Below are 72089 nucleotides of genomic sequence, written 5' to 3'. Positions count from 1 at the left end.
TGCTTTATACTGTCCAGGATTTGCGTCATCCTTTTATTCCATGTCCCTTCGTACAGCTTTCTTGGATACTCTTAAGCCCCGTACACAAGATCGGATTTTCCGACAACAAAACCGTGGATTTTTTTCCGAAACATGTTGGCTCCAACTTGTTTTGCATACACACGGTCACACAAATGTTGGCCCAAAATTCCAAACGTGAGAACGGGGTGATGTACAAGATGTACGATGAGACAAGAAAAAGGAAGTTCCATAGCCAGTGCGGCTCCTTCTGCTTGATTCCGAGCATGCGTGAACTTTTGTGCGACGGACTTGTGTACACACGATCGGAAAGTTTTGTTGGCAGATAATTTGAGAACCTGCTCTCAAACATTTGTGGGCGGAAATTCCAACAGCAAATGTTTGATGGAGCATACACACGGTCGGACTTTCCGACAACAAGCTCACTTCCAACGTTTGTTGTCGGAAAATCCGATCGTGTGTACGTAGCATTACGATTTTGTGTTGTTGCCAGCCCTGCCATTACTACTCTTTTGCATCGGAGCTCCCCGACACGCGGGGGCCCCCTGGTGCTTTGGCACCTTGGGGCACCTCCTCTGGGCTCAGTTCTATATCTGCGCTATGGAACGGCGGTTCATGCTGGTCTGCGCATGCGCGGCTCTGTCTTTTCCATTCTGACTCGGACGTACCGCCAACCTTGCGTGTCAACAGCTTCGCGACATCTGACGTCATCGAGCCATGTACGAGGTGACGCCGGACGCCACTTGTGCCGGGGGATAGACAAATTCCCACACATGCTTGTGACACAGCTGATCAGAGAGGCTCATCAATTTCAGGAGACTGTCCGTTTGTGGGTGCAGTCCTTTTAACTCCTGTTAATTTCCTCTGCAAAATGGTCAGACCTCAAAACCATATTCTGTTAGTGTCTCAAATTAACATACATGTGTTTTTTGCTTTCCTTGCTCTTTTCCAAGTTCTGTTTTGTTGACCAATAAAATTTGTAGCAAATTTTTATGTGCTTTGTTGATAATTTGTTTTGCAGATGCATGTTTCAGTCCAAGTAATGTATTTTACATTCTCCCCCAAACAATTTTCATGCAACATATATCCCAGCTGCTGCTTAACTAGGCTGACTGGCATGGCAAAACAAAAAGTGTGATTTGTCTAAAAACTACTTTCCTGGTGTCTTCATGGTAGCATATGCATGGATTGTGCATATGCTGCCATGGATAGGCACCAGGAAAGGAAACTTACAGAGAGGTAAGTATTCAATTTTTCATTTTAGCACAGTGGTTCTCGGCCTCAGTCCTCAAGTACCCCCGACAGGACATGTTTGGGGAATTTATCTTAGCTAAGTAGCTGTCCAAAATGCCAAGCCATTGACTGTGATTGAAAGCACCTGTGCAAGATGACGGTAGACCTGCAAACATGGCCTGTTGGGGGTACTTTAGGACAGGGTTGAGAACCACTGATTTAGAGCACTGAGCTAAAATCTAGCTCAAGACAATCCTATTCTAATTATGGGTATTTGAGGGAAACCAAGTGAGTGTTAGAACCCCTGCTTGTCTTTTTTATGTTGGGCTTTGTGTCCCTTTTCTGAAAATTGTCTTCACTTCCTGTCACATAGCCAACAGGAAGTGAGGGTAAAACCCTACCAATGTCTTTCCTTGGGGACACACAGGTTCAATCTAACTTTTGTCCCCATTAGGTAAATTGCACTCTAGCGATTTGTTGTGAACACCCCAAATTATTAAGTATTTTGCGGTTTATTAAAGGCAAATCCACTCTGCAATACAATTGTACTCGCTGGAAATCTGAGGGGAAGCACTGGTGATTTTATCATCCAATCTTGTAGAAGCAAAGATGCTGTTTTTTTTTCGTTTTCTTGCATTTCCCCCTCGGATCTCCAGCAACTGCACTTGTAGTGCAAAGTGGATTTGCCTTTAGTAAATAAACCCCAAAGTCCAAGATGCCTAATAATTTGGGGTGTACACAGCAAAATGCTAAAGTGCAAATTACCTAATGGAGAAACTATTTAGATTGACCTATGTGTCCCCAAGGAAAGACATTGGTAGGGTTTTACCCTTACTTCCTGTTTTGCTATGTGACAGGAAGTGAATAAATTTAAAGGAGAAACTGGCAAAATTTGTGAGGTGTCTTCACTCTATCAGGGGTGCAGACATCCCCAAAAAATGACAAGACTTCAAATCCCTCTGCACTCTATCCCCAAGCAAAAATAAGAAAGGATTTCATTTAGTTTAACTTTGCAAAGTTACATTCCTAAGTTCAACTGTGATGCATGTCAATGGCCCATTTAGACCTTGTTTAATAGAAAACACCTGTTGTCTTTCACTATAAACATTTGTTAGTCCAGTCCTGTAACTCTGCATCTGCTTTACTATTAATTTCCATAAAAATTGGGTTCCTGCAGCTAGATGTGCCAAATGCATCTAGATGAGCGACCGCTGTGTATGTGAGATGTGCAACTGCTGTGTGCGCGGAGGTATGTACCCGTGGCGCATATCTGGTTCCCAGAAGTGGTGGCCAGCACACAGGAAGGACATCACGCCCCCTCCAGGAAGTTGCTTGTATTGCTGCTAATTTCTTCCCACCACCATGCCCCGCTCACTGTTCTCTGAGGAAGAGATGATCCTGATTTGCAAATTAAGATAATTTTTTATTTATTTTTACATGGGGTGGTGTTTGTGTGGGTCATGTGTGTATGTCTAAATGATTTGGCCTCAAAACACACACCTACTTCCTGTGTACAGATTTACTTCCGGGCCAATGTATTTTGTTTCCTGCTTCAGTGCGTGTGTGTGTATATCTATCTATCTATCTATCTATCTATCTATCTATCTATCTATCTATCTATCTATCTATATATATATATATATATATATATAGATAGATAGATAGATAGATAGATAGATAGATAGATAGATAGATAGATAGATATATCTATAGATGTAGGTTCTTGTGTCCACCAGCGGGGAGAAGGTGGGTAGATGCCACACTCCCAATTCTGAAGGCATAATAATGGTCTAGCACAGGGTCTTCAAACTACGGCCCTCCAGTTGTTCAGGAACTACAATTCCCATCATGCCTAGTCATGTCTGTGAATGTCAGAGTTTTACAATGCCTCATGGGATGTGTAGTTCCGCAACAGCTGGAGAGCCATAGTTTGAAGATTCCTTATCACTCTAGCATGTCTTGAAAAAAGGTGGTTTCTCAAAAAAAGAAAAAAAAAAGGTGGTTTCTCATGTGCCTTATATAATGCCCAAGAAATATCGTTTAGAAAATACAAGTGGGTCATGGCACATCTACACTCCAAATTTGGCACTTAAGACGGTCATGCACTATGCAATCTGATTGGCCAATCTCTGTACAACTCGATAATTAAGCAAAAAAGGTAATAGGAAGACGCACTTAAACAATTAATTCAAATTATAGGAAATTAAACAGGCTCTTGCACTACATCAAATTTATTTAAGATCTAACTGATTGCAGTGTATGGTCACCTTTAAAGATCAAGATCTGAAAATATTAATTTATTGGGTTTAGAAACACTTCTCTGTTCTTTGTAATGTATCCAGTACCCACAATAGCGAGCCCTTTGCTATAAGAGCACTGATGCGCAATTGCTCCCGAGCCCTGCTCTATGCATCCATAAGACACATAGAGCTGTGACTCAGCCCTGCACTCCCCGCTCTCTCCTCTTTGGCTCACTGGCTGTGATTGACAGAAGTGTGAGCCAATGGCTCCCGCTGCTGTGTCTCAGCCAATAAGGAGGGGGGGACCCGAGACAGCCGAGGATCCTGTGCACATTGCTGGATCAAGAGAGGGCTCAGGTAAGTATTAGGGGAGCTGTACGGGATGCAGCACACAGAAGGTTTTTCTTACCTTCATGCATTCTTGCATAAAGGTAAAATCCCCTCAGCCTTTACAGCCACTTTAAAATGTGGTTAAACCCATGAAATATTAAAGCTGAACTCCAGGAAAACTCCCTTGCAGTTGGGCTGCATCTGCTGGCAGCTATTTCCAGTACAGTCCCAATGCATTGACAAGGCAAAATGCCCTGTTTTTCTGGTGTGCACTGAGAAGAACTATTTTAAGTATAGTCTTTTTTTTTCTTTTTTTAGTGCAGCATGTTGCAACAAGAACCACTGTATCACAATTCCGCTGTGGTGAACTGGACTGCATTGAAAGTATCACTTGTAACATAAAGTTGTATAAAAAAGAAAAAAGTCAGGGCATTGGCACTGTGTTTCCAGTGAACAGTACACCAGTGCCTGTGCATTCAGTGCATCTTGCTGGTATGAATAAACTGCAAATACTACAGTATGCATGACCACTTGTGTGCGCCATGAGACCCAATGCCGATCCTAGCATATCATGCTGTTTACTTTGTTTTTCCCCCACAACTTTATTAAAAAGTCAAAGTGACATTTTGATATAGTTCTTTTCGCCACAGCACTATTACACTGAAAAAAGTACTGCATGCATTATATTTCTTCAGTGCACACCACAGCAATGCTGTGATGTGAACTGACTCCATTTTGCCTTGTCTATGTGTTGGGGCTGCAGTAGAAATAGCCCCAACGCATCTGGTGTGAACAAGACCTAATACTACTTTAACCACTTCAATACCGGGCACTTTCACCCCCCTTTCTGCCCAGGACAATTTCCAGCTTTCAGCGCTGTCACACTTTGAATGACAATTGCGCGGTCATGCAACACTGTACCCAAACTAAATTTGATATAAATTTATCATTTTCTTCCCACAAATAGAGCTTTCTGGTGGTATTTGATCACCTCTGTGGTTTTTATTTTTTGCTAAACAAACTAAAAAAGACCAACATTTTTGAAAAAAAAAGATTTTTTTTTAGTTTCTTTCATAACATTTTGTTTTCCCCTTCACTGACGGGCACTGATGAGGCGGCACTGATGAGTTGGCACTGATAAAGTGGCACTGATGAGGAGGCAATGATATGTAGAATTGATGGGCACTGATAGGTGGCACTGATATGAAGCACTGATGGGCACTGATAGATGGCACTGATGGGCACTGATGGGCACTGACGGGCGGCACTGACAGGCGGCTGTGATGGGCACTGACAGGTGGCACTGATTGGCACTGATAGGCGGTACTGATTGGCACTGACAGGTGGCACTGATGAGCAGCACCGATGATTAGGTACTGAGAAGTACTTGCAGGTGTTACTGCTGGGCAGTGATTGGCACTGTGGTGAGCAGTGATTGGCACTGTGGTGGGCACTGGCACACTTTATTGTTGTGGCACTTCTGGGCACTGATTGGCAGGTGATTGTTACATTTGAGGGGTCTGTTCTGTTAATCAATGTGCTGATTATCAGCACAGACCCCCCCTCTGACAGGGAGAGCCGCCGATCGGCTCTCCCTGTCAGCACGAACCGAGGAATGCCATTTACCGGCACTTCCTGGTTCACACGATGATCAGCTGTGATTGGTCACAGATGATCACGTGGTAAGGAGCTTCTGACAGAGGCTTCTTATCATGATCGGAGATGCGGGGTGTCAGACTGACACGCCGCACTCGCGATCGCCGCGATGTGTGCCCCTGCTGGACGTCATATGACGCTCAGTCAGGATAACAGAACCACTTCCCAGCCGTCAATCTGCTATAGGCTGGGCAGGAAGTGGTTAAAGGAGAAGTACAGCCAAAGCTCGTTTTGGCTGTATTTCTCCTGTAAATCACAGGAGTGTAGATTGTTCTGCACTCCTGTGATCCATTTTTAGCAGACAGTGGGCTGAAGCCGGCTGTCGGCTGATGTCAGACTTGTTCAGGCTGGGGCAAGATCGTGACATTATGGTCAGGATCCGCCCACATGCCTGGACCTGCACCTGGCTTAGCCCCTCAACAAGCCACTGAGAGCCTGAACTGGTCTCTCCCACCCCTTCCCAGCCAAACATACCAGTAAGCTCAGGGGGGCAAAGCAGAGAGCCGGTGACTGACAGTCAATAGCTCTCTGCTCAGGGAGCACTGAGAACTGAGTGATCGACGGTGTTTGATTGGTATGATTTTTTTTAAAATGTGAAAAATTACCCCTGCAGCAATCCATTTCCTTAGGCGTATATGAATTAATTTTCCTAAAATTGTAAGCAATTTGTATGTGCAGCATTGTGTTTAGTAAAGCATTAATACACTACAGAGGTTTTATTGCTTCCTTGGATTTACCGCAAAGACGCAAAGCAAAGCGCCCACTAGTGATTCTGTTGGTGACAACAAACTTATCCACTTATCTTTTTCTTTGGTGTCAGTGCCATATCTGCAGGATGTTTCTCCTCTGTTGCTACCTTGGTAACAATTGGGCTTCTGCCAGCAAGGGAGAGACTTGCTTTAAAGGAGAAGTACAGCTAAAGCTTGTTTGGCTGTACTTCTCCTGTGGATCACAGGAGTGCAGTTCGTTTTGCACTTCTGTGACCTGTTTTCAGCAGAGAGCAGGCTGAAGCCCACTCTCTGCTGACGTCACAGAGTTGGTCCAGGCTCCGAGCCATCACAACCATGGAGTCGGGATCCACCAGATCCCTGGAATGACACCCGGCTCAGCCTCTCAGGGAGCCGCTGAGAGGCTGAGCCGGATGCTCCTGCCCCCCACCGCTCAGCACTCCAGTGAACGAGGAGGGGGCAGAGCAGAGAGCTGTGACTGACAATCACCAGCTTTCTGCTCAAGGAGATGTGAGGACCAAGCAATTGGTGGTGTTTGATCGCTCGGTTCTGTGTAGAGGTGACGGGGGACAGATGCAGCATCAGATCGATGCTGTATCCACCGAGGTAAGTATGAAAAAAAAACATATTTCTCTTTTAAGTAAACTGGCTGCACCTTTGAGATTATTCAGCTTGTGACACCTAATTGGCAAAAGCACCAATTTGACATGGACCCCAGTGATTGCAAGATCTGAATGTAAAGTGTGCTGTAAAATATGTGTTCGAACCTGACAAAATCTGTATTCTGGTAGATGTGTAGGAGACACGCAGGACTTGCAAAGTACATAAGATCATCACACTCCCACGTAGATCTCATAGACACATCAGATGTAAGGTTCCCAGAGCTGGCTGCAAAGTAAATTGACTATTCAGCTGTATGATGGTATTGTTCTTTTTTAAAATTGCCTAGTAGTCTTCTCACAGTCACTTTAGGAGATTTCACTTGGTGATTATATATATATATATTACAGTAAAGCAGAATGTCAGGTATTCTTAACTTGCTTCAGCTTTCAGAACCTTGGGGCTTCTAGGGAATCAGCTGCATTAATGTATACAACCATGGCATCATTTATATGCAGAGCCATGGCCGTGTCACATGAACATGCCTTTTTATCTCTTCAAACAATCTCAAAGTGCAACTGTAAACTGGGAAATATTCTTGCAAAGATAACCTTTTCTTTTCATAAATTAATAGATCACAATCTGCTTTTTACAAGCTTATAAAACAAAAGCCTTTTAAAACAATTTTTTCATGGAGCATGTTTAATCAAAGGAAAGCATCTCATTAATTGTAAAAAGCAATTCATTGAAACAAATACTAATTGACCTAAAAATCTGTTAAACAGGTGAAAAAAAGGAAAACAAAAAGGTACACCTAAAACAGAAAGCTACCTGCCAACATACATTTAGGAAGGCTGCAACGATTAAAAGATGCAGAATAGATCAAATAATTTTCAACACACTAAAAACCATAACCAGAATGCATACTGAGCAATTAAAATCAAATGCAATAAAAAGTATCAAAAATGCCATTGAAACATGTTTTGTTGAAGTCCTGACTTTCCCTTTTCTCATGAAAAATAGTTCTAATAAAAAAGATAACTAAAGGACCCTCGCTCTATTTGTGGAAGCAGTGGTTCCACTGCAGAGATCCAATACCTCCTTCTGAGTCAGACCTATAGCTTTGTAATCATTAGGGAATCTGGGGTTTGCTAATTAGAGAGCTCTAGCTTTGACTCAGCAGGATGCCTGTCGGACCTCCACAAAGACCACTGCTTTCACACTGAGAGCAAGGGTCCTTCTCTGCAGCATGTTAGCAGGGGCCAGGCTTTTCTTAGGTTGTAGCTGCTTTCTAAGGAAAGCAAACTGTAATGCCCCGTACACACAATCGGATTTTCCGACAACAAATGTTGGATGTGAGCTTGTTGTCGGAAAGTCCGACTGTGTGTATGCTCCATCGAAAATTTGCTGTTGGAATTTCCAACCACAAATGTTTGAGAGCAGGTTCTCAAATTATCCGCCAACAAAACTTTCCGATCGTGTGCACACAAGTCCGTCGCACAAAAGTTCACGCATGCTCGGAATCAAGCAGAAGGAGCCGCACTGGCTATTGAACTTTGTTTTTCTCGTCTTGTCGTATGTCTTGTACGTCACCGCGTTCTCACGTTTGGAATTTTGGGCCAACATTTGTACGTGTATGAACGTGTATTGAACGTGTGTATGCAAGACAAGTTTGAGCCAACATCCTTCGTAAAAAAATCCACGGTTTTGTTGTCGGAAAATCCGATCGTGTGTACGGGGCATAAGACTTTGAACACCTTTTTTTAAAAAGCGGAACTTCACCCAAAAAGAGAAGTTCCGCTTGTTTGCACCCCCCCCCCCCCTCCACTGCCACATTCCTCACTTTTTGGGGGGGAGCAGGTACCTGGTTTTGACAGGTACCCGCCTCTACTTCCGGGTCAGATATTGGCAGCAATCTATGAGGATGTTCGGCCCCTCCTCCTTCTTCCCGGCAGCTTTATGGGACACACACAGGTCCCAGAAGACTGCAAGATTCTTCACAAAGTGCGGCACGGCTCACGCATGTGCAGTAGGAAATCTGCTGTTAAGCTGGAAGGCTTCACTGCTGGTTTCGCTTACCTAAGATGCCGGTGCCTGCACCTGAAGCTGAATGAAGTATCAGCTCGGGTGCAGACAATGCTGGATCCTTGGACAGGTAAGTGTCCTTATATTAGAGGAGCTGCTGACTTTTATTTATTTGGAATGCATTTATCCGATTTAAACTGGGCTTTAAAAACAAGCAACTTTACCTTTTACTCCAATTATAATGTGCATTGTGAGACTATTTTATGATCCTGGCACACACCCTAGCCCAGGATGTCCAAAGTCTGTCCCGCGGGCCAATTGTGGCCCGCATTCCAGTTTAATGCGCCCCCCCCCCCGTAATTTGGATATATATATATATATATATATATATATATATATATTTTGTGGCCCTCAGGGCCACAAAAGATATATACCATATTTATCGCTGCTGCCTCAGAGGGAACAGGGAGGGGGCACGGTGAGTGCCATCAGATTACATACAGGAGAATCTCCTGTTTACTCGTCGGTGTCTGTAATAGGAAGTCCCGTCTCCTGGGCTGCCATTGGACAACTGTTCTGTCTATCATAGGAGGCAGGACTTTGTATTAAAGAGGCCACAGAGTAAACAGGAGATTCTCCTGTATGTAATCTGTCAATGCTCATCCTGCCCCCCCCCCTCCCGAGGCTGCAGATGGGCATCGATCAGGCTGCACTGATGGCGATGGTAAGGCTGCATTCATGGCACATGTGAGGCTGCATTCATGGCACATGTGAGGCTGCATTCAGAGGCTGCATTCATGGCAATGGTGAGGCTGCCGATGGGCACTGATTAGGCTGCATTAATGGGCAATGACCCTTATTTTGCTTCACAGTTCTTTCTTTAAAATTTAAGTTTTTTCCTGAAACTTCCCTCTTAAAGTGAAGGTGCATGTTATACGCCGATAAATATGGTATATCCAAATAACACGCCCGAGCTCATCCTTAGTCCTGAGTAGCGCTCTGGGATTCGTAGGGGGCCACAAAAGAGATATATATATATATATATATATATATATATATATATATATATATATATATATATATATCAAAATAACATGCCCAAGCTCATCTCTTCACCACACACAGCCACAAAGGCAAGAGAATTCTTGTTGGGCAGTGTATTAGTCCTCGGACGAACACACTTAGAACAAATTTTAATGGTTCAAAGAATGTCAGGCAAAATGGTCGACCCTCACGCATGTTCACTTCATCAAATCTGGCACTCTTTGAAAAAAGTTTGGACACCCCTGCTCTAGACCAATCATTTCAGATAATCTGTATTTTACCTACTGATTGCTATTGATATCTAAGGCCTAATGTACACGGGACGCTGAGGCAACCTCTTCTGAACAATTTTTTTGACAGCTTGAAACCGGCGTTTAAAAATGCCCATTTAGTCGCATTTGCATGCCGCGTTTAGCGGCATTTTACCGCAATTGCGTGCGAAGACCAGGTCATCTCTATGACCGTCGGAGACCCGGGCGCGATGTTATGACGTCACACCCGGGATCCCGGAAATAAACGAAGCTGCGATCGCGGCTGTCAACATGAATTTTTTTTTCCGATCTCATGCTTTCCAGCCTAGAGGAGAAATGTGGGGTCTTATTGACCCCACATCTCTCCATAAAGAGGACCTGTCACATAGATTCCTATTACAAGGGATGTTTACATTCCTTGTAATAGGAATAAAAATAATAGAATAAAAAAAAAAATGTTAAAAAAGTGTAAAAATAAAAAAAATTAAGTAAAAAAAAAAATAATAATAAAAAAAAATTTAAAACGCCCCTGTCCCCGGTAGCTCGCGCTCAGAAGAGAACGCACAAGTAAGTCCCACCCACATATGTAAACGCTGCTCAAACCACACATGTGAGGTATCGCCGCATGCGTTAGGGCGTGTGCACCAATTCTAGCACTAGACAACCTCTGTAACTCTAAACTGGTAACATGTAAAAAATTTTAAAGCGTCGTCTATGGAGATTTTTAAGTAATGAAGTTTGGCGCCATTGCATGATTGTGTGCAATTTTAAAGCGTGACATGTTAGGTATCTATTTACTCGGCATAACATCCTCTTTCACATTATATAAAAAAATTGGGCTAACTTTACTGTTTTGTTATTTTTTAATTCATGAAACCGTTTTTTCCTAAAAAAAAAAAAGGCGTTTGAAAAATTATTGCGCAAATACCGTGTGAGATAAAAAGTTGCAATGACCGCCATTTTATTCCCTAGGGTGTCTGCTAAAAAAACATATATAATGTTTGGGGGTTCTGAGTAGTTTTCTAGCAAAAAAATGATGATTTTTACATGTAGGAGAGAAGTGCCAGAATAGGCCCGGTATTGAAGTGGTTAAAAAAAAATACTAACTTTTTTTTTCAAACGCTTCTAGACGCAAACGCGGCTAAACGCAACTAAACACGGCATGTAAACATGGCTAAACGCAACTAAACGCGGCATGTAAACGCGGCTAAATGGCTACTTTTAGACACCGGTTTCTAGCTGTCAAGTTAAATCGTTCAGGAGAGGTTGAACATTGTACCGTGTACATGTAGCCTAAAAAAACAGAAACTTCGACATCTGAACTCAATTTTTTGCCTTCAAAGAAAAGCCTCTAAACGCAACTGCCTAAAAACGACATTAAATAAACCTGTGTACATGTACAAATAAGATAACATTGGATGAGTTCAGGGGCAGCTGAAAAAAGCATCCAAGTGCCTCTGAATGTCCGTTTACCAGCAGCAGTGTACATGAGGCCTGAAGGCAAGGATATTTCTGTTTGTTCATTATATACATGTTAGGGGTAAAAAAAACACCATTTGTATAATTGGCTCATGCAACCCGAACCAGTCCCGTATTATGCATATTGGCCTCTTCCCTCTGAACCTCTCTCAACTTTTAGTCCATTAAAGTGGAACTAAACCCTCCTCTCCTTTACAGCAAAGAAAGCTGCCATATTTGCCTCTGTTTGATCTGCAACAGTCGCGGAGCTGTACATTTGATCAGTTATGACACCAGACAGTTGATGGCTTGACATTTCATTTGAGAGCCTAACCTCTTGTGACAATTACTATTCACAGCATGCCTTGAATGTAACTGTTTTGGGTAACCGTTAAATCAATGTTTAGTTCCACTTTCATCAGTTCCAGATCACCTCCTGTAGCTTTACTGCTACAGTGCGGCTTTACTGCTACAGTGTAGCCCAGCTTCACTGGATCATATATACATACAGTATGTGATCCAGCATTTCTGGGTAGGGTGTGAGCACGTGTTCCTGCCGCCCCGGCTGTACTGTCATTTGCTACAGCACAAGCTGATCAGTGGGTCCCAGGTAATGATTTATGGCCGGGACTTGCCGATTGGCTGAGCGAATCACAGAAGAGAGTCCTGTGTTGGTGAACAACAAAGGGCTCTCTAGGGAGAGCAGTGATGTGGCTGTTTTTTTCTCCCTGCAAAACAGGGAGTAAAAACAGCCACATCACTTAGTAAAAGCAGCACACATACTACACACTTTAACTTTTTAGGCACATTTAACCCTTCGATTGCCCCTAGATGTTAACCCCTTCCCAGCCAGTGTCATCAGTACAAGGAAACGTGAAAATAACTGCGCATCAAAAAAGTGAATTATAAAAACATATGCTGCGAAATCATATATGTGACACAAACACACAACGTGAAAAATGGTAAACTGGTGACTCTCGGTTAACAAACTACAATGTGTATAGCTGAAAAGTGATCAAACCTTACTTTGAACCAAATGCAAAAAGGACATATAATGATATATGACAAACTGTAGTATACAAAACTGAAAAAGTGATCAGACCTCACTTTAAACCAAATGCAAAAAGACATAAATTATATATCAAAAAAATGTGCGGAAAGATAAATAAATAAACATAAAAAGCTGCAGTGCGTGATGCAAACAATTAAAAAAATGTGAAAAATAGTCCATATATAAAAACACCCAAGTGTGATGTAACAATCCAAGAAGGGTCCAATTATATGGAATCATAGGTGTATGGGTCCACCAACATAAGAAGAGTGCCTGGCCGCTTACCAGAGACCCATGACCCCCCGTTACAGAGGGTCTGAATGGGCTGTTATATCCTGCTAATCCGGACCACCAAGGAGTCAAGATGGGAGCTGGAATGGAACGTCAGGAACTGTAGTGCAGATGGATGGATCCACAGGGAAGAGGCTTAGCCCTCAGCAGAGTAGTGTCATCATAAAAAGAGAAAGGGGAGGGCTCCGATAGTGTAAAATCAAACGGTTTTATTAAAATAAATATAGTATACACTCACATGTAAAATAGGAAAAACGTCCTCTGAAGAAGAACAGTCTGTGGCACCGGACGGATGCTCACAGACGGCCCGTCCTGCTGGTGTTGCAATGACAGTGGGAGGTGACGCGATGACGTCGCTCAGCCCTACGCTGCGTTTCGTAAAAGAATTACGTCTTCCAAGGGCAGAGGACGTTTTTCCTATTTTACATGTGAGTGTATACTATATTTATTTTAATAAAACCGTTTGATTTTACACTATCGGAGCCCTCCCCTTTCTCTTTTTATGATGACACTACTCTGCTGAGGGCTAAGCCTCTTCCCTGTGGATCCATCCATCTGCACTACAGTTCCTGACGTTCCATTCCAGCTCCCATCTTGACTCCTTGGTGGTCCGGATTAGCAGGATATAACAGCCCATTCAGACCCTCTGTAACGGGGGGTCATGGGTCTCTGGTAAGCGGCCAGGCACTCTTCTTATGGTGGTGGACCCATACACCTATGATTCCATATAATTGGACCCTTCTTGGATTGTTACACAACACTTGGGTGTTTTTATATATGGACTATTTTTCACATTTTTTTAACTGTTTGCATCACGCACTGCAGCTTTTTATGTTTATTTATTTATCTTTCCGCACATTTTTTTGATATATCATTTATGTCTTTTTGCATTTGGTTTAAAGTGAGGTCTGATCACTTTTTCAGTTTTGTATACTGCAGTTTGTCATATATCATTATATGTCCTTTTTGCATTTGGTTCAAAGTGAGGTTTGATCACTTTTCAGCTATACACATTGTAGTTTGTTAAGCGCGAGTCACCAGTTTACCATTCATCAGTACAAGGACAGTGTATAGTATTAGCACTGATCGCTCTATTAGTCTCACTGGTGATGTCAGTGTCATTTGTTCAGTTCCCACCCAGTTTTAGACTGCCCACCACACTATCGCAGTCCCACTAAAATTCGCTGATCACTACCATTACTAGCATAAAAAAAAAATAAAGATTTCAGTATTTATACCATAGTTTGCAGACACTATAACTTTCATGCAAAACAATTAACATACACGTATTGGGTTTTTATTTTTATCAAAGACATGTAGTAAGATATATTTGGCCTAAATTTATGAAGAAATTAGATTTTTAAAATGTTTTTATTGGATATGTTTAATAGCAGAAAGTAAAAAAAAAAATGTTTTCAACATTTTCAGTGTTTTTTTCATTTATATAGTAAAAAATAAAAAAAAGCCAGTGGTGATTAAATGCCACCAAAAGAAAACTCTGTGTGAAAATGATATAAATTTAATTTGGGTACAGCTACTATATACAAACTATAGGAGGGGCAGAGACAACACCAGCCACCCTTAACTAGGAGAGAGAGTAGCAGTGACCGGTCTTTACCACAAGAAGCTCCACTGTGAAGTTTCACACTGGATTACTGCACAGATCTGGAAGAAATACACTAAGCACTCCAATATTTAAGCAAGACTACACATGACTCTTGTAGACAATATTTGCTTATCCAGCTTCATCTATGCTTTTTGGACTTTGCTGTAAGTCTTGAACTTAAAGGCCTAGTTCATCTTTTAGACAACTTTCGTGTTAGGTGTAACATTCCCCAAACCCCCCACCCTCAAACCGCTCCACTTAACTGAATTGTGGGGTTTTTCTCCTTGTAGGATTCTGTTATGATTTGAACTTGGCACAGCATTGCCCACACAGCCGCATCATCCATTCACAGATCCGAACACAGGAGACTACAAGTCCCATCTTCCACTGTAGCAGATCTCTATGGAGCACAAGTGTGATAACAACACTGCACCTGCAATTCATTGTTTACTTCCACCAGCCACAAAAACAGTAGGTCCTGGGGCTGGGGGAAGAGTCTGCAGAAGCCTGTGCATTGCACCCATGATGCACTGATCCTGGTTGAAATGCTCTGCAGGCTCCAATGCAAAAATGTAATAAACTCTATTTTTTTGAGGTCACATTTATTAAGACCCCTTTCACACTGGGGCGTTTTGCAGGCAATACAGCGCTAAAAATAGCGCCTGCAAAGCGCCCTGAAAGAGCCGCTGCTGTGTCTCCAGAGCTTTCACACTGGAGCGGTGCGCTGGCAGGACGGTAAAAAAAGTCCTGCTAGCAGCATCTTTGGAGCGGTATATATACTGCTCCTGCCCATTGAAATGAATGGGGCAGCGCGGCTATACCGCCGGCATAGTGCTGCTGCAGCAGTGCTTTGCGGTGGTTTTAACCCTTTCTCGGCCGCTAGCAGGGGGGTAAAACTGCCCCCCGCTAGCGGCCGAATACCGCCGCTAAAACGATGGTAAAATTAGCGCCGTTTTTCCCAGGTGTGAATGGGGAGCAGGTGTTTAAGTTGGTGTTATCGCTCTCACTCTCTCCTACTGGTCACTGTTCAACATGGCACCCCATGGCAAAGAACTCTCTGAGGATCTGAAAAAACAAATTGTTTCTCTACATAAGGATGGCCTAGGCTATAAAAACATTGCCAAGACCCTGAAACTGAGCTGTAGCACGGTGGCCAAGACCATACAGCGGTTTAACAGGACAGGTTCCACTCAGAACAGATCTCGCCATGGTCGACCAAAGAAGTTGAGTGCACGTGCTCAGCGTCATATCCAGAGATTGTCTTTGGGAAATAGACGTATGAGTGCTGCCAGCATTGCTGCAGAGGTTCAAGGGGTGGGGGAGTCAGCCTGTCAGTGCTCAGACCATACGCTACACACTGCATTAAATTGGTCTGCATGGCTGTCGTCCCAGAAGGAAGCCTCTTCTAAAGATGATGCACAAGAAAGCCCGCAAACAGTTTGCTGAAGACAAGCAGACTAAGGACATGGATTGCTGGAACCATGTTCTGTGGTCTGATGAGACCAAGATAAAACGTATTTGGTTCAGATGGTGTCAAGCATGTGTGGCGGCAACCAGGTGAGGAGTACAAAGACAAGTGTGTCTTGCCTACAGTCAAGCATGGTGGTGGAAGTGTCATGGTCTGGGGCTGCATGAGTACTGCCGGCACTGGGAAGCTACAGTTCATTGCGGGAACCATGAATGCCAACATGTACTGTGACATACTGAAGCAGAGCATGATCCCCTCCCTTTGGAGTATTCCAACATGATAACGACCCCAAACACACGTCCAAGACGACCACTGCCTTGCTAAAGAAGCTGAGGGTAAAGGTGATGGACTGGCCAAGCATGTCTCCAGACCTAAACCCTATTGAGCATCTGTGGGGCATCCTCAAATGGAAGGTGGAGGAGCGCAAGGTCTCTAACATCCACCAGCTCTGTGATGTTGTCATGGAAAAGTGGAAGAGGACTCCTATGGCAACCTGTGAAGCTCTGGTGAACTCCATGCCCAAGAGGGTTAAGGCAGCGCTGGAAAATAATGGTGGCCACACAAAATATTGACACTTTGGGCCCAATTTGGACATTTTCACTTAGGGGTGTACTCACTTTTGTTGCCTGCGGTTTAGACATTAATGGCTGTGTGTTGAGTTATTTTGAGGGGGCAGCAAATTTACACTGTTATACAAGCTGTACACTCACAACTTTACATTGTAGCAAAATGTAATTTCTTCAGTGTTGTCACATGAAAAGATGAAAAGAATAAAATATTTACAAAAATTTGAGGAGTGTACTCACTTTTGTGAGATACTGTAAGTACATGCAACACTGCTCTATAAGAGGGCTTTCACACCGAGCCGCCCAGTCGGCGGCGGTAAAGCGGCGCTATTTTTAGCGCCGGTTTACCGTCGTTTTAGCGGCTCTATTCGTCAGCTAGAGGGGTGGTTTTAAGGGGCCGAAAAGGTGTTAAATCCCCCCACAAAACGCCGCCGGAGCGGTGTTTTACTGATGGTATCGCAGCGCTGCCCCATTGATTTTAATGGGGAGCAGCGGTGGAAGAGCGGTGAGTTCACCGCTCCTTCACAACTCCAAAGAAGCTGCTGGCAGGACTTTTTCTGATGCCCTGCCAACGCATCGCTCCAGTGTGAAAGCCCTCGGGCTTTCACACTGGAGTGAATGGATCCGCTTTTTTGAAAAACGCTGGCAGTGTGAAAGGGGTCTAAAACCTATACTTTGACAACTTAGAGAGATAATGGAACTGCTAGATTGCAGGCAGCCTCCAGATCTAATATTTACCCTCCATTTGCTTCTTTAAGGCAGCGTTCACCTACCAGACATTTGAGAATAACCCAACAAAGCCAAGTATGAGGAACAAATGACTCCTTCCCTTGTCTCCCACATTGCAGCATTGAATGCCTGAACAGCCAACCACCAGACCCAAGCACTGCCAGGTGGGGATAGGATCCATACCACAGTGTTAGCATTAATCCAGAACTTACATGATTTTTTTGTGTGCTCCATAGGGTGAATGAAGAAGCAAGGAGAATGCAGAAGATAAGTAAAATATATTGGAGGATATATGCGCTACCCAGCAAACCTATATTGTACACGCTTAGACCACCTAAAATCCAGAAACCAAAAATAAATTTTTTAACATGACAAAATGTGGAAAATTTCAAGGGGTATGATTACTTTTTCAAGGCACTCCTCATGAGAGGAAGGAATTAAAAGTTTACAGACTACAATGAGGAAAACACACATGGACCAGCACATGCAAAAATCAAAAAATGTTTACGGTGGCATACACTTAAATTATAGCTGAGGGAAAATTTGCTGCAGCAAATACAGTATGATGCGTATGAATAAAGCCTCATACACACGATCAGATTTTCGGATGACCATTCGTCCGTTTTTTGTTACATGCTAGTCTCATGTCGAAAGTGAAGAGGTTACTCACCATACGACAGAATTCAACTTCAGAAGTGACGTAATGTGTTGAATGGTTTTGTATGTATTCTTTCGTTTCTGAGCATGTGTAGTCTTGCTCTTACGATTTTTTTTTTGACAAATACCGTACTAATTGAATGAAAATTGGATGTTGTGTTCACATCCGACAAACATTTTATAGTCTGCACATCCAGCTTTTGTTGTACGGAAAATCGGAATCGGCTGTCAAAAGCACCATACTAACAATCTGAAAATCGGCAGATCGTTCGTCGGACGAAATTTTACTTTCGATTTTCATATCGTGTGTACGGGTCTTTAGAGTACTGCTGTGAACCCCCCACAATGCTAATGCTATAAACATATATAAAGTAGATGTAGACCCAATCAAACTTTCGTATAAGCGGATAAGCGGTTGTAAATTTGGCAAAGTTCCTCTTTAATAATAATTCAAATATTTTTAAAACTCCAGCTTACATTAATGTACTTAATTTTTTTAAAAGGCCCCTCCAGTCATCCTTACTATCCCTTTCCACACACACAGCTCTGCCAACCCCATCCAGTCTGTACTTACCTTTCCTAACGACTTCGGCCTCCTGCGCTGTCCACAGTCCAACTAGTTGGAACTAATGTTCCATCGATAGTCGACATTGCTGCTGTAGGATGGGTACACCCTATTCAACTCTATGGGAAGTTAAAGCATGAATTTAGGCAGCCTGGTATTGCATTTTTACCAGCCAGACTACAGGAAGTGCAGGCCATGGCTGTCAGATGAGATAACTATGGACCTGCAGGAGGGATGGGGGCAACATACCTATGTGTACAGAGGGACCCAGGAACTGGGTCCAGGTGATTTTTTTTTAAAAAAAGGTAAACATTTACTTTAACCACTTAAGCCCAGAGCACTTTTTGCGATTCGGCACTGCGTCGCTTTAACTGACAATTGCGCGGTCGTGCAATGTGGCTCCCAAACAAAATTGACGTCCTTTTTTCCCCACAAATAGAGCTTTCTTTTGGTGGTATTTGATCACCTCTGCGGTTTTTATTTTTTGCGCTATATACAAAAAAATAGCAACAATTTTGAAAAAAACGCATTATTTTTTACTTTTTGCTATAATAAATATCCCCAAAAAATATATAACAAAACATTTTTTTTTCCCTCAGTTTAGGTCGATACGTATTCTTCTACATATTTTTGGTAAAAAAAAAATCACAATAAGCGTTTATTGATTTGTTTATTGATTTTGTTTGTGCAAAAGTTATAGCGTTTACAAAATAGGGGAAAGTTTTATGGTATTTTTATTAATATTTTTTTTTTATTGGTAATGGCGGCGATCAGTGATTTTTTATCGTGAATGCAACATTATGGCAGACACATCAGACACTTTTGGCGCTATTTTGGGACCATTCACATTTATAAAGCGATCAGTGCAATTAAAAATGCATTGATTACTGTGTAAATATGACTGGCATTGAAGGGATTAACCACTAGGTGGCGCTGTAGGGGTTAAGTGTGTCCTAGGGAGTGATTCTAACTGTGGGGGGAGGGGCTGTGTGTGACACCACACTGATCACTGCTCCCGATTACAGGGAGCGGTGATGAGTGTCAGTGTCACTAGGCAGAATGGGGAAATGCTAAACAAGCATTTCCCCGTTCTTCCTCTCTGTGAGACGATCGGGGGGTATTCCCGCGGACATCGAGTCCGCGGGACCCACAATCACGGGCGCACACGCCCGCAAGCTGCCTCTTAAAGGGCAACGTACAGATACGTGATTTTGCCTGTATGTGCCCTTCTGCCGCAGTATATCTGCGTGAGGCGGTCAGGAAGCGGTTAACCACTTCAATACCGGGCACTTTCAACCCTTCCTGCCCAGGACATTTTTCAGCTTTCACTGCTGTCGCACTTTGAATGACATTTGCGCCGTCATGCAACACTGTACCCATATAAAATTTTTATCATTTTTTTGAGACAGAGCTTTCTTTTAGTGGTACAGTATTTAACCACCACTGGATTTTTTACTAAACAAACAAAAAAAGTTTTTTTTTGTTTCTCTTATAAAATTTTGCAAATAAGTAATTTCTCTTCCTCACTGATGTGGCGGCGCTGATGGGAACTGATAAGCTGCCCTGATGAGGATGCCCTAATGAGGCAGCACCGATGGGTACTGAAAAGCTGCACTGATAATTAGTTTAAAAAAATGTACTGCCAGTCTTACCAGTTACTAGCTCTCTTTTCCTCACACAGACACAGAGCAAGAGGAAAGGACTGCCGATAACGACAAATCTGTTTACATGTGATCAGCTGTGACTGGACAAGGTAAAGGGCCGCTGTGATTGGCCCTTTTCCCTGATCTGTGATCATCTGTGTTCAAAGGACACAGCGGTTACAAAGTGCGCCCGATGCGCACCCCCGGGGGGTAGGGTTCTGGAGGACATCCATGGATGTTCTCCCAGAACTTGACGACTGAGCTCTAGCCATCTTTTGGCTACAGCGCGGACGGCAAGTGGTTAAAATGATCCCTGGTGACCTTCCCATGAATGTCCTTGTTCAGAACTTCCCGTTCTGTCTTCCAATTGCACTCCTGTGCTAACACACTATGGGGTTGTTGATTTACAAAAACTGGATTGTGCAAAATCTGGAGCAGCTCTGCATGGTAGCCAATCAGCTTCTAACTTCAGCTTGTTCAATTAAGCTTTGACAAAAAAACAACCTGGAAGTTGATTGGTTTCTATACCATGTCAGGAGTAGGAGAATTTGTTTTGGGTTGTTCTTTGGTGATAGGTTGTGGTTCCTTTGATAATAGAAAGATAAATAGGTATCTTCACCATTTACCACCAAATGAAAGTCCAATTAATCCTGAAAAAAACAAAGTATTCACCTGGATGCACTATGTAGTTGTGGTGATATGTTACTAACACATGCCAAAGTGGTAATAGCATTTGCTTTACCTTCATTATGAAGAGGTAACAAATAGTTTACAGGGAAATACTTATTTTATCGTGCACAACGTGTTAAGCTGAGAGTTTAATACTACTTTAACCACTTGCCCTCCCGAAAATTGACCCCCTCTTTATGACCAGGCCATTTTTTGCGATACGGCACTGCATTACTTTAACTGACAATTGCGTTGTCATGAGACGCTGTACCCAAATACAATGTAAAGGGTTACTCTGGCTATAGTGGGTGAAGTGCCATCATCCCTAAAATATATACGAAAGGAAATACCCTCTAAGGGTGGGACTACGTGGGCACTAAACAGAAGTCAAATTGATAAAAAATAACATTTATTGGTATAAAAGATTAACATCTTATAGGACATACAGAGCATCATGCAAATGTATATGTAATGGTACAAAATGATCCTATGACACCTTTCCAAATAAAATTTATGTCCCTTTTTTTTCCCCACAAATAGAGCTTTCTTTTGGTGGTATTTGATCACCTCTGTGGTTTATATTTTTTGCACTATAAACAAAAAAAAAACAACAATTTTGAAAAAAAAAACATATCCAATAAAAAAATTGAAAAAAATCTAATTTCTTCATCAATTTAGGCCAATATGTATTCTGTTACATATTTTTGGTATTGATTGGTTTGCGCAAAAGTTATAGCATCTACCGACCTAGTGCATTACCCTAAAACCACAATTTTATTATTAAAAATTGCCTTTTGGGTCTTCACCTCCTGCTCCCAGATGTAGATGTGCTGCGATCTGGACGAGGCTGTACCATGTGATGAGCTTTGATGCCGTACCATGTGATGAGCTTTGATGCCATACCATGTGATGAGCTTTAACTTAATTGTGAATTTGTGAGTATGAGGCCTCATGCACACTGGACGTTTTTTGACGTTTTTACAGCTGCTGTTTTTGGCTGTAGACATTTTTTTCTACAGTCATTAAACTCTCCATCATGTTATCCTATGTGTCCATGCACACATAGGCTGTTATCAGCAGTTTTGAGCAGTAAAAAACAAAAAACAAAACTAGTGGGTTCTGAGAGATGTTTTTCAGCTGTAAAAACGCTCTAACGCTGATAAACGTTGATAAACGCTCAAAAACGTCGCTCACCAGCAGTTTTTAACGTTTTTGATCCATTGAAAAAAAAATAAAAAATTTTCTCTTCAAAAAAAAAAAAAAAAAAGCTAAAACGCTAGTGTGGAAAAATGCTAATAAACGCTAAAAAGCGCTATTGCAAATACGTTGAAAAAAGTTGAAAAACTCACTGCAAAGCTACTGATGTTTTTATAATGTTATTTTAATGTCCAGTGTGCATGAGGCCTAATACTTACTATTTTTAATACTAAAATTGTGGTTTTAGGATAATGCACTAGGTCGTGCGCCCTTTATTTCTTTTTCTTGTGGTTCCAGGATATCAGACTACCCCAGTCTTTAGAGGGCAGAAAGACTTGGCTTATCCCTACTGAACCAATATGGAGTTGGTGATATAGTATACTTCTGAGCGGACTCACTCCCAAGCGCAGGGGAATTTGTGTCAAACCACAACATACTACATACAATGCAAGATCCTACATTAAAGTTTTCCATATGCTGTACACATGTAATTTTTATACTATGATTACATGAGTACAGTACGCTACTGCCGCTCAAGGCTGACGTATCAAAATATATGTAATCAACAGAGCCAATGCCACTGATTACACACTATGGGTGTTTATATTTTATCCCTGAATTATTCAATCATGCAGCACATGCGCAGGATAAGCCCAGCAATCATTTATGAATAACTAAGAACTGATCATTCTCCAGAGGTGCCGCTGGCTATGCATTGTTGATGTGGGCAATGCAGAGCATTATTCTGCCCAACATAGCTGCCTGAATGGACACTTAGGCCCCTTTCAGATGGGCCAGATCCATTTTTGCTCAGCAGAGGATTCGTCCGCTGATCCCCTGCTGAATTGAGTGGAGTGGGTGTATGACAGGTCTGTGCCCACTCAGCTGCCCTCCGATCTGTTCCAGCCAGCCGGAGGGGAATGGATGCCATTCCATTTGTTTTTTTATCAGACCAGATCGGACCCGGAGGTAGCCAGGTGTAAACAGACACAAGTCCATTTCATCTAACTGCTCATAGAGGAGAATGGAGGGTCTGATTGGATCTGTCGTGTGAAAGGGGCCTTATATTTATATACGGCTGCATACAAAATTAGGTGCTGTACACATCTGCTTGCAGCATTTATTTGTATCCATGTGAATGAACGCAAATTTCTCCGAATTTACCTATTTTGATTATTTGGTTTCATTATTTTAACTGATTGTAACTTGGCTTATGCTTTTTTTACATTCAGTCTAAATTGCCATGGTTTGTGACAGATTTTCTTTACCCACTTGACCTCCAGAAGATTTACCCCCCTTCATAACCAGGCCATTTTTTTATGATCCGGCACTGCATTACTTTAACTGACAATTGCGCGGTCAAGCGACACTGTGCCCAAATAATATTATTGTTCTTTTTTTCCCACAAATGGAGCTTTCTTTCGGTGATTTTTGATCACCTCTGTGGTTTTAAATTTTGGTTTTAAATTTTGAAAAAAAACCCAATATTTTTTTACGTTCTGCTATAAAACATATCCAATAAAAAATTTTTTAAAAAATCTAATTTCTTTTTAAATTTAGGCCAATATGTATTCTGCTACATATTTTTGGTAAAAAAAAAAATCCCAACAATCGTATATTGATTGGTTTACGCAAAAGTTATAGCGTCTACAAACTATGGGATCATTTTTTTTTTTCTATTTTTTTTTTTTTTACTGGTAATGACAGCGATCAGCAACTTATAGCAGAACTGCGATATTGCAACGGACAAATCGGACACTAACTGACAGTTTCTAGGGACCAGTGAAACTAATACAGTGATCAGTGCTAAAAAATATGCACTGTTACTGTACTAATGACACTGGCAGGGAAGGGGATAACATCAGGGGCGATGTAAGGGTTAAATGTGTGCCTGACTGGTGTTTCAGTGAAGTGGGGGGAGGTGCTTTGACTAGTGGAAGGCATGGATCTGTGTTCCTGTAAAGCATTGGCAAAAGGATCCATGCCTTCCCTACTGACAGAATGACGATCTGCCTTGTTTACATAAGTAGATCGCCATTCTGCCTGTGTACCAAAGCATCGGCAGGTAGTGGCAGAAATCGAGTCTGCCATACCCACCAATCAGCCCCGGCTGTGTATAATTACAGCAGGAGCGGGCTGCTGGCGGCATGTGCTCGTGTCCCAAACCCAGAAGTGCTCACATACTATCACATACTAGGTAAGTCGCCTTGCCGCCGTATATATAACTTATACAGTCGGCATGTGGTTAAACAAAATATAGTTTGTTTTTTTCCCCCAATAAGTTTAAAATGAAGTGACAAAGGTCATCTTCTTCTACATACACTAAAATCGGAAAGGTCACATATAGTGACGCAGAGTATAGCAATAAGTTACCTTCCATGTAAAGCAGTGGTAAGACAAGTAACATTTTTGTCTTCTCTAAGAAACATACATGGCATTTTTTCAGTGTACAGCAACTGAAAGCATTTTAAGAATAAAGGCATTGGTAACAAACATACTGCAGAATAGATTTACGGCTTTTGTGCCTCAGGCCTCTTTAAAGGCATAGTTCACCTTCTGCAAAAATGTAGTCGATGCACCCGCATTAATAAAAGAAAAAATGTGCATTAACTATATTTTTGCACTGAAACCCACAGAGCATTGCAACCACAGTCAGAGCATTATGTGTGCAATGCACAGGCTTCTGCACAGTTTACATCCCAGCCCTGGGCTCTGTATGAACCTACCATTATGGGGCTAGAGGAAGTAATCAATGGATTACAAGTGTGGTGAGGTCACTGAACTTGTGCTCCCTCCATTGAAATGTGTGAGTTTGCCTGCCGCAGTGGAAATAGGACTTGTAGTCATTCTAATCACAGATCCCTCTGAATAGCTGACATGGCTGTGTGGGCACAAATGAAACAGAAGGCTGCATCAAGAAGAACCCTTCATGTGGGGGGGGGGGGGGGGGGGGGATTTGGGGGCCGGTGGCTTGAGAATGTGACCATGTTATAAACTAAATATGAGTGTAACATGGTCGCAAAGGTGGACTATGCCTTTAACTTCTTCAATTGCATACAAGTCTGAGAATACCAATTAAAAAAAAAAACATACATGAAAAGACTCCAGGAGTTTATCATCACAGCACCTTCATAAAACACAAAAAAAATAGATCATGAAAAGATAGACATAAGCAAAACTAATACTTCAGACTCTCAAAGGGCACACAATGTAAAATATTGTACTGTGTAAGATTTAAACATATCTCCAATCTGTGTTTCATTTATTCTTCCCACACTTCAACAAAAACCTGTAAACCTTCCAACTCTTTTCATGGCCAAATTCAACACAGCAAACCCTCAGTGATCATTTCATTCGTTCTTGCTGATATACTATATCTGCTAAAACCACAAACATTGTGAGTCAGTCACATCAGTATAAGAAGAGTCATTTTGGTATTTAAGAAGGCCCTGATGGAAACAATCTGCCAGTTCGCTTATGACTATGAGATAAATGTGTAGGGCAATGCCAGTAGCAGATTGGAACATTTCTAAGACCCTTAGGCTCGATTTACATCTATGGATGTTGCTTTTGAGCCTTTTTGCAGTGCTTTTTGCGGTACTTGCCGCGTTTTTGAACATGCGTTTTTGCCGCAAATTTTTTTTTTTTTTTTTTACACTGTGGTTGCTTAGCAACCAGCTATATACAGTGTAAAAAAAAGAAATAAAAAAAATGCAAAACGCAAATCGAGGAAAAAACGCGGTACTTGCGTTTTAGATATGGGTCCATTGAATTCTATTACATGCACAACGCTGCATTTTGCATGAAAAAAAGTCCCCGACCCTTTCCAAAAAGGCACAAAAATGCATTGATGTGAACATGTTCCATAGGAACCCATGTTAAACAATTTCCCTGCATTTCTGCAAAATGCATCAAAAAACGCATTAGTGTAAATCAAGCCTTATAAACAGGCATTTTGCTAGATCATTTTTTTTGCTCTGATTTTTCTGAGGTGATAAACGTACAAATGTGTTGAAGTCAAGTTTTTACAAATGTTTTAAGTTTAATAGCTCATGTACACGGGTGTCAGATCTAGATGCAAGTCTAATGAAACCACAAAAAAAGAAATCCTTAGAGTGATATTAAAAGAGAAGTATTGTTTTATTTGGGGTTTTTTTTTGGTTCACACTTACCGATGCTGCATCTGTCCCCCAGCACATCTAACACTGAGAACCGAGCGATCAAACACTTTCCGATTGCTCAGTTCTCACAGCTCCTTGAGCAGAGAGCTGCAGACTGTCACTCACAGCTCTCCGTTCTGCCCCTCCTGGCTCACTAAAGCGCTGAGCTGTGGAAGGGCGGGGGGGCGGCCGGATGAGGCTCTCAGCGGCTCGCTGAAAGGCTGAGCTGGGTGCCAGTCCAGGGATCTGGGCGGATACCAACTCCATGGTCATGATGACGCCCGAGCCTGGACCGACTCTGTGACATCAGCAGAGAGCAGACTTCAGCCCGCTCTCTGCTGAAAACGGGTCACAGTGTGCAGAACGAACTGCACTCTTGTGATCCATAGAAGTACAGCCAAACGAGCTTTGGCTGTACTTCTCCTTTAACTACTTCCCACCCAGGCCGATTCTGACATTTCTCTCCTACATACAAAAAACGGTATTTTTTTGCTAGAAAATTACTCAGAACCCCCAAACATTATATATGTTTTTTTTAGCAGAGACCCTAGAGAATAAAATGGTGATAGTTGCAATTTGCTTTGTCACACAGTATTTGTGCGATTTTTCAAACACAATTTTTTTGGAAATAATACACATGAATTTTAAAGAGGAGTTCCGCCTAGGAAAAAAAAAATTAAAAGTCAGCAGCTACAAATACTGTAGCTGCTGACTTTTCATATTAGGGCACTTACCTGTACAGGAAGCCCACGATGTCGGCATCCCAGCCGATTTTTGGATCAGCTGTCAGGTGCTGCCACCACCATTCATTTTGAGGGAAACCGCCAGTGAAGCCTTTCAGCTTCACGGCCAGTTTTCTACTGTGCATGCGAGATGTGCGCTGTGCTTTCTAATTGGCCGGGTGGCAGAGGAAGGAGGGCCGAACTTCCAAGGGACGGCGCCACCGTCTGCCGGAGGTGGGGAAGGGTACCTGTCAAAAACAGGTACTCATTCCTCCCTCCCCCCTGAAAGATGCCAAATGTGGCACCAGGGGGGGGGGGCAGATCAGCGGAAGTTCCACTTTTGGGTGAAACTCCGCTTTAATGCAGAAAAAAAACACAATATATAACCAAATTTTTTTGTAAAATATAAAAGATGATGTTACACAGAGCAAATAGATACCTAACATGTCACGCCTTAAAATTGTGCACGCTCTGCTTTCCAGGGGAAAAAAATGGCAGCGTCATGACGTCACTTCCGGCCTTTCAGGGTCATATAGATGGCCAGGACCAGGTCTGTGCTAACCCAGTGTCACCGCCATATCGGATCTATGGCTTCCCAATCGAATGGGAGAGCCCGGAGAGGCGCCGATGGGCGATGAGATGTCCCCTATCGCTGCCTGTAAAAGCCATCCAGTGGCTGATCATCCACTAGGATGGCTTTTACAGTGTAGGGAATCGGTAGCTAAAAAAAAGATATCTGGATGATGCCTGTAGCTGCAGCCACTTCAAGTCCACAACATCATATGACCTCATGCAGGCGGGAAGTAGTTAAAGTAGAAGTAAAACTTAAAAAAAATATTTAAAAATTATTGATTGAGGAGGGTTATAAGCGCTGCTGGTTTTTTCCCCATCTGCGTCCTATTGGGGAGATTTCCCTTCACTTCCTGCCCCCAGCATCACCATAATTACTGTTCACATTGGAAGATTTCCCCTCTATTCTCACTCCGATGACAACCCAATTTGGGATTTTCTTTCACTTTCACTCTCAGTAATAACAGTAAATTAAGACCAACAGAGAAAGTAAATTTCCCTAATGGGGGCACAGAAAAATAAAATCCCACAGATATTTCTTAAATCCCTCTTCACTCTATCAAAAATTCAAGAAAAAAAAGTTTTGCCTTTAGTTATACTTTAAAGTGGAACTTCTCTCAAAGGGGGAAGTTCCACTTTTCCATCTCCTCATGTTTGGAGTGTCTTTTGGAGTGGAAGTGGGTACCTGATTTAGATAGGTACACACTCCCATTTCCACTCAGGTCACCTAGGTGAATGGAGCGGAAGTCCCCCCCTCATTCCACAGCAGCCTCTTGGGACAAATCAGAGGCCTGAAGAGACTGCGGGGTGAATCATGGGGTGCAGCGCGGCTCATGCATGCGCAGTGGGCAGCCGGCTGTGAAGCTGCAAGTAGTCAGCTGCCCACAGTGAAGCTGTCATTGCTAGGGACCCAAAGACAAGACAAAGCTGGTTTGGGTGAGGACACTGCTGGATCCTGGGACAGGCAAGTGTGTGTTTTTTAAAAGTCAGCAGCTACAGCATTTGTAGCTGCTGACTTTTAAATATTTGTTTACAGGGTGAAGATCCTCTTTAGGGAAAAAGGACAAAAAACTGAACAGAATTTCTTCGGGAGACAGCAATAAAAGTACTTTTCTTCCAAGGAACCACCTCTCTTAGGTTTTGTGCTGTGTCCCCACTGGAGAGATTAATTTCCCATGTGGTTGCCAAGTCAGGAATTAGGATGAAGTATAGGGGCACTTACGCCATTTATCCCTTTGCCCTGACCTAAACTATTTCACCATCCACACATACGTTCTTACCTAGATCTGATGCCCGCAGCCTCTATTTATTGTTTACATTCTGACCACACCTCATCTATAGAACGGGCTCTGGCTCGAGGCCATAGGAGTCTATGTGCAGGTGCAGCCAGGACAGTGAGACTTGCATCTCTTAGTATCAACTAATACCAGAGGCTGCGCTCGTCATTTCCCAGTAAATATACATCTGTGGAGGGAGAGGCGAGTTCATTTAAAGTGATACTAAACACACACTGTTTAATTTACATTGTCCGTTCTTTTTCTGTATATGGATGATGGCACTGTAATTATTTTAATATAATAAATAAATAAATAAAGTACCTTTTTTGCCAGCATGACAAGGCAAAATGCCTTGTATTTGACTCACCATGTGTTTTTGAAAAAATTAAGATTTTTACATGTGTGTGTAAAAAAAAAAAAAAAAAAAAAAAGCTCTGGCGCCGAACTGGATAAGCTCCCCATTTCTCTAAGTATAGTTTAGAATTTAAAGTGTATGGCTAGTAATAAGGATGTTTTTTGGGGGGTGGGGGATGATTAGAACCTCTGTCGTGTTTAAACTGCTATCTAATTTTATGGGGAAAATGGTTTAAACAGACAGCAAGTAAGGGAAGCTCTCCATCAGCACCACAGATATAAATTGTGTGTGTGTGGGCGGTGGGGGGAGCTATCAGGTTTTTATTAGTGTGTGCCCCTGTTGTAAATGTTTCCTCACTTTCTCTCTAGTCAATATATGAGTCACCATGACAGTAGCTGAGAAGAAATCGCTTAGTTCCAGATATCAATAAAATCCTAATCCTTCCCTTGTCTCTATAAAATAAAAATAAATGTTCTGGCTAGACTTGCACTTTGAAAAGATGGCTGCCTTAATAATAAACATACATACGGTACTTGTTTTGGCAACCAAAGTTGAGAGCAACTTTCATTACTGGGAAAATGCAGCCGAAAAATGAAAAAGGAAAAAGTTTTACTGTTTTTTTCTACCAGATAAACAGAAGCAATAAGCACATCTAACAAAATATGCCTGTGTATGAAGCCTAATTCTGGCCGCACACTGAAGTTTTTGGTTTTACTTAGGAAATTTTCAACTAACGTTTTAAATAAAAAATGACTAAACATATCCCTGCAGCCTGCCTGCAACAGCTTCTATCAAAACCTTGGTGGTAGGTTGCCCTGATCCAGTCTCGGGCTGCAACTAACGATTATTTCATAATCGATTAGTTGGCTGATTATTGTTTCAATTAATCGATTAATCAGATAAAATCATAAAAAAAAAATTCATATGTCATTTTTTCGTTTATTTCAAATAATAATGAAAAAACGGAGTATTACACTCAAACTGCATCACAACATAACTACTAAAGTAAATTCCTCATTCATTACTGACAATGCAGTGAGGGGGCTGGCCCTGCATGGGAGGGGACCGTACTAGAGGGTGGCAGGGAGTTAGCTAGTTTGGTGACCAGGCATTAGAGGGAGTAGGTTGGGAGGGAGGGAGTTTGAAAGAGAGGAATGTGGGAGAGGAACCCGACCAGAGGGGGTTGCGATAGAAAGGAAGTTTGGTTGGACAATTGACCAGATCCAAAAGGGGGGGAGTGGGCTGGGGCAAGGGACCGGACCAAAGCGGGCTGGAGGAACCGGACCGGAGTGTGGGAAGGAGAGGTGGCGGCTCCGGACCGGAGTGTGGGTGGGAGAGGTCTGTGTATTCCTCAAACTGACACCAATGATGGGGCACTATTCCCCCCCGGAACACCAATGAAGGGGCACTATCCCCCCCCAGGAACACCAATGATGGGGCACTATTCCCCCTCCCCCCAGGAACACCAATGATGGGGCATTATTCTCCCCCCCCCAGGAACACCAATGATGGGGCACTATTCCCCCTCCCCCCAGGAACACCAATGATGGGGCATTATTCTCCCCCCCAGGAACACCAATGATGGGGCACTTGTCCTCCCAGAAATACCAAAATAAATGCTTTGCTAAGTTCACTTACTCACTGTATTTAAATAAGCCGGCTGCTCCTCTCCTCTCTCTCTCTCTTCCCTTGAGGCAGCAAAATGGGCGGGGCTGAGAGAACTGTGCTGACGTCAGCAGAGAGGAGAGGAGGAGAGAGGCGGACGTGCCCGGTCACACGAGCGCCGCTATGAGAAAGGTATACAGCGGCGCCGGTTTGGACACAGGGAATTGTATTGGGGATTGTAACACTCGGACGGAGGCTGGACTAAAAGGCAAAGAGGAAGGTGTGTGCCATTAGCAGACCAACTAATCAATAATGAAAATCGTTGACAACAATTTTAATTATCGGTTATTATCGATTTTATCGATTAATCGTTTCAGCCCTAATCCAGTCAGTTGTTTGCACACTCACAAGTAGACATAAAAATGGTTAACACTCCCTGAAAACCACCACGTTTATGGCCGTTATTAGAAATAAACATTGACCCTGATTTGCTAAGAGGAGAGCATGTTCACTTTTAAAACAAATGTTCACTTAGCAAAGCGATTTTTTACTCATCTTAGTGAATGAGGTGAAAATTCACTTTGCAAAGAATACATAATCATATGTAAGGAAGATGTAAACAAAACGTTTTCATGTAAATGATTGGATGATTTTCACTAACTAAAGCCTGCCATACATGCATGGAATTTAGATTCCTGCTGACGTGGCCAAAATATGAGCCATGGGTGACCCTGTTGGCATAACTCAGCTCAAATGTTGTCAAAGGAACTGGGTGGAAAATTGTCATCTGCACAGTGACTACATCCTATCAGATTCGGTGACTGTTCGGGTATTCTGACAGCTGTGGGTGCTGGCTGTCAGAATATGATAGATAGGAGAGGAAATTATTCCATGTAGCCTGTTAATCATGGATTATATTAATCACATATGATTCTCTGCAGTGCGATTTGAGCCCAGACATTTTGTATTGCTCAAATCGCACCACATGCACAGCAAAACGGTGCAGGACCCTTTTTTTGCCACACCCAAATCGCATCACATGGGTGTCCACACACATGCAATCCGATTCAAGCAATTGCACTGCGTTTTGCGAGCTGTTTCAGGGTATCATTAATTTAACATTGACACCCGCAGCAGACTGCATAAACGCCATGCAATTTCAATGCGGTGCGAGATACGCACAGGATTCGCTGCATTTCCCGCATCTCATTTATGTAAACTAGGGCTGAGGACTGTATTAGATTTCACTTGTTCAGTCCATGGCCTGAATGGGAGAAGTCTGTTGGGTTGATTCACTAACGGCAAATAGACTGTGCACCTTGCAAGTGCAGTTGTTCTAGACTGGAGCTTAATAAATTAGGTAAAGCTTCACTTTGCAAAGATTACCCAATCAAATGCAAGGGAAAACAAACAGCATTTTTGCTTGCACATGATTGAATGTTGGAAGTCAGCAGAGCTCCACCTCATTTAAGAGCTCTAGAACAACTGCACTTGCAAAATTGCAGTCTATAGGGCTGATTTACTAGAGGCAAATAGACTGTGCACTCTGCAAGTGCATTTGCTCTAAAGCTTAGTTAATGAGGTAAGGCTTCACTTTGCAGAGAATACCCAATCACTTGCAAGGAAAATAAAAAAAAACAGCATTTTTGCTTGCATGTGATTGGATGATAGAAGTCAGCAGAGCTTCTGCTCATTTACTAAGCTCTGGAGTAACTGCACTTCCTGAGTGCAACTGCACTTTGCAAAGTGCACAGTCTATTTGCCTTTAGTAAATCAACCCCTGTATGGCTATAGAGAGCCTAAGTGAAAATTTGCTTTAAAGGCAACATTTATTTTAATAGTGAACATGTTTTACTCCATTAGTAAATCAACTCCATTGAGTCACTTTTTTTTTAATGGTATCTCTACTGTGAAGATTAACAAAACTGCAATAAATATATTTCATTGGAGACATTGCTTTAATTCCATTGTAATCTAGTTTGCCTGCAATGCATGATTGCAACATGACAGTGTACACTTAAAAAAATAAAAAAAAGAGAACAATCTCATTCATGATTAATCTCCAGTTCTGTTTCACATACAAATTGTATTTTGAGATGAGGCTGAAAATAAAAATTATACATACCAAGGTGAAAATCTGCTGTTAAATTAATAAAAAAAAGCGGGTACTTACCCAATATCCACCAATTTTAGTTATCAATGGAAATTTATTAAGAATAATTTCACAAAAAAAGCATGTTTGCAGAAACTAGCATTCACAAATATGAAAGGTTTCCACACAGTTGTGAAAAAGAGGAGCTTGTTGGATTGAGATGAACATTGAGTACCATTTTCATTACATGCAGATATGTATTTTGCTTGTAAAAACCCATATTGCAGAGATGGCAGCATGAGCTTCTCTTAAAAAAAAAAACGTCCACAATATTTCTCTGGATCCAAATACCTCATTTTATTTTACCCTTTAACTGCCAGGGAGGATGGCGATGCAACACATCTGCAAAGTTGCAGCAGCCCCACCTAGTAGCAAAAATGGCTCCAGGATAAAGTGGCTCTGATGTAATATAGGACTAATAGTTCTGAAAATATTCCCAAATTGCACTTTGCATATATTGGAATGCTTCGTTTACTCTAAACAATGAAACTGGATAGAGATTTTTATTGAACTAATCTGGTGGCTTTCATATAAAACCACCTAATTATGTATAAAAACTCCGCCAACTGTAAACCAGAACTAGACAGAATGGGGGGGGGGGGGGATTTACTAAAACTGGTGCACACAGAATCTGGTGCAGCTGTGCATAGTAACCAATCACCTTCTAACTTCAGCTTGTTCAGTGAAGCTTCGACAATAAGCCCCTGTTCACATTGGAGCGACAGGTCAAATCACATGACAAGTCACAGCCTATTGCCGGCACATCAGTGCGCACCCATTTTTTCAAAAGTAGTTCCTGCACTACTTTTGGGTACAACTTGCATAAACATCTGTGCATGAAGTTGCACAGATGTCTTCCAAGTCGCACTGACATGACATTTCAGATGAAGTTGCACGATTTCAAAGCCGCAGTCAATGTGAACGGGGGATAAAACCTGGAGGCTGATTGGTTACTCTGCACAGCTGCACCAGATTCTGTGTGCACCAGTTTTAGTAAACTTCCCCCAATGTTAGGCACATGGTCACATTTATCCTATACCAAACATAATATAGGATATACCTAGAAGGGCAGATTAACAGTTTGCTACGGATAGAAGAATTTCTTTGTGATCTATCAGCAACCGACTACATTACACCAAACTACTTTAAAAAATAAAACCAACTGTTGAGTTGGAAGTAGCAGCTTTCCAGCACATTTCAGTTTCTTTGTTTCCTCATAAACTGCAGTAAAACTTGTTTGGGCTTTGGTATTTATTTGTTTGAAATATTAAGGCCTGCCATTCACAATAAAGCAATAATGTGGCAGAAAAATAAATATATATGTAATATATATAGATAATCAATCATTAAGATAGTAGGATTAACTTCACCTTGTATAAGTAACATGAAGCACAATCCTCTGCAGTAAATATATAGCATCCAATATGTTGCTGCCTGTATAAAAATAATAATAAAGCTGTCTTAAGAATTGCACGTTTTCTTTTACGATGTGTTAAACACGCTCCTTCAAAGCAGCATCAATATTTTACAATGCATTGTATCTAAAAGGGTGCTACAGAGATCATATTGTAACGATTGTCCTTAAGGTTTAAAGTTACACAAATGGTTCACAGTACGAAGTCTCTTTAGATATTATGTATCCAGATTAGACTGTAGTGCAAAGAAAGCATTCCCTATCACTGATCAACATGCAGATGTGGAAGTAACTCCTTAGTATCACCCAGTAAATGCTCTGCTAGCTGCAGTTGTGGGTTGGCAGCCCTTACAGATTGCAGTTTGTAATGAATTATTTGTAGAAGCCATCGTCAAACGAATGAATAGGTAGGAATTTCTTACGTCATGTACTGAATTCGGCTTTGTTAAGACTAGTTTTACTGAACCGGAGAATCAAAATTACCGAGCTTGTCAAAAAGCACGCCAATTTTTTTCGCTGGCTCAGTTAAAACGCGATATTCACGGTAAATGCAGTAATGGCTACTAAAAATATAGAGTACCTTAATTTTATTATTATTTTTTTTTTTTAAAGCCTTTGGGGCTGATTTTTTTTTTTTTAAAGCAAACAGGCTGTTCACTTAGCAAGGGAAGTTTCATTTTGCAATGGAATTCTTCTCAGAGCTTAGTGAATGTGGTGATGTTTCACAGGAGCTGATTTACTAAACCTGGAGAATACAAAATCTGGTGCAGCTATGCACGGTGGCCAATCAGCTTCTAACGTCAGCTTGATCAATTAGCTTTGGTTGGCCAAACATTATACAATTTTCTTCATCAATTTTCCAAAACAATATAATATGAGGTTAAACCTAAACACTTTCAATTTGTATGCAATCAGGCAGACCTTCACACTACATAGTTGAGGAATAGTCTAAAGGAAATTGAACAAGAAAATTGTATAATGTATGGCTAGTACGTTTTTCTTTTTTTTTTTTGCATGCTAGTCTCATATCGAAAATTAAGCAATATATTTCTTACGATTTTCTGATCGTGTGTACAGGCTTTAAGACAAAAATATTTGGAAGCTGACTGGTTTAACCAATTGCCGACCAGCCACCGTTGTTACACAGTGGCAGGTTGGCTGCCCTGTGTGAATCGTTGTAGCTGTACAGGGGGCACTTTAAGGGGTATAGGGGGCGCGCGCCCCCGCCGCGTGACCTAGGAGCTGATGCACGTGCCCGGCGGCCGCGATGTTCGCCGTACACCTGCGATCGCTCCTGAGAGACAGAACGGAGGTCTGTCAATGTAAACAGACAGATCTCCGTTCTGTCAGGGGAGAGGAGACAGATCTGCTGTTCATACTGGTTATGAACAGCGATCGGTCTCCTCCTGCAGGCAGTCGCATCCCCCCACAGTTAGAAACACTCCCTAGGGCACACATTTAACCCCTTGATTGCCCCCTAGTGTTAACCCCTTCCCTGCCAGTGACATTTATACAGTAATCAGTGGCTATTTTTAGCTCTGATCGCTGTATAAATGTCAGTGGACCCAAAAAAAGTGTCAAAAGTGCCCAATTTGTCCGCCACAATGTCGAAGTCCCACTAAAAATCGCAGATCGCCACCATTGCTAGTAAAAAAAATGATAAAAATGCCATAAATCTTTCCCCTATTTTGTAGACGCTATAACTTTTGTGCAAACCAATCAATATAGGCTTAGTGTGATTTTTTTTTAACCAAAAATATGTAGAAGAATACATATCAGCCTAAACTGATGAAGAAATGTATTTCTTTTTTTTTTTTTATTTCTTTTGGATATTTATTATAGCAGAAAGTAAAAAATATTGTGTTTTTTTCAAAATTGTCGCTCTTTTTTTGTTTATAGCGTAAAAAATAAAAATCGCAGAGGTGATCAAATATGACCAAAATAAAGCTCTATTTGTGGGGAAAAAAGGACATCAATTTTGTTTGGGTACAACGTCGCAGGACCGCACAATTGTCAGTTAAAGCAACGCAGTGCCATATCGCAAAAAATGGCCTGGTCATTAAGGAGGCAAATCCTTCTGGTGCTGAAGTGGTTAATGCACAGCTGCACCAGATTTTGCACTCTCCGGTTTCAGGCTGGCCATACATTATACAACTGTCTTGTACAATTTTCCTATAAATTTACCAAAACCATATAATATGAAGTCAAACCTAAACACTTTTTTGTATGCAATCAGCCAGGCCCTTGCGCTACATAGTTGAAGGTAAATCTAAAGTAAATTGAACAAGAAAATAATATAATTTATGACCAACCTTATGGCACCCATACACGAAACAAAAAATCATTTGAAAATCTGTCATTCGGACATTTGGTTCGTTTTTCGGCTAGTTAATGGGCAGAAATCGGAAATCAGTTGTGACATTTTTGAGCCAAAAAAAATCGAAGGAAAAGTTTTGAAAACTTCTGCTGATAAACGTCTTGCCTGTTAAAAATCGAACTCTTGCTAATAGGCATATGTGACACAGAAGCAAAATACATTGAAATTCAGTCATTACACGATGGCAATATTGTTTGCTCTCATGACCGAGTGTTAGTTTTTCGGAAACGGGTTTGAATGATTTTTCGACTAGTGTATGGCTAGCATTAGACAAAAAAATAAAAATCTGGAAGTTGATTGGTTTCTATGCACAACTGCAGATCTTGCACTAAACCCTACTATGTAAGGCTGGCCATACATTATACATTTTTCTTGTCCTTTACATTTACCAAAACCATATAATATGAGGTCAGACCTAAACACTTTCAATGTGTGTATGCAATCAGGCCGGCTCTTCCACTACATAGTTAAATGTAAATCTAAAAGAAATTGAATTAGATAATTGAACAATGTATGGTCAGCCTAAAGAACACTCGACACACATACAAGAAAAAAACACAACACAATTTTCTGCTTGCACATGATTGGATGTCAGAAGTCAACACAACAGCACCTTATTCACTAAGCTCTGGGGCAAATTCCCCTTGCAAAATGCTATTTCCAATGCCAAGCGAACAGCCTATTTGTTATTATTAAATCAACTCCTTTTGTGTTACCTTTGAGAGCAAATATCACATCAAGTTAAAAACAGCCCCTTAGTTCTTATCTGTGCAAAACAATTGCATTCTATTAAAAATATATATATATTTAGACTTTAATACCCTTTTTTTTTTTTTTAGTCTACCGTTTTCCTTTGATATGTTAAGCATGATGAAAAAAAAAAGAACGGTTACAGTGGACTCCACATATAAGAATTTAGTTTACACAGTTGGTAAATTCCTCTTCTAAGAACATTCAGTCAAGTTACGGTATGACCACCATCAGAGATAGCGTTTATACCACAACTGAAGTTACCGTTGATCCACCCTGAAATACACCATAGGCTAAAATCCTTGTCATGTGGAAATTTGAGAGCAAAAAAAAAATAATAATAAAATGGAAAAAAATACACAGTATCTGGACAGACAAAAAAAAAGTAAACCTTAAAGTTGACTGGGCACCTGTAACCCACTGCAGTCACACACAAAAATAAACATATTAATAGTTTTCTCTCTCTGTTTCTCTTAAAAGAATAAAAATGCCCCACAGCTACAAGGCATAAAGATTCACTCTGTATTCTATGTATTCGTTTTTTTTTTTATATATATATAAAAAGGCTTTACAACGCTGCGTGTATACCTACCGCACGCGTTTTATGTGGGTTGCTTTAAAAAACAAAGCCAAAGCACAGGCACTAGAATTCCTGTATGAGAATAATCATTCTGTTTGCGTCTGGTCCCGAGGTTGGATGTTCTTACAAGAGGAAGCCACTATATTTCATATCTAACCAGAAACCTATTCTTTTTTGTTTTTCTGATTAGATTTGCATATTTCGGTTTTAGATCACTGCACTCATCAATGCATAAACTTTTTTAAAAGTTCCAGAAAAAAAAAAATACACATCTCACACATCAGTTTCCAGAGTCTTTAAATTCACACAGTTATACTTAATGGTCTCGTTGCCATTCCCCGTGCTCTGGCTAGACTTGTCTCTGACACATAAAGACTCTTTGAGCCCTTCCTCCATCTCTAGATAATCCGACTTGTCCTGCAGAGAGGAAGAGGTGGAACTCTTTAACTTTTTGAGGAGATTGGTGGGCAAGTAGGGGCAGCTGGAGCCGTTGGAAGTCGGCTGCGTCTGCTCATCGTTCTCCGTTTCCCTGTGGTAGAAATAGTTAAAGTTGGAGACTATCACGGGCACAGGGAGCGCAATCGTCAAAACCCCCGCTATGGCACACAGCGACCCCACAATCTTGCCCCCCACAGTGATGGGCTTCATGTCCCCATAGCCCACCGTGGTCATGGTCACCACAGCCCACCAGAAGGCGTCGGGGATGCTGTGGAAGTGCGTGGTGGGCTCGTCCGCCTCGGCAAAGTACACGGCACTGGAGAACAGGATGACCCCGATGAAGAGGAAGAAGATCAGGAGCCCCAGTTCCCTCATGCTGGCCCGCAGGGTGTGCCCCAAAATCTGCAAGCCCTTGGAGTGCCTGGAAAGCTTGAAGATGCGGAAGACCCTGACCAGGCGGATGATCCTCAAGATGGCAAAGGACATGGCCTGCTGCTGCTGCCCCGGTTGTGGCTGTTGATAGTTCTGGGTAGGCGGCTGCTGGTTGCCCAGCTCGGTGCCCAGGGTGATGAAGTAAGGCAGGATGGAGACGATGTCAATGATGTTCATGATGTTCCTGAAGAAGCCCGGCTTGCTTGGGCAAGCGAAGAGCCGCACTGCAAACTCAAAAGAGAACCAGACGATGCACACCGTCTCCACAATGAAGAAGGGGTCGTTGAAGGCAGTTTGGCTGCTCTCGGGGGCCCCTAGACTCCTGTTGTGGTAAAGGTGACCGTCCCCCCCATCGAACCCTCCAACCCCATCCTCCTCTAGGGGCAGCAGGTTGTCCTTGTCGTCCCTAAACTCGGGCAGGGTCTCCAGGCAGAAGATGACGATGGAGATGAGGATGACGAGCACGGATACGATGGCGATGCCCCGGGCCGGCCCGGAGCTCTCCGGATACTCGAAGAGCAGCCACACCTGACGTTTGAACTCGTTGTCCGGCAGCGTCTTCTCCTCCTCCTTGACGAAGCCCTCGTCCTCCCGGTACTTGAGCAGAGCCTCATCGCCCAACTCGTAGAACTTCACCTCCTCCGAGAAGATGTCGAAGGGCACGTTGACCGGCCGCTTCAGCCTCCCCCCGGACTGGTAGTAGTAGAGGATGGCGTCGAAGCTGGGCCGGTTGCGGTCGAAGAAGTACTCGTTGCGCAGCGGGTCGAAGTACCTCATGCGTTTCTCGGCGTCGCCCAGCAGGGTCTCGGGGAACTGGGACAGGGTCTTCAGCTGGGTCTCGAAGCGGAGCCCGGACACGTTGATGACCACCCGCTCGCAGCACTCGAATTCGCTGTACACCGGGTGGTACCCACCGCCTGCCGGGCTCCTCCGCCCGCTCCGCTGCTCCTCATCACACAGGTAGAACTTTTTGCCCCCCACCTCCTCCTCCTCCTCCTCTTCTTCTTCTTCCTCCTCTTCTTCCCTCAGCATCATCTCCTCAGAGCCGCACGGAGCCAGCTCCGAGGGGAACGTGCCTCCGTCTCCTTCTCCGCCTTCGCCGCATTCGTTGCCCGCTGACTGGTGCCGGCTCCTCCACCTGCTGCAGCCGCTCAGGGGCCAGTAAGACTTGGCGCGCCGGTGGTGCTGCTGCTGCTGCCCGGCTCCTCCGACTTTCTTCTTCTGAAGCGGCTGCTCCGACTGAGGAGACAGCGGCGCGCGCTTCGAGCTGCCCGCGCCCCCGCCGCTGTTCCCTTGGCCCGAAGAAGCGGACACGCCCCCTGAGTTCCCGCCCTCCTGCTGCTGCTGCTGTTGCTGCTGAGCGGCCACCGCGCGCGAGTGGGCCAGTCGCTCCCGCTCGCGGGCGCGAGCCTGCGCGTAGCCGTACGGCAGGTGGCTGCTGCAGCCGGAGCTTTCCGCGCTCACCATGGCAACCTCCATCTCTCCTCAGAGAGAGTGTGCGCGGGAGCGCGCTTGGGATGAGGGTGACGCTGTTGCTGCTCGTTACTAGTAGCTGAGGTGACAAGTTATGGGCCCCGGAGGCTTCACAGGAGCCCCAGCCATGCCATTCATTCAAAGTTTTTACACAGGGCTTGCTGGGGGGGAGGGAGGTCAAATATATCCCTTGGTTAGTCAATGGTGGACTTTTCCCCTCATATTGTAATAACCATCCTGGTCTGGTAAGGGTTAATCAAAGAAAACAAAAAAAATAGCGGCGGTGGCTGCCGTCCAAAAGCGCCTGGAGGTATCGTGTGTCCGAGAAGACGGGAGCGCCCGCCAAACTGACTTAATCCACGAGGGGGGCCGCCGCCATCCGATATCAACAGGTAAAAAAACGATTGCCAACGTAAGAAGAAGAATGTCAGTGTTTGTGTTTTATTTGTTGTTTCCTCGCAGCGTCACAAGAAGAGCCGCCGCCGCCCGCCCGCCCATTCATTTCACCACAGTCAATCTGATCCTGGAGGTGGGAGGAGGCGGGAAGGTGGGAGCCATCACTGTGTAGACGGAGGAGAGCTCCTCATGGGGGATCCGGGATCGATCGTCACTGAGGAGAGCCGGCCGCCGTCATGAGTCTCCATGGAAAAGGCAGAAGAATGAAGCCTCCTGTCAGCCTGGAACAAAAAGAGAGAGAAAAAATGTTTTACTATCCATAACATTACAGGTCACCCCACACTATACAATCTGATTGTACAATCAACTTTACGCATCAGATGCAGGCCAGTGCGTTATTATTCTGCATCCAAAAACTCACTGGACAGTGTTTAACCACCTTAATACCGGGCAATTACACCCCCTTCCTGCCCAGGCCATTTTTCAGCTTTCAGCGCTGTCGCACTTTGAATGACAATTGCGCAGTCATGCAACACTGTACCCAAATTCATTTTTAGAGCCCTTTCACACTGAGCCGAGGAGGGGACAACGCTTTTTTTAGCACCGCTTTACTATTGTTTTAGCGGCGTTATTTAGCCGCTAGCGGGGTGGTTTTAACCCCCCGCTAGTGGCTGAAAAGGGGTTAAATCTGCCCGCAAAACGCTGCCGGAGCGGTGTTTTTCCGGCAGTATCGCAGCGCTGCCCCATTGATTTCAATGGGGAGCAGCGGTGGGTTCACCGCTCCAAAGAAGCTGCTGACAGGACATTTTGTGACGCCCTGCCAGCGCACCGCTCCAGTGTGAAAGCCCTAGGGCCTTCACACTGGAGTGAAAGGAGACACTTTTTTCAGGCACTATACAGGCGCTATTTTTAGTGTTGTATCGCCTGAAAAACACTGGCAGTGTGAAAGAGGTCTTAATCATTTTCTTCACACAAATAGAGCTTTCTTTTGGTGGTATTTAATCACTTCTGGGGTTTTTATTGTTTACTAAAAAAAAAAAAAACAAGAAATGTTCTTAGTTTTTCTTAGTTTCTGTCAGTAAATATTGTAATTAAGTAATTTTTCTCCTTCATTGAAGTGCACTGATGGGGCTGCACTGATGGGCACTGATGAGAGGAGGCACTCTTATGCTGCACTGATGGGCACTGACAGGCGGCACTGGTGGGCACTGATTTGTGTCACTGGTGGGCACTAATTTGTTTCACTCATGGGCACTAATGGGCGGTACTGATGAGCAGTAAAAGACAGCACTGACTGGCACCAGTAATGGGCACTGATTGGTGGCACTTCTGGGGCTTTACTGTAATCAGTGCCCTGATTACATGCCCTGTTCTCCCCTGCGAGGAGATCGGCTCTCCTCGCAGTACACTCTGTCAGTGTGAGGCGAGGAGAGCCAATTAACGGCATTTCCTGTATTTACATGTGACTGGCTGTGATCGGACACAGTTGATCACATGGTTAAAGAGCCATAGAGTTACAGAGATCGGGGGTCGCGCCGTGTCCTAGCAACACAGCATGGGCGCGCGGGAGCAGCCGTTCGAGTGAGCTGTCAGATGACGTCCACCCAGAACGAGAGCCGCACCAACCCTCCGTCATTTGATGGTGGGCGGGCGACAACATGGAGTCCAATGGCCCAAGTTTACACCAGTGCAATGCATTCAAGTGCAGTCAACAAAAGTACAAAAGGCTGCATTTTTTCTGCATGGACGGCAGCACAACTCATCAAAAACTCACTGGAACGTGTCCTCAGCTGAAAAGAAGAAGAAAAAAAAACAAACACCAGAACGCATTAAAAATGTGCATGCAGAAACACATCCGGAAGGTAGAAATTGTGCTGTGAACCAGCCAATTAAGCAGCCCATTAAAGACTCGATTTTCTTTACTTCCACCAATGCTGAAGAGAAATTAAATTGCTTAATTCCCCCAGTTAGCCCTCGTTCACACTGAATGTCGCTTTGGAATCGTGCAACTTCATCTGAAATCTCACAATTTCAAAGCCACGCGTCAGTGCAACTTGGAAGACATTCGTGCAGCTTCATGCACAGATGTCAATGCAAGTCGCACCTGAAATCGGCAAAAGTAGTGCAGAAACTACTTTTTCAAATTGATGCGGCACTGCACGGTGTCGCATTGATTTGAACACTGTCATTGTCGGCAATAGGGTGTGACTTGTCATGCGATTCGACCTGTCAAATCACATGATAAGTCACTCTGGTGTGAACAGGGGCTTAGTGTTGATGGGAGAGTGCCTCCCGCAGCACTATTGTGTTCTGCCAGCGGTTGTGGGGGGGGGGGGGGGGGAGTTGGCAAGGAGCATTTCCATCTGCCAGAAAACAATGATTACTGTTAGCAGCTATTGTCGCTGATCGAATCTCAGCCGGTCCCTGCTGAACCAGCTCAGTTTCGATCAATGTATGGCCAGCTTTAGGGTCATACGAATTACAATCTCTATAAATTAGTTTTAGGCTGGGTACACATTGTTTGTTTTTATCATTCAATCAGCAGGGTCAGCCAAAGGGCTGGAGAAATCTCCCTGGAACCCTCCCCCCCAGTGTGCCATTGTATTCTGACAGCGGGGGCCCTCCAGTGTCAGAATACTCTGATCAGCAACTGCAGCCATTCAGCTACATGCATGATCAAAGCAAAGTTTTCTAACAAGTCTGCTCAAGAGAAAGTACTCATTAGATCGACTTCTCTTGAGCAGGAACAGTCATACATGGATCAAAATTTGGCTGGTCCCTGCTGAACCAGACAAGTTTCGACCCATGTATGACCAGATTTGGGGTCACCATGCGCATTACAATCTCTATAAATCAGTTTTAAGCTGGGTACACATCATTTGTTTTGAATTGAGCGGATTTGCCATCCAAACAAGCAATGTAGAAGGAGCTTCGAGTCGAACTCATGTTCAATTCGAACATCGGCTGTTCGTAAGTTCGCCGAACAGCGAACAATTTGGGGTGTTCACGGCAAATTCGAAAGCCGCAAAACACCCTTTAAAAGTCTATGGGAGAAATCAAAAGTGCTAATTTTAAAGGCTTATATGCATGGTATTGTCATAAAAAGTGTTTGGGGACCTGGGTCCTGCCCCAGGGGACATGGATCAATGCAAAAAAAAAGTTTTAAAAATGGCCGTTTTTTTTGGGAGCAGTGATTTTAATAATGCCTCAAGTGAAACAATAAAAGTGTAATATTCCTTTAAATTTCGTACCTGGGGGGGGGTGTCTATAGTATGCCTGTAAAGGGGCGCATGTTTCCCGTGTTTAGAACAGTCTGACAGCAAAATGACATTTCAAAGGAAAAAAAGTCATTTAAAACTACTCGCGGCTAATAATGAATTGTCGGTCCGACAATACACATAAAAGTTCATTGATAAAAACGGCATGGGATTTCCCCACAGGGGAACACCGAACCGAAATTTAAAAAAAAAATGGCACGGGGTCCCCCTAAATTCCATACTAGGCCCTTCAGGTCTGGTATGGATATTAAGGGGAATCCCGCGCCAAAATTTAAAAAAAAAATGGCGTGTGGGTCCCCCTCAAAATTCATACCAGACCCTTCAGGACTGGTATGGATTTTAAGGGGAACCCCGCGCCACAATTAAAAAAAAAAAATCCATACCAAACCCTTATCTGAGTACGCAACCTGGCAGGCCACAGGAAAAGAGGGGGGGACGAGAGAGCGCCCCCCCTCCTGAACCGTACCAGGCTACATGCCCTCAACATTGGGAGGGTGCTTTGGGGTCCCCCCAAAGCACCTTGTCCCCATGTTGATGGGGACAAGGGCCTCATCCCCACAACCCTTGCCCGGTGGTTGTGGGGGTCTGCGGGCGGGGGGCTTATCAGAATCTGGAAGCCCCCTTTAACAAGGGGACCCCCAGATCCCGCCCCCCGTGTGAAATGGCAAGGGGGTACCCCTACCATTTCACAAAAAAAGTGTAAAAAATGTTAAAAATGACAAGAGACAGTTTTTGACAATTCCTTTATTTCTATCTTCCTTCGGTTTCTTCCTCCATCTTCTTCTTCCTCTGGTTCTTCCTCCGATCCTCTGCTTCTTGCTCCGGTGTTCTGACGCTTCTAGTCTTCTGACACTTCTTAAATAACAGAGGGAGGGGCCACCCAGTGACCCCGCCCCCTCTGACGCACTGGGACTTCCCTATGGGTCTCTCCATGACGTCAGAGGGGGCGGGGACTTCCCCATAGGGAAGTCCCCATCAAGTCCCCGTGCGTCAGAGGGGGCGGAGTCACCGGGTGACCCCACCCTCTGTTATTTAAGAAGTGTCAGAAGACTAGAAGCATCACACAGCGGGAGCCTCCCATCATGGATGCGGAGCGGCCCGAGAATGAAAGGAGGGAAGAAGACGCAGAGGAGGAAGATGCCGGATGAGAACACTGGAGCAAGAAGCAGAGGATCGGAGGAAGAACCAGAGGAAGAAGATGGAGGAAGAAACCAAAGGAAGATAGAAGAAAGAAGATGAAACCCCCTTACCCCCTTACCATTTCACACAGGGGGGGCCGGGATCTGGGGGTCCCCTTGTTAAAGGGGGCTTCCAGATTCTGATAAGCCCCCCGCCTGCAGACCCCCACAACCACCGGGCAAGGGTTGTGGGGATGAGGCCCTTGTCCCCATCAACATGGGGACAAGGTGCTTTGGGGGGAGACCCCAAAGCACCCTTCCAATGTTGAGGGCATGTGGCCTGGTACAGTTCAGGAGGGGGAGTGCTCGTCCCCCCTCTTTTCCTGCGGCCTGCCATGTTGCGTGCTCGGATAGGGGTCTAGTATGGATTTTTGGGGGGACCCCACTCCATTTTTTTTTTAATTTTGGGTCGGGGTTCCCCTTTAAATCCATACCAGACCTGAAAGGTCTGGTATGGATTTTGAGGAGGACCCCATGCCATTTTTTAAAAAAAATTTGGCCGGGGTTCCCCTTAATATTCATACCAGACCTAAAGGGCCTGGTATGGAATTTAGGGGGACCCCCAAGCCATTTTTTTTTTTATTTTGGTTCGGGGTTCCCCTGTGGGGAAATCCCATGCCGTTTTTATCAATTAACTTTTATGTGTATTGTCGGACCTACAATTCATTAATAGCCGCGAGTAGTTTTAAATTACTTTTTTCCTTTGAAATGTCATTTTGCTGTCAGACTGTTCTAAACACGGGAAACATGCACCCCTTTACAGGTATACTATAGACACCCCCCAGGTACGAAATTTAAAGAAATATTACACTTTTATTGTTTCACTTTAAGCATTATTAAAATCACTGCTCCCGAAAAAAACGGCCATTTTTAAAACTTTTTTTTGCATTGATACGTGTCCCCTGGGGCAGGACCCAGGTCCCCAAACACTTTTTATGACAATAACTTGCATATAAGCCTTTAAAATTAGCACTTTTGATTATTCATGTTCGAGTCCCATAGACTTTAACGGTGTTCGCGTGTTCAAACAAACTGTTTGCCTGTTCGCATGTTCTGGTGCGAACCGAACAGGGGGGTGTTCAGCTCATCCCTAATCCTGATAGCAGGAACCCTCCAGTGTCAGAATACACTTATCAGCAGCTGCAGCCGATCAGCTACATGTGAGATTGCAGCAAGGTTTTCCAACAAGCCTGTTCAAGATAAGTCGATCATTAGACCAAATTCTCTCGAGCAGGAATGGCCATAGATGGATCGTAATTTGGCAAGTCCCTGCTGAACCAGCTGATTTTCAGTCCATCTATGGCCAGCTTAACAGATCCCTGTATCCACACAAGCCCCCCACAACCCCTTCAGGGACTCCTCTGCTGTCAGAATATACTGGTCAGGGCTGCAGCCACTGTCTGCAGACCGCTGATCAATAAAGGTTTTCCAGCAGGACTGTTTGACATCAGCCAATCTAACAATCAGCTTCTGTAGAGAGGATCCACTGAACTGACCAAATTTCGATCAGTGTGTACCCAGCCTTAGATTTACTGAAATGATGTCATTTGAGGGCCTACCTAATCCATCCAATCAATTTGTATGCAGTCAGGCCAGCCCTTGTACTACATAGCTGTTGGTAGATCTATAGCTCATCACACACGTTACAATCTGACTGTACAATCCTTAAAGTGGTTGTAAACTCTTCCATATACAGAAGTGACTGGTCCCAGATGATACACGTAGATGAAACAAATCCTCCTACATAAGTTGTATCTGTTTATCTGCAGTCTTCTCTTCTCTACAGCGTTTAAAGTCTAGAATTTACAAAGCTTATCTGAATTGTCCAAAAACAGGGGGTGGAGAGCTGAAGTTACACTTCAGAGGTCAGTGAGGAGAGCTCTGAGAGCTGATTGGAGGGAAGGGACACACCCCCCTTCTCACAACACAAAGGGACAGAGCTGAGGCTGTCAATTAGCTGGAGGTCCCTCCCCTGTCACCATTTATCTCTTGGTTTCAGGAAAACTTGTCAGAAGTGATTCATACTGATAGCAGAGGAACAAAGCAGCAGACAGAAATTACACATAGTGCTCAGGGTAGAGACAAGTACACATTATAAAGGGAAATGCTTTGGTCATATTTCATGTCTGAGGTTTACAACCACTTTAGGTCTTTTCACACTAGGTGCACCGGGCAGTAAAGTCCCAAGAAAAGACAAGGCAAAAAGCCTGTTCCCTATGAGGCCGGCTCACAGCGCTGTGCTTAAATAAATACAGCGTGCAGTACTTTTTTCAGCACAGCGTGGTGCAGCACAAACCACCACATGGTACTCAGCTGTGGGCCAATAGAACATATGAAATGTCATTGGTGACATGTCAATAATGTTCTGACCAAAAGAAGAAAGTGAACAGTGTGATGTGCCTGGATTGGTGCATTAACACTGTATCCTTCCAGTGGACACAGCGGCCATGTGTTCAGCGTGGTGTGAGAGAGTCCATGTGGTGGCCACACACATTTTGATTTTTATGAACCAATCAAATCTGTGAATAATCAAATATCCATAAATGCCCTCTGGATCAATTTAGATTGTATCCATCTAAGTCGATTGATCAGGGTGGAATATTGGAGCACTGAGATATAGAGGTAACAGAGGTGTAATAAATAATTTGCGATTGTACTTTACAATCATAGCTTACCAATCAATCAAAATCCACTTCCCCTTGTCTGTGGCATATCGATTGAATGGGTTGTTGACTACAGATTGATTATTCCAATCAGAAGCAATCAATCTGAAAAGAAATCCATAATTTATTGAAGTGTGTATGGACACTATTAGATCTACCAATGTAGTAGGAGGACCAGCTTGTTTGGATACAGAATGATTGGATAGATTGGGTTGGTCCTCATATTCCATTATTTTGGTTGTATAGAGGTTGTAAATTCAGATTGTACTCTGTATGGTTACCCTACGGGAGATTGCATAATCAGATTGTAAGGTGTGCTGAGCTTAAGGCTGACCATACGCTATAAAATCTGATTGTGCAATCTCTTTAAAGGTGGCCATACATGCTTTAATAAATTATCAGTTTCTCTTTCAATCGACCTTGCCTGATAAAAAATAACAGACAGTAAAGTGGATTTCAATTGATATTTGGAGGATATGATTGTAAGTTATCATCTTCATCTCTCTTTTCACCATGCAATCTCAATTTTATTAATCAAAATACGATTCAATTCATGAATAGAATATCTCAGTGCTGATGATTGATGAAACAAAATCGATCATTTTCCACCCAGGCCAATCCACTCAGTTCAATCATATCTGATCGAAATCGATTAGAAGGGAAGTTATGTCTATTCGATTATTTGCAGATTTAATTGCTTTTATCGAATCGCTTGTCGTTTAGATAAAAAAAAACAAAAAAAACTGAGGTGTGTATGGACACCATTGGATCTATGTAGTGAATAGGCCAGCTGGATTGGATGCAACTTGATTGGATGGATTAGGTAGGTCCTCCTATTACACAGTTTTGGTAAATCTAAAGTTGATTGTACAATCAGATTATTATTATTATTATTATTATTATACAGGATTTATATAGTGCCGACAGTTTGCACAGCGCTTTACAACAGTAGGGCAGACAGTACAATTACTATGCAATTCAATACAGGAGGAATCAGAGGGCCCTGCTTACAATCTAATGTTACATGTTACAATCTAATTGTAACATTTGACCCTAGGGCTGAGCACACACTATACAATCTTATTGTATCATCTCCTTTATGGTGGCCATATACATAATGATCCACAGAATTGAAAAAACTATTACATTTACAAATTATCGAAAAGACAGCTACTGTGTCATCGATAGATTTTGAGCAAAACCAATCAATTTGATTGGACATATTCTGATCAGTGTAGACAGAAAGTCTGATGGTAGGAAAGTAGTTAGATCCGTATGATTGGTAAATGTATGGCACATCGATCTTTTCGATCTTCTGGTTGTAGACAATAAATCATTCAGCAATACAGTCATATAAAATCATTCTGTGTATGACAACCATAACATCTACCAACAACTATGTAGAATAGGGGTTGTCTGATGTGATAATATTTTAGTGGATTGGTTAGTTTTGTCCTCATATTACATGGTTTTGATGAATCAAAAAGGAAATTGTACAATCAGATTGTATCGTGTATGGACAGCTCAAGGGCCCATTTACATTTATGCGGTGCGATAATGCACATGTATGTGGTCACAGGTTACCATGCATCGCATTAATGGAGACCAATCAGATCAATGGACTTCCAGTGCGGCAAAACATCCCACAAAGTTTTTAGCACATTGTAAGGCAATATAATGCTTTGCAGCACATGTGCATTGTCCTAGTGCACTGGGGTGCTTTCAAAATGAATGGTGCCACAATGCAACAACGCACGCAACAACTTTGTTTGCATTATCTGTCCTCTTGGGAACCATTCAATCCACTGGCAACAATGATGGAGCACCATTACTCCCATGGATACCAGAGATGGGGCAGCATTCTTCTTACAGACACTAGTGATGGGGTACCATTAATCCCATGGATACCAGTGATGGGGTACATTACTCCCTTGGATACCAGTGATGCAGGAGCATTGCCCACATGGATACCAGAGATGAGGTATATTACTCCCATGGATACCAGTGATGGGGAACCATTAGTCCCATGAATACCAGTAATGGGGTTGCATTACTCCCATCAATACCAGTGATGGGGTACCATTACGTCCATGGATACCAGTGATGGGATACCATTACTTCCATGGATACCAGTGATGGGATACCATTACTTCCATGGATACCAGTGATGGGGTACCATTACTTCCATGGATACCAGTGATGGGGTACCAATACTCCCATGGATACCAGTGATGGCGTACATTACTCCCATGGGTACCAGTGATGGGGTACCATTACTCCTATGGATACCAGTGATGGGGTATGATTCTTCCCACTGGCACCAATGATGGGGCACTAATGCTCCCCTGATTACCAACAATGGGACATTATTCCTCCCAAAAGAAACCAAGGATGGGGCACTGTTTAGTCCCACTGGGCACAGTCTGGCCCCCCTAAAGCCTGAAGGACAGTAAAATGTGTTTAGAAAGCTTGTAGATACCAGTGATAGGGTATCATTACTCCCATGGATACCAGTGATGGGGTACATTACTCTCATGGTTACCAGTGTTGGGGTACCATTACTCCTATGGATACCAGTGATGGGGCACGATTCTTCCCACTGGCAGCAATGATGGGGCACTAATGCTCCCTTGAATACCAACAATGGGACATTATTCCTCCTAAAAGAAACCAAGGATGGGGCACTGTTTACCCCCACTGGCCACAGTCCCAAACAACAGAACCCCTGTCAGTTTTTATTGCTGTCTGTGCCCCCGTTAGGAAGATTCACCCTCTCTATTTGTCCTGTTTACCATTATCATTGAAAGTGAAAGTAAAAGAAAATCCAAATTTTGGGTTGTCCCCAGAAAAGTAATAGAGGGGAAATCTTTCAATGGTGACACTAGTTCTGGAGACCTGGGGGTCCCCAAGGTTTTCCCTTAATTTACAGTGATTTCCTCTCACTTCCTGCTTGGCTATGGGACAGGAAGTGAAGGGAAATCTTGGCAATGGGACACATATGGCGAAAACAAATTTGACAGGGGTTATAACCCTCCCTTACTCTATTCAAAATGAAAAAAAGTTTTGCCTATAGTGCTACGTTAATCCTAATGGCACACAACATGCACTGGAAATTGCACCCGCACTGCAATTGCAGTTCCCGTGCGGGCTGCGATTTCTAAAACGCTGCAGGGATATTTTTCCTGTGTTTCAAGAGGCGCGGCAGCCCGTTTACTGCGTTTTGCTGTACCCATGCAAAACGCAGCTTGCAGAGCCGCATAGGTGTAAATCGACGCTTAGAGGTCAATGCTAAACAAACAATTAAAGTTATATCCAATCAGCTAGACCCTTGCCCTTCATAGCTGATGGTAGGTCTCACCACATGTGTTACAATCTGATTGGACAATCTCCTTTAGATCAACCAACTAGTATGTAGTGCAAGGGCCTGCCTGACTGTGTAGGTAGGTCCTCATATTACATAAATCTGGTCGATCTAAAGTTGATTGTACTGAAATTGTATGATCAGGTTGTAACATTTATGGTGAGCCTTAAGAAGCTTGTACAGATTGTCTAGTATAGTGAACCTTTAAGTGTAGGAAAAGCCTGACTGTAACTATTCTTAAAAATGTTCCCTCCCCCTCCTCTTACCTATCCTGCCTACCCTGTATAGAAAAAAGATCTCTGTACTTACCTATTTTTAATCTGATCCGGTCCAGTCACATGATCCCACAGCTCTGACTCCCCTGTGTGTGGTTGCCAAAGGGGAGAGGAGGGAAAACCGACAACTGCTGGGCCATGGGAGCCTATGAGTGACGTCACAGCCCCGGGAATTCACAGCCGTTGTCAAGCGTTCCCTTACACCAGGGAGCTGGAGCTGCAGGATCACGTGACTAAACCAGAGAGGATTAAAAATAGGTAAGTACACAGATCTTTTTTTATACAGGGTATGCAGGATAGGTAGGAGGAGAGGAGAGGGAACATTTTTAGCAATAGTTAGTGTTATGCGTTACTATCACTTCAAAGTGATTCTAAACTGGTTGTAAGTAAAAAAAAATATATAACAAATATGTTATACTTACCTGCTCTGTGTAATGGTTTTGTACAGAGCAGCCCTGACCCTTTTTTTTGCTTTTTGTCCCCTGCCGACGGTCCTGGATTGTCTATCCCCCCCCCTGCCAGGTGCCCCCAATAGCAAGCCTCTTGCTATGGGGGCACTACAGCAGGCTCACTTCCATGAATTGACACTGTACATTCACACACAGAGCATGGCTCAGCCCCGCCCCTCGCTCTCCCCTCATTGCTTCACTGGCTGTGATTGACAGCAGCAGGAGCCAATGGCTCCCAATACTAGGTGAGCCAATGAGGAGAGAGAGACCCAGGAGAGTCTGGGGGAGACCCAGGAGAGGGGGCTGGGGAGTAGCTGTACCCAGAAGGTTTTTTACTATAATGCATGGATGCATTCAGGTAAAAAACCTGCTGCCTTTAGAACCACTTAAAGCTTACCATACACTATACAATCTGATTGTACATTCTCCATGAACTGTAGTGCCTGTCCTACTGGATTTACACTGAATGGATTATTTAGGTAATAAATAGATTGTACAATGAGATTGTATAGTGCATGGCCAGTTTAAAGGTGACCATACAATATACATTCTGATAGTAAAATCTCCTTTAGATATACCAAAACGATGTAATATGAGGGCAAACCTTAACAATTCATTCATTCTGCATCCAATCAGGCAGGCTCTAGTATTACATAGTTGATGGCTAATCTAAAGTAGATTGTACAATCAGATTGCATAGGTCAGCCTTAAAATGGCCATAAATGTTTAAATCAGACTGTACAATCTCTTTTAAGCTGGCCATACACTAAACAATCTGATTGCACCATCTCGTTTAGATTTACCAAAACATTGTAATAAGAGGACCTTCTTAATCTATCCAATCAAGTTGTATCCACTCAGGCAGACCCTTGTACTATGTGGCTGAAGGTAGATTGAAAAGAGATTGTAAAATCAGATGGTATAGTTCACCATTAGTTTAAAGTGATTGTAAACCTCAGACATGAAATATGAACAAAGCATACCCCTCTATAGTGTGTACTTGTCTATCTAGAGCACCAAGTGTCATTTCTGTCCACTGCCTCGTTCCTCTGCTATCAGTATGAATCACTTTTGACAAGTTTTCCTGACACCAAGAGAAACAAGGTGATAGGGGAAGGATTTCCAGCACACAGCCTGTGATTGACAGTCTTAGTTCTGTTCCTGTGTGAAGGAGGGTGTGTCTCTTCCCTCCAATCAGCTCACAGCTCTCCTCACTGCCCCTTTTTTATGACAGCTCAGACAAGCTTTATAAATTCTGCACTTTGAACGGATGTAGCCACTTCAGCCCCGGAAGGATTTGCCCCCTTCCTGACCAGAGCACTTTTTGTGATTCTGCATTGCGTCGATTTAACTGACAATTGCGTGGTCGTGCGACATGGCACCCAAACAAAATTGACGTCCTTTTTTTCCCACAAATAGAGGTTTCTTTTGGTGGTATTTGATCATCTCTGCGGTTTTTAATTTTTGCGCTATAAACAAAAAAAGAGCGACAATTTTGAAAAAAAAGCAATATTTTTTACTTTTTGCTGTAATAAATATCTCCAAAATTAATATATAAAAAGACAAATTTCTTTCTCAGTTTAGGCCGATATGTATTCTTCTACATATTTTTGGTAAAAAAAATTGCGTATATTGACTGATTTGCGCAAAAGTTATAGCGTCTACAAAATAGGGGATAGATTTACGGCATTTATATTATACTTTTTTTTTATTAGTAATGGCGGTGATCTGTGATTTTTATCGTGACTGCAACATTATGGAGGACACATTGGACACTTTTGACACTATTTTGGGACCATTGTCATTTATACAGTGATCAGTGCTATAAAAATGCATTGATTACTGTGTAAATGACACTGGCAGGGAAGGGGTTAAACACTAGGGGGCGATCAAGGGGTGATATGTGTCCTAGGGAGTGATTCTAACTGTGGGGGGAGGGGCTACCACTGACATGACAAGGATCACTGCTCCCTGTCATGCTACTAAGCAGAACAAGGAAATGCCTTGTTTACATAGGCATCTCCCCGTTCTGCCACTCCATGACACGATCGCTGGCCCCCAGGGGACATCGAGTCCGCGGGACCTGCGGGCATGGTCACGGAGTACATGCGAGCGCCCACAATGCCATGAATTACAGGGGACGTACCTGTACATCCATTTGCCCAGCCATGCCATTGTGCCAGCGTACTTCGTCATGCGCTGGTCGGCATGTGGGAAGAGAAGAGAAGACTGCAGATAAACAGGTAAAACGTAGGAGGATTTGTTTCATCCCTGTGTATCTCCTGAGCCCAGTCACTTCACTGGGTATATGGAAGGGTTTACAAACACTTTAAACTCTCCATACACATTGCAGTCTAATGTACAATCTCTATTAGATCTACTGACAATCCCAAAGGGCCTGTCTGACTGGATCCAGTTTGATTGGATAGATTAGAAAGGTCCTCCTATTACATAGTGTGGGCAGATTAAAAGTTGGCTGTACTGTCAGATTGTACAGTAATCTTTGGAATCTATGGGTCTGTTTATCGATGTTTCCCCCAAGTTTCAGACAATTTACACTGAAGATTCACCTTGAAGCCTGGATTAGAATGCGGTGAGAGTTGTGTGACCTCGAGCGTCTCCTCTGAGGAGGGCCCTGTGAGTGATCTGTGGAGGTTCCCTCTATCTGTCCACACATCAGATTTCTTACCTCTGCTGTTTCCTAAATACCAGACAAGGACATGGCAGGGCCGGGCCCCAATGGTGTCCCTAGGGGGAACCCCCCAACATTATGCTTTGCCCCACCATGTGCCCCCCCCCCCCCCCCCAATTTAAAAAAAAAAAAATTTTTTTGTTTTACAAAAAGGCAATGTCTTTGCATTTGTAGAGGATGCACCACATCTTACTCGGGCCGCCGCTGGAGTAACGCAGTCTCTATTGAGAGGGAGAGCATCCCCGGTCAGCTCCTGCGGGTGCTTCCTCTCCCCTCCCTCTGCTCACTGACACTGCATAATGCGAGCGCTCACACAACCACGGCCGCCCGATCTGCTCCTTCCCCTGCATCCTCATTGGCAGGGAGAAGAGCGAGTTGCAGGAAGGACTCCACCAGGACTCTCAGTTACTGAAAAAACAGACTGATTTCTCCCGTCCTTAGGATAGAAGAACCAGCCTGTAAATTCCAAGAGATGCCAGACCAGCGCTGTCAATAGCAGGGGCAGGACAGCAAGAGGAGGCTGGGGAACCCCACAGTGGCAGAACACCAGGGACAACCTTTGCAACCCTGATAGTTCTCCCACTGCTTTGGATCCTTATATTTTCTTGGTATGCTGGTGACATATATCTCTTGTTTTCTGCCACCCTGGGGGGGACCCCAATACAATAGGAGGGGAGCTCACTGCAGAACATGTGAAAGGGCCCGTTGTGGGATCGTAGTAAAGGGCCCCAGGAGAAATATATATATTTGCATTTTATAGTTGCCCCCCTACTTTTGTCCCTGTCCCCCCATGTGCCCCCCCTAAATATGAAAGCTGGAGACGCCACTGCTGGGCCTGTGCTCAGGGCTCCTTTACACAGCTCAGTGTGCGCTTCCTAACGTGTTTGTAAAGCATTTGCGTCAAGTTTTTTTTTTTTTTTTAACTGGGATGCATTTGTGCCAATCACATGTATTTCATTGTGTTTAATGTCGGCAAAAAAAAAAAAAAAAAAGCAGCATGATGTACTTTTTTTAAACGCACCAGAAAGCATTGCAGCGTTATAAACTAGGCTCATGGAAACAAATTACCGGTAATTCGTCTTCCACGTATTTGTAATCTGTTTAAAACAACATCCGACTTCATTTGGCATTATGGAGCCCTTAGGACTCCTTTACACCACAATCCCCGTGTTCAGTGTACAGTTGACATGCATTTGTAATGTGTTTGTGGTGCCTTTTTCTTTTTTTTAGGCCCGGTTCACACAGATACGATGCAAGTAACACAGCGATTCCTGTGCGTTTCCCACACCGCATAGCAATCGCACTGTGTTCATGCGATCTGCAGCAGGTATCAATTAAAAAGTTAGTAACACCCCCAAAAGCAACTCGCAAAACGCAGTGTGTTTGCCTGAACCGGATCACATGGGTCTGAACACTCATTCACTCCGGTTCCAGTTCATATCGCACCGCATAAAATCATTTGTGATTTGAACAGGAATGCGATGTGACAGTGTGAAGCGGGGCTCACAGAGTTCTATTTTCATACATTTGCGATGTGTTGACATGCATTCACATTTGTTGTGTTGTAGTTCCATGCACATACATTGCAGCATGCTGTACTGTTTACATCACATGAAAGTAGCACAATGACGGAAGTTAGGCTCATTGGAATACATTTGTTTCTTTTTTTTTGAATGTGCAACCGTACTGCGTTTAAAAAGTGCCTGACTGCATGTAGTGTAAGTGCTCGCTTACACCACAATCCCTGTGTTAAGTGTGACACTCCGCATGCACGTTTACAGGCGTTTTTGTAAAATTTACATGCGTTTGCAGCAGGGGCAGCGCCAGGTGGGTGCTTGGGTGTGCTGAAGCCCCCCCAAAAATCTTCAAGCACCCTCATAGCACCCCCAAAAATTCCACTGAGGTATTAGCATACTATTCACACTATTTTTTTTAATAATATTGTACCTGCTGCGAATCCTGTCTGCTACTTGGTTGGGGACTCTTTTTTGAAGAGGAGGGATACAGCCGCATAGTCCCTGATGCTTAAGCTGAGGGGGGGGGGGGCGGATTCATTCAGAATGCTGTGCAGAGGTGCGACCTTTTAAAAGCCCCTGTGTCACATGGTGCCTCTGCATCTGGCGCACGAAAGAAGGGGGTGGAGCAGAGAGTGAGAGCCCAGAAGCAACTAAGGTATGGTGACAGCTGAGCTGCTGGCTGTTTCCTTGGCAGACCGCTGGGGAGGGAACAGAGCTGCTGTAGGCAGAGAGTGGGCTGCAGTGCTCGTCATCTGACAGGAGGAGGGGGGGTTTCCTGTTGTGCAGGCAGGCTGTGATCCGAGGAGGAGGAATTAGGATGGTTGATGGCTGTTTTTTTTTATAAGGGAGTTACTGCTGAGCCTGGGGAGGGGAGGGAGACTCCACTCTGTAGTCCTGTTATTTGATCTATAGTAGCAGGCAGTCTGCTCTGCTGCAAGAGGAATCCTGTCCTGTGATCTTGGCTCTCTGATTTGCTTTGGGCACTGGCACTGCAATCATTAGACTGACCCTCTCCCCCCCCAGATCAGGAGTGCCTGATTTACTGTACCCAAACAGAGCCAGTGCTAGACTAGGCTGTGCCCTAGGCAAGCCCACACCCCCACCCCCTTCTATTCTGGCACTTCTCTCCTACATGTAAAAATCATAATTCTTTTGCTAGAAAATTACTCAGAACCCCCAAACATTATATATATTTTTTTAGCAGACACCCTAGGGAATAAAATGGCGGTCATTGCAACTTTTTATCTCACACGGTATTTGCGCAATAATTTTTCAAACGCCTTTTTTTAAAAAAAAAAAACAGTTTCATGAATTAAAAAATAACAAAACAGTAAAGTTAGCCTAATTTTTTTTATAATGTGAAAGATGATGTTATGCTGAGTAAATAGATACCTAAGATGTCACGCTTTAAAATTGTGCACACTCATGGAATGGCGCCAAACTTCGGTACTTAAAAATCGCCATAGGCGACGCTTTGAAAATTTTTACAGGTTACCAGTTTAGAGTTACAGAGGAGGTTTAGGGCTAGAATTGTTGCACGCGCTCTAACGCACGCGGCGATACCTCACATGTGTGGTTTGAACGGCGTTTTCATATGTGGGCGGGACTTGTGTGTGCGTTCGCTTCTGAGCGCAAGCTACCGGGGACAGGGGTGTTTTAAAAATGTTTTTATTTTTTATTGTACTTAATTTTTTTATTTTTACACTTTTATTTACATTTTAATTTTTTTGATCACTTTTATTCCTATTATAAGGCCCGATAGGGAAGTGAAAATGATCTAAAGTAAAGATGCTCCATGCATTCCCCACACCCCCTATACTCACAGCACACACCATGTATTCTTCATACAACCCGTATGCTCACAGCATACTCCATGCATTCCCCACACCCCCTATACTCACAGCAAATGCAGCCAACTGTGCTCCATCAATTGCAGCCTTTGTACCCATAATATGCAGCCATTGTGCCCGCACACTGTCTGCCCAGCACTTACCCCATCGTGGTGGCTTGTCAGGCGGCGAGCTGTGGGACGGTAGCATGGCGATGGATGCTGTGTCCTCCAACTCCTCCATGCGTGTCTTCTTCCTTTTATTCCTTGGTGCTAATGGGATCGCCTCTGCCTTCAGCTAATCCAGGTGCCTCCTGATTGGCTGAGAGGCGGTTCTGTGTTAGCAAAGTAAATATTCATTTGCTTTGCTAACACACCTGGGTGCACTGTGAGCGCAATGGTTTGCGCTTGCAGTTGACCTTTTTTGAAGCCTATTGGCGCCTATGGCTCTAATCGGGTGCTTTAAAAACACCCCCCCCTCTGTTCTATGGATAGATATTAGAATCTATCCACAGCTGCTGTAGCCACCCCCTTTCCAGGCACCTAATTACAGCGGTGGTGGTGGTGGTGGGGGGTTTGAAGCACCCGATTAGAGTGCAACATGTTTCGCTCATTTGGAACTTCCTCAAGAGTTTTGGTATAAATTATGGTATACTAGAAAGGATAAGAGAAACATGGATGAGATATCGTGTTACATAATAAAATGTAATTTAAATAGGAAGCTCCAAATGAGCGAAACACGTTGAGTGGTATCTATTGAGTGGTATTTTTTCCACTGTCTACCCAAATTGGATGTGGATACTGAGATACATTTTTTAACCATGTTGTGTAATTTGTATCTCAGTATCCACATCCAATTTGGGTAGACAGTAGAAAAAATACCACTCAATAGATACCACTTAACATGTTTCGCTCATTTGGAGCTTCTTATTTTAATTAAATTTTATTATGTAACATGATATCTCATCCATGTTTCTCTTATCCTTTCTAGTATACCATAATTTATACCAAAACTGAGGAAGCTCCAAATGAGCAAAACATGTTGAGTGGTATCTATTGAGTGGTATTTTTTCTACCGTCTACCCAAATTGGATGTGGATACTGAGATACATTTTTTAACCATGTTGTGTAATTTGTATCAATTGTAATAAAAAATCTTTTTTATGGATAAGTTGTATATGTCCATTTACTCTATTTACCCCATAATATAAGCACCTTAAAAGTCCCGGGATTATTTACCCCTATTTTACCTTCTTCTGTTTGCAATATTTATGGGATGTGGTGCTAATTTTTGATTGTTCCTGCCCTCATTACTGTTTTTATTAAACTTTTATCATTTTTTATCATTTTTTATCACATATTTAATTGATATATTTATTGATACTTTTTATGCTTTTACTGCTTTCTTTGAATAATTGTGGCGTACATTGTGGTGATAATTACCTTTAGCACATTTTGTAGTTTTTTTGGGTGTGGGACAACGTGACCGACTGCATGGCCTGTTATCAATGTGTGACTGAGTTTTTAGATGGTTTTCTGGCTTCTTTGTGTCTGTTGAATTTTAATACTTAACTACTTCCCACTGACTTGAGGTTATTGCTGGCCCTGACATATACTGGGGGCTATAATTGTTGGCCTCAATTGAGCTTATTTTACTTCACAATCTCTTCAGTGTACCTCCAGGCTCTTTTTATCCTATACAAAGAGGGAAAGGTGGCACACTACAAGCTATAGATCGGCAAGAATCGCTGACATTTGGCCACACCCATTTTAGCCACACCCACCTTTTGGACATGCCCACAATCACAAATTTTGCTTCACATTAGCACCGTCTATTTTTCTTACAGCACCTGCACAGCACCCCCACAAATTTTGGCCTGGAGCCACCCCTGGTTTGCGGTGCATTCACATTCGTTCCCCTCCCAAAATAAGCAGCATGCTATACTTTTTCAAACGCACAAGAAATCACCATAAATTATGAAAATTAGGCTCATTGATATGCACTAATTTTTCTTGCACATGAATTCCTACTGTGTTTAAAAATGCATCTGGCTCAAATCGCTTATCATGCGTTGCATTTGTGTCATATTTGCAGTGAATTTCCTTGGATTCATTTATTCTTAACCAAGTTTCATTTACATGCATCTGTGATGCGTTCACATCCATTCAGGTGCGTTTAATGCAACATGCTGTTCTTTCTTTAAATGCAGCGAAAAAGTGCTACAAATGGCATCAACAAGGCTCATTGACATACATTTTTCTTGCATGTGCGTTCCTACTACATTTAAAAATGCATTCGACTGCATTTAGTGTAAGAGCCGGTTTACACCATATGCAGTCCAGTGCGTTTTTTTCCTGCATCAAAAACGCATGGACAATAGGTTATATGTATTCCAATGGCATAGTTCACACCAGTGTAGACAAAAAAAATTAGAACATGATGCAATTTTTTCTACACTGAACTGTACTGGAACATGGAAAAATGCATAAAAAACATACTGGAGCGCATCTAAACAAATCAAAAATGCACCGGAATGCATTACAGCAAAAAAAAAAAAGAAAAACAAGAGGTGAAAAAATTCACTAGAACACATTGAAAATGCATAAAGAATGCACTGGAGTGCACTGGAACGCATCTAAAAGCATCAAAAACTCACTGGAGTGTATTACAGAAGAAAAAAAACAGAAAACCTTGGAAAAAAAGAACAACGGAGGAAAAACGCACTGAAACATATTGGAATATGCATCAAAAGTGCACCAGAACACATCTAAATGCATCAAAAATGCATTGGAATGTATTACATTTTGTAAAGCACTGCACAAACTATTGGTGCTATATAAATCCTGTATTATAATAATAATAATCATTATTGGAGCAAAAAAGAAAAACACAGGAAACTTAAAAAAAAAAAAAAACAAGAGGGGTAAAAATGCGCTGGAAAGCATTACAGCAAAAAAAAAAAAGGGAAACTTTAAAAAAAGGGAAAAACAAAAGGGGGGAAAACATACTGGAGTGCATTGAAAACGCATCAAAAACACGCCTGCAGAAACAATCTAGAGTGAGTTTTTGTGGCGTGAACGGTAAGCAAAAACGCATCTGGAGTGCATTTTTGCGGCGTAAACCGGCCCTAAGAGCTCATTTACAGCGCAGCGTGTGCAATAAAATGCACTTTTACATGCATCTGCGGTGCGTTTTTTAGCCATTTACATTTTTTTTGTTAGTTGCATTCACATGCATTTGCGGTGCATTCACATGCAATCTGTTTATGTGTAGAAAAATGCAGCAACCTATACTAATTTTAAATACACATAAAAGCCCTGCAATGATGTCAACTAGTCTCAATGACACACATTAATTTTTCTTGCATGTGCGCCCGCATCATGTTTAAGGTGAAGAAAAAAAGAGGGGAAAATGGCACCGTAACGCATCAAAAACGCACATGCAGAAACCCATCTGGACTGCGTTTCTATGGTGCGAGCCGGCCCTAAAACCACATTTGTCTGCGTCTGAGCTGGTTTGCACTACAATCCCAACGTTGAGTGTGTACAATCCAAGGCATGCATGTTTACATTAATTTGTCATGCATTTGCATCACGTTTTATGAGGGTTTTTTCGGTAACAGTATTTCCATGCGTTCTTGGTGAGTTCAGATGTGAAATAAATGCAGCATGCTTTACTTTTTATAAACAAACATGAAAGCCCCATAAATGATGTGCAATAGGCTCATTGAAATACATCCATCTTTCCTGCTGCTTTGTTTAAAATCAGTGTGCCGCTGCCTGTGCGATCCGGAGGAGGATTGCTTCCTGCAGTATCTACAGGTTTGCCTGGACTAGTGAAAGCAGCATTAGCCCTGGGAGAGAGGGATCTGGGAGAGAGGGATCAGCTCTGGGAGAGAGGAATCTAGGAGAGAGGGGTCTGGGAGAGAGGGATCTAGGAGAGAGGGATCAGCTTTGGGAGAGAGGGATCTAGGAGAGAGGGGTCTGGGAGAGAGGGATCAGCTCTGGGAGAGAGGGTTCTAGGAGAGAGGGATCAGCTTTGGGAGAGAGGGATCTAGGAGAGAGGGATCTAGGAGAGAGGGATCAGCTCTGGGAGAGAGGGATCAGCTCTGGGTGAGAGGGATCAGCTTTGGGAGAGAGGGATCTGGGAGAGAGGGATCTGGGAGAGAGGGATCAGCTCTGGGAGAGAGGGATCTGGAAGAAAGGGATCTGGGAGAGAGGGATCAGCTCTGGGAGAGAGGGATCTAGGTGCGAGGGACCAGCTTTGGGAGAGAGGGATCTGGGAGAGAGGGATCAGCTCTGGGAGAGAGGGATCTAGGAGAGAGAGATCTGGGAGAGAGAGAGATCTAGGAGAGAGGGATCTGGGAGAGAGGGATCTAGGAGAGAGGGATCTAGGAGAGAGGGATCTGGGAGAGAGGGATCTAGGAGAGAGGGATCTAGGAGAGAGGGATCTGGGAGAGAGAGATCTGGGAGAGAGAGAGATCTAGGAGAGAGGGATCTGGGAGAGAGGGATCTAGGAGAGAGGGATCTGGGAGAGAGAGATCTGGGAGAGAGAGATCTAGGAGAGAGGGATCTGGGAGAGAGGGATCTAGGAGAGAGGGATCTGGGAGAGAGGGATCTAGGAGAGAGGGATCTGGGAGAGAGGGATCTGGGAGAGAGGGATCTGGGAGAGAGGAATCTGGGAGAGAGAGGTCTGGGAGAGAGAGGTCTGGGAGAGAGGGATCTGGGAGAGAGGGATCTGGGAGAGAGAGATCTGGGAGAGAGGGATCTGGGAGAGAGAGGTCTAGGAGAGAGGGATCTGGGAGAGAGGGATCTGGGAGAGTGGGATCTGGGAGAGAGGGATCAGCTCTGGGAGAGGGATCAGCCCCAGCACTTCAGTGTCACACAGGGCCAAGCAGTATAATAAATAGAATACATCCAAACCCATCACACCAGCCCCCCACAGATCTGGAGTATTTATTATGTAATAATAGAGCCATGCAAAGGTTAAAAAAAAATCACTATCTTGCATCTGATCTGCATCCCCAGACTAATGATATTGTGATGTACCAAGAAAAAAAAAAGCTTAGATTATTTTCTCCCCTTTTTAATCTGGATTTTCTCCACCTCCCCCCTAAAACATGTACTTACAGCTCCATTCTTGTAGGCATCTGTTGGCTGGGAGGTCACTATGCTGGGTAGTTGGGAGTGATGCTTCCTTATGCATTAGATTGTTTATTTATATTTGTATTTAATCTCGCACACAGGTCTGATGATGAATAGGAGTTGATGGACTCAAGGCAGAGAAGAAGAACTGTAAAGCCCAGGTTTGCTTGCTTGTTTTGCTGCTGCTGCTTTGCTCCTGGTCCACCTGTTCTGTGTGTTTTCCCATGTCCTCAGCTGACTGTCATATTGACAAAAAGGGGATGATGACTGTTTAGAGATTTCTCTCCCTCAACAAGCATATAATGCCTCTCTGTCTGAACCTCTCTTGTATCAAGCTGGACCAATCTACAGGCTAAGATGATCCTCAGCAGCATCCAGTGGATTTGCAGTGCAATTGCTAGGATCCAAGGCATACAAAAAAAATATTTAAAAAATCCAATGATCAGCCCCCAAAAAATAAAAGAAGCTTCATAGAATTTAGACCGTGCTAGAAGCAAGTGTTGTGTTCTCCCTACGAAGTCTTCAATTCCCAATTGTGTGTTGTGTACCACTGAAGGACAAACGAGTGAGCCCAGCCTGATTTATTCCCAGGGCTCGCAAGCTCCATGTCGGCCTCTAGTGGGCTCAAGTCAGAACTGCGCCTCTGTCTGGAGCTGCCATTGACATTCTCTCTTCCCCCCTTTTTGCTGTAAAAAGAAATATTAATTATTGAAGTAACTATTTCAAATTTAAATTATGCATATCCTTCTAATAAAACATTTTGCAGGAGGGGATGCTGCTGTGAATCAAGAGTTCAAAAGAAGGAAAGGCAGCCTTGTGAGAGGAAAGAAAAAAAAAAAGAGAATGATGACCTGTTTAATAAAGTGGCCTCTGCTGAAATTTTTCAACAAGAGCGATTCCGTTTTAAAGGATTTAATATTATCTTACAGCATTCTGTCAAATATCTGGTTAAATAGAAATATACCATGCTGCAAGGTAGCCCTCTGTCAATAAACTTACAAACAGTTGTAAAATCTGTCATTTTTGCATCTGTCCATAAATGTCCAATGCTGAAAAGCAAAAACAAAAACCCATTAAGTGTACAAAAAACTTGCACACACTAAAAGAAACGCTTAAGGGTGTGCTTTGTCCACCACCCCAAAGGGATAGGACCTCTCCCTGATCCCCTGGGGTGCAAGGCTCCTGATAGGGACATAGGGTGCGGCATAGGGTAGCCAATCAGCTTCTAACTTCAGCTTGTTCAGTTAAACTTTGACAAAAAAAAAAAAAAAACTGGAAGCTGATTGGTTTCTATGTAGTGCTGCACCAGATTTTGTACTTTGCAGCAGTTTTAGTAAATCCGGTGTACATTTCTGAAAGTAGATGTAAACCCTTAGGAATAGTTTATACTTGCAGGTGGGGTAGTACAAAATAAGCAGTTGAGCCATGTCTTTACTGCCCCCCAACTGCCCTCTCTTAGGGCTGGTTCACATCTGTGCAGTCTGCATACCTCCCAACTTTTTGAGATAGGAACAAGGGACACCTATTAGCAAAACTATGTAGGCATAGGAGACATGCCCTACTGCGCCCCCTTAAAGGAGAATTAGACAAAAAAACTATTAGTTAAACCCACTAGTGCTTTTTTTTTACCACTACTATTCCTTTATATTGGCTTCTGAAATTTACAAATGCAGCAATTTAGAAATTGGATGAAAGGTTTAGCACTGGGAAATACTTTTTGAAAGATAAAAAGTGTATTTTATATACAACTATATAAATCAGACCAAAGTGAGGGACAAATGAGGAGGAAAGAGGGACAGAGGGACATTGCTCCAAATCAGGGACAATCTTTCGAAATCAGGGACAGTTGGGAGCTATGCAGAAGGTATGCACAGCCTACTGTATTAGGGTATGCACCCCAAAGCTCAAACACACATGCATGTGTGTGTGTATATATGGATAGATAGATGGATAGATAGATAGATAGATAGATGGATGGATGGATGGATGGATGGATGGATGGATGGATGGATCGATCGATCGATCGATCTATCTATCTATCTATCTATCTATCTATCTATCTATCTATCTATCTATCTATCTATCTATCTATCTATCTATCTATCTATCTATCTATCTATCTATCTATCTATCTATCTATCTATCTATCTAATATACATATACATACACACGTAGACACCCACATTCTTATAAATAAATGTAATAGAACCGTAAACATATGTGACTAATAAATGTCAAATAAAACCAAAATTGTTTTTATTTAACATTTATTAGTCCATATGTTAACGGTTATATTATATTAATTTATAATAAAGTGTGGGTGTCTACGTGTGTATGTGTATTTCATTAATGCTTAACAATGCAAAAAAACAAAAAGTGCTACAGTGCATTGTGATTTTTAGTGCTCTAAAGTGCCAGTGCAATAAATAACAATCAAAAGAGAACTAAAATTTCATAATAAAACGTCCATCCAAAATATCCTCTGTGAGTAGCAGAAAGTGTGTGAATCCACCACTGACTCTTTTCATCGACTTCAATGCACCTCCATCAAACAGATAAGCACACCAGTTACTTACCAGAGGCATTACATAGAAAAAAGGCCATACATGCCTATTCACATCCACACGGCAACCACCACCTCTGCCAGACTGAACCTCGAGGGTTAATACTTAACGTTTCGGATAAAAAGTGCTCCTGTATAGCAGATGATCACTGCTAGATCAGATGCAACTGCGATGACAGTTATTCCAATATGTAAGAAATGAAGGACGCTATAGTGCATTACCAGGCATACAAATGATTTATTAAAAGGTTATGCACTTATAATAGTGTAGACAAGTATAGCGTTAAGGATAAGACATGAGACTCACACACTGCTCGGATCTGGGGCCGTGCGCTGTGATGTCACTGCCAAAGGATCCGTTCCGATGTGCCTTGTCCAATGACATCCTCAGGGGACAGTGGTTACTGCTAATGTGCAAGGGGTGATTAGGGTGTGCCCAGGCATACCCAGCAAATCCCTGCGCAGGTCTATGGATGCATTATCATTGAGCTATATATATTGTGCATTTTGATGAAATCGCATCAAAGGCGCAAAAAGAAGGACTTTTTAATGCACTGCTTATAAAGCACAAAGGTGTGAATGGGTTTTAGCTGCAACTTCAGACATGGTGTACACATGGTACAACCTCAATGCTTTGCTTTGCAGCGCAGCTAAAAAAATATCACCCCTTATGTGTTCAGCGGCGATACTATTCAAGTAAATGAGGAAAGTGTGGCAGCCACAAGCCAATTACTAGGCTCACGGTTGTGGTACAGCAGCATCCTCATTCAAAAAGTTTGTTTGAATGTAAAAAAAAAAATACATGGTGGTAGAATCACCTTCTGAATATATGTCATCATTACCTGAACTGCTCAGTAGCGTTCTACCGCAGATCGCTCTTCACAAAGAGATGCAGATGTAAAAGAGCCCATACTGAATGACATTTAGTTTGCTCTATGCACGCCCAGTAAGCATGGGGGCTAAGGAGCAATTTTTCTAGTAAGTGCAGATTATCTAGTTCCTTAGGCAGTTGGAATGCAGGTGATAAATCTCACCCTAACGTGCAATATAAAATATAAGATGCACAACCACATTAATTGCGACAGTGGGGGATATTAATCAAAACTGTTTTATACTACTAGAGCGGGTACGTTATATTGGTAATTTTATTATTTGCAATTTCTACTTTCAGTTTGTGACGCAAGTTAGGGACAGATTTATTTTCTGCACACAAATTGCATGATAAATTAGCCATTATAAAAAAATTAATATACAGTATCTCACAAAAATGAGTACACCCCTCACATTTTTGTAAATATTTTATTCTATCTTTTCATGTGACAACACTGAAGAATTTAAACTTTGCTACAATGTAAAGTAGTGAGTGTACAGCTTGTATAACAGTGTACATTTGCTGTCCCCTCAAAATAACTCAACACACAGTCATTAATGTCTAAACCGCTGGCAACAAAGGTGAGTACACCCCTAAGTGAAAATGTCCAAATTGGGCCCAATGTGTGAATATTTTGTGTGGCCACCATTATTTTCCAACACTGCCTCAACCCTCTTGGGCATGGAGTTCACCAGAGTTTCACAAGTTGCCACTGTAGCCCTCCTCCCTCCTCCATGACGACATCAAGGAGCTGGTGGATGTTAGAGATCTTGCGTTCCTCCGCCTTCCATTTGAGGATGCCCCATAGATGCTCAATAGGGTTTAGGTCTGGAGACATGCTTGGCCAGTCCATCACCTTTACCCTCAACTTCTTTAGCAAGGCAGTGGTCGTCTTGGAGGTGTGTTTGGGGTCGTTATGTTGGAATACTGCCCTGTAGCCCAGTTTCTGAAGGGAGGGGATCATGTTCTGCTTCAGTATGTCACAGTACATGTTGCCATTCATGGTTCCCTCAATGAACTGTAGCTCCCCAGTGCCAGCAGCACTCATGCAGCCCCAGACCATGACACTCCCATCACCATGCTTGACTGTAGGCAAGATACGCTTGACTTTGTACTCCTAACCTGATTGCCGCCACACACGCTTTACACCATCTGAACCAAATAAGTTGATCTTGGTCTCATCAGACCACAGGACATGGTTCCAATATTCCATGTTCTGCTTGTCTTCAGCAAACTGTTTGTGGGCTTTCTTGTGCATCATCTTTAGAAGAGGCTTCCTTCTAGGTAAATGTTCAAAAAACGACAAAACACAGCTTGGGACAAGTCCTTTATTAAAAATAAAAATGTCCCTCGATGTCCATTCATCTTCTTCTATCACGCCGCGACGGACCGAAAAAGAAAAAAAAAAACAGTGACAGTTCTTATATACCTGAGGGCGGGGCCACCCGCTAACCGGGTGACCACAAATAAATGTGTAAAATTAAATACTCAAGCACTGAAATGGAATAAATAAATAACTAATGCAAATAATGGAGAAATAAGTAAAATACTGCTGCAATCAATCCACACGTGTATCAGAGATGGTTGAAATATCAACTGGATGTGTAAAAATTACTCAAGCGCTGGGATAAATGAATAAAAAAATCCTAAAGTGATACACAAAGAAGAACGGGATAATAAAGGGATTAAGCTGCAATCAATCAAAAAAGTGTTTCAGGCACCCATTATAAACAGTATAGGAGTATTGATGCGCTCTAATCAAAAAATTAATACTTTGTGCACAACTACTGAAATATTGTGAATAGCCCCACACATACAAATAAATGTGAACAATGTGTCAGCACTCATAAATTGACACTTTGGTGAGAAATAAATAATAACAGATAAGATAATATAAAATGTGAATAAATGTGCAACTGGAAAGGAAGGGAATATATTCTCTAATCAGAGCAATAATCACCAAGTAAGATGAGTCTCTAATAAGGGCAATCATCATCCATTAGATTTCACAGTCAATTAGAAAGACATCGTGACAGTTTTGAACTAACTTTAGAGTGTTACTTTCCAGCCTGAACATCAGTCTGCACTGTTCAAAGATGCCGGAGTATCTCTTGTTCAAGTTTAGGAAGAATGATGGCTTGCGCCCAGTTCCAAATCATGTAAAAAAGAAACAAATGTATCATGTATCAACCGGGTGACCCCGCCACCTCTGATGCCACGGGGACTTCCCCGTGGCGCCGGGGGGGGGTCATCCGTTTACGTCACCGGGTGGCCCCGCCCTCAGGTATATAAGAACTGTCACAAGCGAAGAAGCATCAGACGGCGGGCGCCTCCCATGTAGGCGGATCGGTTGCGGATTTTTTCTTTTTTTCTCTTTTTCGGTCCATCGCGGCATGATAGAAGAAGATGAATGGACATAGTGGGACAATATTTTTTTTTTATTTTTTAATAAAGGACTTGTCCAAAGCTGTGTTTTGTCGTTTTTTAACATTTTGACACTTTTTTTTGTGAAATGGTAGGGGTACATTTGTACCCCGTTACCATTTGACACGGGGGGAGGCGGAGATCTGGGGGAATTCCAGATTCCGATAAGCTTCCCCCCCGCAGACCCCCACAACCACCGGGTAAGGTTTGTGGGGATGAGGCCCTTGTCCCCATCAACATGGGGACAAGGTGCTTTTGGGGGCTACCCCAAAGCACCCTCCCCATGTTGAGGGCATGTGGCCTGGTACGGTTCAGGAGGGGGGGGGCGCTTTCTCGTCCCCCCTCATTTCCTGTGGCCTGCCGGGTTGCGTGCTCGGATAAGGGTCCGGTATGAATTTTGGGGGGCCCTACGTCATTTTTTTTTAAATTTGGCGCAGGGTTTCCCTTAATTTCCCTATCAGACCCGAAGGGCCTGGTATGGATTTTAGGAGGACCCCCACGCAATTTTTTTTTTTTAATTTTGGTTCAGGGTTTCCCTTAATATTCGTACCAGACCCAAAGGGCCTGGTAATGGACTGGGGGGGAATCCCATGCTCTTTTTTTCAATGAGTTTTATCTATATTGCCGAGACCCAACAATTCATTACAGCCGCGATCAGTTTTAAATGACAATTTTTCCTTTAGAAATGTCATTTTGCTGCAGTACTGTTCTAAACACAGGAAAAATGTGCCACTTCACAGGCATACTATAGACACCCCCCAGGTACAATATTTAAAGGAATATTTCATTTTTATTGTTTCACTTTAAGCATTAAGAAAATCACTGCTCCCGAAAAAAACAGACGTTTTTTAAAAAGAAATTTTGCATTGATGCAAGTCCCCTGGGGCAGGACCCGGGTCCCCATACACTTTTTATGACAGTAACTTGCATATAAGCCTTTAAAATTAGCACTTTTGATTTTTTATGGTAGTGTCCCATAGACTTTAATGGTGTTCCGACAGCTTTCGAATTTGCCGCGAACACCGCATATTGTTCGCTGTTCGCGAACATCGGGCTCATCCCTATTCTTCACCGGTCTCCGGATCCCTGGCACCAGCATGTTTACTGTGGGAGGATGATTTGCTGCTACACACCCGGCTTCATGCTGCGCATGTACAAGCCACACTGGGCTTTGCAGTCTTCTGGGATCTGTGGCGCATCCCAGAAGGCTGCAGGCAAAGAGAGGGTTGTCAAACCTCCATGGAAGTGGGAGCAGATACCTAGTAAAACTAAATTTTTAACACAAATTGCACAATAACTAGTTTGCACCTCTGTGTTGCGGTAGCACATGCATTATTTCAAAATGCAGTACCACACATAACATGCATTGCAGTGCTATTCATTTTGCCGGGGACCCCAACACACTACTTAAAGTGGAGTTCCACCCACTTTTACAACTCTTCAGCATCCCTTACTAAACTGTGCACTGTAAATGAATTAGATATTTTTAAATTTTTTTTCTCAGCACCTACTGTATATCTGCTGTATTCAATTTTCACTTCCTCCTCCCTGGTCGTGGCCCATCGCATAATTTCCTGTTTGCAATGCCTTCTGGGAAGGGGTGGCAACTTCCCCTGACATTGCCGTTGCTACGGAAACCTGACCTGAAACCTATTACACTGCTTGTGCTGCACTGAGCATGTGCGAGATCTGCAAGGATGAGATCCAGGAAGAAATACAGTCTGGTTTCAGATGCCCACACTTAAGATGGCCACGGCCTGCTGTAAGTTTATAAAATAACAAACTACTGCTATAAACTAACAAAACAGACCTTAGTTTACAGACTAACTTTACTAGAATACACTAAGCTTGTGTATTATAGGGGTATTTTTATTTAAAAAGTATAATTTCGGCCGGAACACCACTTTAATTCATTGCACCTGCATTGTAGTGCCCCATAAGGCATGGCAATACACACAGTGCTTTGTATTAGAAAACCGGGGTCATGTCTTTTCCGTGTGCATTGGCAGCCTATTCATAATGACTTCTTTGATACAACACACATTAATGTACAACATAACACATGTTAGCAAAGTAATTGGGCCCCCTAAATATTTTTGTTTTAAAGAAAACTTTACAGTTTAGTTTTATTCAAAAACTCACCCGGTTATATTAATAATTTCTCATTCTAAGGTTAAATCTTGGTAATACTTTTCTTTCTATGGAGCTGATAGTACCAGTAAGCCAGGGAAATGCCATTCTTTTCTTAACTGCTTTATCAGCACATTTGTGTTTATAGTGATGTAGGGAGGATCCACAAAGTACAGCAAGAGACCAGGAGAATGACACTTCCAGAAGTGTCAGATTATGTAGAGTCTTTGCACGGTGATTTCTCTTCATTACAGTTGTACCTAGGGGCCCAGGAGGTGGGAGAGATTTCCTACTTTCCTTCTTGCTGTGGGCACATTTCTTTTTTTTTAGTGATAGAGTCTGTTTGTCACCCCAAAGCTTCATATTCCTGATATGTCCCTGCTGTACCATGTACTTGTATGAGAAAGTCTCTTGTTGTCTTTGTATTGCTTCCTTTGTGTGAGATGCCTGGTGTTCCTGCCAGTCCCTCTGCTTTCCTATTTAAAACTAACCACACTAGGCAGGAGAACAAACTGTAGTCAGTTCTCCAGCTATGCTGGAAACTCAGCCTACTCTACTCCAATGATCAGATTTGTCCTGCCACGCCTCCCCTGTACAGCCTATCACTGGCAAGCTCAGTGTGCTGCTGCTGCTGCTTCTCCTTCCCCCCAGTTCTTATGCAGCTGAGAACAGAGGGAATGTGATCATTTATAAAAAAAAAGGAAACAAGGTATTTACAATGTTTTCTATATCTATACACAAATGTTTTGCCTTTCATTTTTATTTAAAACTGAATGGGTTTTATTACAAGGTAATTGTTTACAATCACATTAAAGCGGTTGTATACCCACACATCTAAAAAAAGAAAAAAAAAACTAACTCTGAAAGGCAAAGTCTTAATCAGCTAGTATGCACCACATATTAGCTGATTATGAAATACTTACCTTAGATCGAAGCCCCCCGTATTGCAGCCCGGTCCACGCAGAGGGAGCAGACATCTTGCCCTCTGC

At 43.0% G+C, this 72089-nt stretch overlaps 1 protein-coding gene across 1 annotated transcript; it reads right to left on the bottom strand.

The window, feature by feature from the left end:
* Nucleotides 1–32653: 32653 nt before the first annotated feature.
* On the bottom strand, nucleotides 32654–63738 carry KCNA4 (potassium voltage-gated channel subfamily A member 4). Its single transcript, XM_073604531.1, has 2 exons — nucleotides 63098–63738; nucleotides 32654–41007 (listed from the first exon to the last, which is right to left on the bottom strand). The coding sequence occupies exon 2, from the start codon at nucleotides 40334–40336 to the stop codon at nucleotides 38261–38263; it is 2076 nt and encodes a 691-aa protein (XP_073460632.1). The 5' UTR covers nucleotides 40337–41007; nucleotides 63098–63738; the 3' UTR covers nucleotides 32654–38260.
* Nucleotides 63739–72089: the final 8351 nt, after the last annotated feature.

The sequence above is a fragment of the Aquarana catesbeiana genome, linkage group LG11 (assembly GCF_042186555.1).
Source record: "Aquarana catesbeiana isolate 2022-GZ linkage group LG11, ASM4218655v1, whole genome shotgun sequence".
Taxonomy (NCBI): Eukaryota; Metazoa; Chordata; class Amphibia; order Anura; family Ranidae; genus Aquarana; species Aquarana catesbeiana.
Note: the sequence above shows the minus strand (reverse complement) of the source record. Positions and strands in the feature narration are given on the sequence as shown.

What these genes read in the sequence shown, in the direction of transcription:
- KCNA4 (XM_073604531.1), bottom strand. Translation starts at nt 40,336, where the DNA reads ATGGAGGTTGCCATGGTGAGCGCGGAAAGCTCCGGCTGCAGCAGCCAC.